This window comes from Mytilus californianus, unplaced genomic scaffold, assembly GCF_021869535.1.
Source record: "Mytilus californianus isolate M0D057914Y unplaced genomic scaffold, xbMytCali1.0.p SCAF_7, whole genome shotgun sequence".
Taxonomy (NCBI): Eukaryota; Metazoa; Mollusca; class Bivalvia; order Mytilida; family Mytilidae; genus Mytilus; species Mytilus californianus.
Window position 1 is genome coordinate 83,915,426 of NW_026262723.1, and position 72,089 is coordinate 83,987,514.

At 32.6% G+C, this 72,089-nt stretch overlaps 3 protein-coding genes across 5 annotated transcripts in view; all 3 read right to left on the bottom strand.

Moving 5' to 3' along the window:
• Positions 1–203: 203 nt before the first annotated feature.
• LOC127709543 (sperm receptor for egg jelly-like) lies at positions 204–2,861 on the bottom strand. Its single transcript, XM_052215148.1, has 2 exons — positions 1,883–2,861; positions 204–492 (listed from the first exon to the last, which is right to left on the bottom strand). Exons 1-2 carry the CDS (start codon positions 2,842–2,844, stop codon positions 204–206), a joined length of 1,251 nt encoding a protein of 416 aa, XP_052071108.1. The 5' UTR covers positions 2,845–2,861.
• Positions 2,862–17,426: 14,565 nt separating this feature from the next.
• Positions 17,427–47,826, bottom strand: LOC127707895 (uncharacterized). Of its 2 annotated transcripts, XM_052212653.1 has the most exons (12): positions 47,685–47,769; positions 45,431–45,504; positions 42,462–43,046; positions 30,725–30,796; positions 30,386–30,553; positions 28,804–28,885; positions 27,906–28,090; positions 26,049–26,216; positions 24,918–25,045; positions 21,714–21,891; positions 19,869–20,039; positions 17,427–19,187 (listed from the first exon to the last, which is right to left on the bottom strand). In XM_052212653.1, the coding sequence occupies exons 3-12, from the start codon at positions 43,033–43,035 to the stop codon at positions 19,090–19,092; spliced, it is 1,824 nt and encodes a 607-aa protein (XP_052068613.1). In that variant the 5' UTR covers positions 43,036–43,046; positions 45,431–45,504; positions 47,685–47,769; the 3' UTR covers positions 17,427–19,089. The 2 variants fall into 2 exon arrangements, with proteins under 2 accessions (XP_052068613.1, XP_052068612.1); XM_052212652.1 differs by lacking the exon at positions 45,431–45,504 and having other exon boundaries at positions 47,685–47,826.
• An 8,414-nt stretch (positions 47,827–56,240) lies between these two features.
• Positions 56,241–72,089, bottom strand: part of LOC127707695 (uncharacterized) — an 89,734-nt gene continuing 73,885 nt past the window's right edge. Inside the window, exons 20-27 of one of the 2 annotated variants that reach the window (XM_052212357.1) lie at positions 71,825–71,985; positions 70,667–71,348; positions 69,413–69,545; positions 68,468–68,715; positions 67,386–67,560; positions 65,760–66,968; positions 64,167–64,267; positions 56,241–61,196 (exon numbers count right to left, since the gene is read on the bottom strand). In XM_052212357.1, the coding sequence (XP_052068317.1) occupies positions 61,065–61,196; positions 64,167–64,267; positions 65,760–66,968; positions 67,386–67,560; positions 68,468–68,715; positions 69,413–69,545; positions 70,667–71,348; positions 71,825–71,985 (2,841 nt within the window). In that variant the 3' untranslated portion in view covers positions 56,241–61,064. The remainder of the gene's footprint in view (positions 61,197–64,166; positions 64,268–65,759; positions 66,969–67,385; positions 67,561–68,467; positions 68,716–69,412; positions 69,546–70,666; positions 71,349–71,824; positions 71,986–72,089) is intronic. The other variant, XM_052212358.1, reaches the window with a different exon arrangement.

The window sequence follows — 72,089 nt, forward strand, 5'->3', positions numbered from 1 at the left end:
TACTGTTTGCTTGGGATTTTCTCATCACTTTATCCCTTCTTTTTGTAGTGATAGTTAGATAATCACTTACCCTTCCTATTTGTTTTTGGAATCTTTTTGGCGGATACCGTGCTTTTCCTTTGATATAATGTTCTTAAAATTGTCGCATGAACAAAAACCTCATATTTCATATTTTAAGATTCATATTTTGTAAACATGTTTCCTTAATTTGAAAAATATCTTAGAATTTCTACCTTTTTTAATTTAATTACGTACTTAACATTCATTTCTGGTGGATCTCCAAAGACGCCATAGATTAATTGGGTGAATTCTGTATGCATATCCTCTAGAGTAACATTCACTTTTATAGCATATCCTTGGTTCATCTTGTCTGGTAATATTAGTACCGTTATACCACGAGATTTGACAGTAAGAAGTTCCGAACAGTCTTCAAATGACGACGGATTACTGGTATATTTGACATCAAGTGCATCTAACGATGTTACATTTGTCCTGAAATTATAGTTAAATTAAACTGTAATAAGAACGAACTAATGTCATACTTGGTAAAGTGTAAATGCGACTGTCATACAAGTGAGAGGTTTAGCTAGCTATACAACCAGGTTTAATTCACCATTTTGTACATTAGAAAATGCCTGTACCAAGTAAGGAATATGACGGTTGTTTTTCATTCGTTTGATGTGTTTGAGCTTGGGATTTTGCCATTTGATAAGGGTCTTTCCGCTTTGAATTTTCCTTTGAGTTCGGTATTTTTGCTATTTTACTTTTTGTATCGTAGTATTTTCATTAGATTTAATATATATTTAGTTGATCACAGCTTTTTTCAACAGACAATCGGCATTCCCATGGGAACCAACTGTGCCCCTCTTCTTGCCGACTTGTTCCTTTATTCTTATGAGGCTAACTTCATACAGGAACTTCTTAGGAAGAAGGAAAAGAAGTTGGCAGTATCCTTTAACATTACTTTCCGCTACATAGATGATGTTCTCTCACTAAATAATTCAAAATTTGGTGACTATGTTGAACGCATCTATCCAATCGAACTTGAGATAAAAGATACAACAGATTCAGTTAAGTCTGCCTCATATCTGGACTTACATCTAGAAATTGACAATGAGGGTCGGTTGAAAACAAAACTTTATGAAAAAAGAGATGATTTCAGCTTCCCAATTGTGAACTTTCCATTTTTATGTAGCAACATTCCAGCAGCGCCTGCATACGGAGTATATATCTCCCAGTTGATACGATAATCCAGGGCTTGTATTTCCTATCATGAGTTCCTTGATAGAGGGTTGCCTGCTCAGAAGGAAGCTATTAAACCAAGAGTTCCAAGTGGTGAAGTTGAAATCATCCCTTCGTAAATTTTACGGACGCCATCACGAGTTGGTTGACCATTACGGTATATCCGTTTCACAGATAATAGCGGATATCTTCCTAACGTCGTAACTACAATCTCGTCCCCTTTTCCCGAATGTAACCTACCGAATTAGACTTATTGCCGGGTTTGTACTAAAATGAGCAACACGACGGGTGCCACATGTGGAGCAGGATCTGCTTACCCTTCCGGAGCACCTAAGATCACCCCCAGTTTTTAGTGGGGTTCGTGTTGCTCAGTCTTTAGTTTTCTAAGTTGTGTTTTGTGTACTATAGTTTGTCTTTTTCTATTTTAGCCATGGCGTTGTCAGTTTATTTTCTGCCTATGAGTTAGAATGTCCCTTTGGTATCTTTCGCCCCTCTTTTTAATAATAATTTTTTTTTATAATCTTCTTTCGTATTCAACAAAATTATATAATCAAACATAACAGAGGAGATTACAGCAATTAAAAAAATAGGTAATATAAAAAAGTAACATTTAATTCAACGCCATATAACGACTTAGTACCTTTTACATGTCCAATCAAATTCCAATTCTTGATTTCCACCACTTCCCAGCTCAGGATCATACGAAACATTAAGAGCATTCAATGTAATATTCTTCAAAAGAACTTGGACATTTCTTTCAAATCCACCCTCTATATATGCAAAAGGAGGAGACTTAATAAACATTAAATATGTTGGTTCATAAACCCATGTGTTTTGCAAGGTCACGTTTAGTGTGACTCTATACAAGTTTGCAGGAACTGTACCTCTTGCAAAACGAATGCTCCCACGTGGATTGCCTACAGGTGTGTAGGGAAAATGCTCAAAAACAGGGACATCTTCCATTTCATTTACAACTGTAAATAATTTCCATTGGAATATTACACTTTGGTCAGAACAATACACAGCCATTCTACTAGCAAGATCAAAATCTGTTGACGTAAATACCCTCATAGGATTGGATGTATTTGAGTACTGGCGATCAAATATTCCATTCACTGTAAAACATTCATTCCAAACATTGATTATGTGTTTACGTATCTGGGTATCGTAGTTATTGTTACATTTTACTGTAACAGTATGATTACCAAGAGTAAGGTAAGTGAAATGTAATTGTAACGGTTCCTCTCTAGTTATATTGGCGGTCAGGTTATAAATTCTTCTATTTATCAAATCGCCCATGTCATATATACACGTCACCATTGGATAACTTGAGTCGCTTATGACATTAACTGTCATATTTCCTGGTGGAAGGTCTATTTTATCCGGAATAATAAAGCTAAGTCCAGTCATATTGTAATCTGCTACAATAACCTGTTGTAGATACATGATTTCTTTAAAGGTTTCGTTGTAAGATACCAACTCTGCTACGAAATAGCCACTTGAGGTGTATGTATGTTTTATTTGTCCCGGATCTTTATAGACATCGTATACCACTCCTGACCCAACGTCCAATCGGTAACTGCCATTTCCAATTCCGGACATATTAAAGATAAATTCAGTAGAATCAACAGATCCTAAGAAAGAACTAACTGAAAAATCTATTAATCCTATTTTTATTGGAAGTGTTTTTGTGATTAAATCAGTATTATTTTTTATTGTCACCGTAATATTATATTCACCTCTAATCGTGTAAGTGTGTTTAAACGTTATCAAGGTAGCAAAATCGGTCGGAGAACTTCCATCGCCGAAGTCATATTTTAAATATGTACTAAAAGGAAATCTTGAACAATTTAAGATAGACACACGAAATTCAACTGTTACTGGAACATCTTCTACAATAAGAGTTGTTTCGTCCAGCTCATTCGTACGACTTGTCATTGTTTTATTCATTCCTACCACTGTCTGGTAAGAAATGAGAAAATCAGACAGCTCTACTGCTTGCATATACACTTGCGTTTGTAAAGTGTAATTGCTGACATCGTTTTGGCAAAAAACGGTAGTATTCTTTAATCCATCAGTGTGAAAATTGTTCCATTTTTGTACAGGTTGGTCTTTAGTAATCATAACTGACATGTTTTTAAGAGGACGATCCGGTTCAAAACTATAGTAGCAGGTGACATTAGTTGGTGTTGGATCATTGTTGACCATATTAATGGTGTATAGACGCCATCCATCAGGTATTGGAAGAATCAACGGCGGATCACGAATTTTCGGAAGTAATTTTAAGTCTGGGATTGGAAACTGTATACGGACTTCATAATTTGTGAAACTGTTATAAAACGGATTCCATGTTCTCATTTCAACTATAAATACCCCATCTTGAGTATAACTGTATTCCCAAGGTGCAACGTTAAAGTCTGAATAAAATGCAGCTGGCGATCCTTCTTTTGTTACATTATCACCATATTTTATTTCATAATTAAAGCCTTTTTGTAGGATGTTATCGAACGAGAAAATAATATTTTCGTAAACTCTTGCTATGTTGACAGAAGACATTGATAAATTACTGATATCCTCCCAAACATGTACATCCAAAATCATAATTTTAGAGCTTATCTCTGAGTTTATGTTTACTGTTATGACAAAATCTCCCTGTTCCATATATGTATGAGTTAATCGGTATCCGTTTGTAAGGAACTCTGTCAAATTTTCTCCGATGTAAACAGATTCGTTCCAATCATCGTCATAATATATATCAAGAGTAAGATTTCCCATCGGAAGTCTAATTTCGGAATCTAAATACACATCAATTTGAATTTCATCCTCAGGTGATATGAGAATTTCAGTTTGCAATTCTTGAGATGTGTTTGTTTTATCGGGATTGATAAGGTCATCAGTCACATTTTCATTTACAGATTGTTCCCTGGTGATGTTGCTTATTTGACTGATATTATAAGTAGTAACATTGCCTACTTGGCTAGCTTTGGAAATATTTACAAAAAAACCTTCCACGGGACGAATTACCGTTATTTTTATATTTGTCAGGTACGTCTCGTCCAAAGAATTCCTTGCAACCACGGTAACATTATAATCATCTGGTACTTCATATGTATGGTATGATATCACTTCAATCGGATTCCCAGCAGTAATATCACGTTCAGAAATATTATCGCGTACAAACCATTCCACGTCAAGATTGCTCCCAGTCATTATGTTAGCTGGTAACACTTTTGCAGAATTGGTTAAAGCCAACATTGTATCAGGTACCTATGGACAAAAGTGAACAGTTTAAAAATACTTTAATGCAGAATACATACATCAATATATTATATGTCAGGGGTAAGAAAAATGATTCTGTCTTTAAAAAGTATAATAGTATATTTAAGTAAATAGTTAATAGATAGTTAAGTTCACAACACATAATACATTGATGTGTCAACAATGTTTAGATGAGTACTTTAAATTTCCAGCTGAACAACTTAACTCAAGATCGCAATAACATTTATTTTTTGTGTGTGTGCAAAATGTTAAACAATGGTCAAATAAAGTTTCAAATAATGTCATTAATTTAGAAAATCGAGATACATCGTCTATTTGTTTATCTAAATAATGAAATAATTTTCTCACCTGAAAACCAGTGATCCTTTCTTCATAGAATAAAACCAAATCTGTAACTTCTAAATCACCTTGTTCCGTTTCTACTCTAAGCATCAGGTGGTATGTACCAAACTCAAGTGAAGACAGATCTTGATATGTTACGTTCACACAACCAGTCTTCTTGGAAAGCTCAACGGTTCCGTTGATAAAAAGGTTTGTCGGCTGGTCAATAATTTCAGCAACAACCGTGAGATTTTCTCCTCTATCATAAAGGAAATTAAGTAGGGCAAACGAATTTGCATCGTTACTAATCTCAACAACAACACCCTCTGTGTACTCATAACCTGTTAATGAAATTAAACACAAATTACTTAGAAAAGAGAATCGAAAGCTACCAAAGGGACACTCAAACTTATAAGTTGAAAATAAACTGACAACGCCATGGCTAAAAGAGAAAAAGACCACAACAGACAAACAACAGTACACAAAACACAACATAGTACTCTAAAGTCTGAGCAACACGAACCCCATCAAAAACTGGGGGTGCTCTCATATGCTCTGGAATGATAGGCCGGATAGTAGTTACGACAATTGGAACATATCCGCTATCATCTGTGAAACGAGAATTCCATAACGGTCATCCAACTCGTAATGGCGTCCGTAAAATTTACGAAGAGATGATTTCCACTACACCACTTGGAACTCTTGGTTAAACAGCTTGCTTGTCAGCAGCAACCCATTATTAAGGAAATCATGATAGGAAATACAAGCCATGGACTATCATATTAACTGGCAGATATATACTCCGTATGCAGGCGCTGCTGGAATGTTGCTACATAGCTGTGATATAATCCTTTAAATATACAAAATACGCGGAGGCAAAATACGAAAGTCGACAAAAGGAACATGTAAAACTGTGAGCTACTGCTCACTGATGATACCCCCGCCGAAATATTTCGGTAAACAGAAAGTTGTTGAGTGATGAATCTGAAAACGCATCACAAGGTGTAACTTACTTATATAAACCCTGAAACCAAATTTCAGAAATCCTTGTCAAGTACTTCCTGAGAAAAATGCGACGAAAATATTCATGGGACTGACGGATGGACTGACGGAAGGAAAGACAGAGGTAAGACAGTATACCCCACTTTTTTAAAGCGGGGGTATAAAAACAAGATAACCAAAATACTACAAAGAAAGTTTTAAGATTGAGCAACACGAACCCAACAAAAAAGTTGGTTGATCCTAGGTACTCCGGCAAGGTACGCATATCCTGCTCCGTTGGTAATTAAAAAAATACTGAACTGAAGTCTTGATTTTTTCATTAACATAGAATGTAATTCAAATCATACGTATCAGTTTAAATTGACAGAAATATACCGCAAACCTTATGCAGTGTCAACGTTTCTAACAGGTAGAGTGGACAGTATTGTCATAAGATATTACCAAAGAGAAATCTAGAGCTTATTTTTGGAAGATCGTAAACAAGCCAAATTTCGTTCCTCTTTTACGTAAAGAGGTTTGGGTAAGTGGAGTATTCACATTTTAATTTTTTTTACCTATTAGCATGTTATATGTAACCTTGGATATAAATATCTTAGAAATGGTAAATAACCTATTTATATTCATTTATATTTTACAGCTGATACTACTTGTAGGAAAACGAGCAACATAAAAAGAGATATCAGCTACTGTTAGTGAACAATAACCTAAATTTGGTCACGTAACAGACCATGAATGAAGTGTCGTTTAGGAAGACAATTTGTCCAAGGAGAACACATAAAAGGTTAATAAGTTACATATCATGATATTTTTTAATGCAAAATGATGTCGAAAATCATTAAGGTAGCATTGAAAAGAATACTCGTAGTGTGACATTAGTTTACATAGGTATGTAAGAAAATAATTATATTAAAGAGATATTGTTTAAAACCTTAGGAACTATTCGACTGTATTTCAGTATATATATATATATTGATAAGTACGTCTAAACAAGAAAAGTAACACTAGGCCACCGAAAGCTGTGGTCTAGAGCGCTGGACACAGTGCAGGCGGTATTGTCTCGATATCCCAATAGAATGAGTTCGAATCCCGGCGAGGGAAGAACAAAAATTGCGAATTTAACATTGTTGTGCTGATATTTAGAGTAGTAACGTATATACATATTGATATACAGTCTAATAGTTCCTAAGGTTTTAAACAATATTTCTAAAATATAATATATATATATATACATAATTATTCAATAATATACGACTGAAAACACACCTTCACTGGTGATCCAATGGATGGATCTGTCGTAGAGTTGTCACTTGTTTAGACGTACTTATCAAATAATTATTTCCGTGACTGCATCTTACGATCCTTTACGATAGATAATTTAGCTAATCTGCAATCAATTCCATCTTCATGCCTAATATATCATGTACTGTGTTACAACTCTTGATTCTTCTGACGAGGAAAGGTAACACTAGGCCTGCGAATTTGCAGATTTAACATTGTTGTGCTGATATTTAGAGTAATTGCCTGGTATTTCTTCATCATAAGAAATCCGATGGATAAGGTATAATTTGCAGTTGTCACTATACATAGGCAGACATATACATATATTAATTTACAGTGATTGTATGCTTCTAAAAATAGATTAGCATCCTGTAATTATACTGAAGAGATAAATAGATGATAATTTCTGTACACTAAAGAATACTTCGTGTATTGCATCAGATGCCTTTGTTTAATTCCTACGAGAAGGTAACAACTCCCGAAACGAAAGCTGATTTTTATCAGCTATAGTTAGAGGAGGGGATAAGGCGTCTGCGCAATGCTATGCGGTGTTGTCGTAGGAGTTATAAATAAAAAGTACAGGTTCCAGCCTCGCTCGGGGAGGAAGTAAAGAATCAGATCTTCTCTAACATCGTTATGTTGATTTTCTAGGCACTTTATATATATATATTTATATATATATTTATAAGCAAATAATACAACTTTTGTCAGCATAAAAAAAAATATTTCCCTCTATGGCTATAGTTTGTTATGTATTTTAGCAATCTAAGTAGTCATCATTACATCTGAAGATAAACTGAACTGTTTTACAATATACAAAATATAAAAGTAATTAAAATATACCAAAACGTATTGTAAAATATCAGTTGTACCTCAACTGAGCGCAGAAGTTGATTAGACAACATGACAAATACCTTTAATCTTATTGTAATAATCTTCCATCAGAGAGGTACACGTTCTACATACTTGGCAATTTTAGGAGACTTGTCATATTCTTTTTACTATTTAAAGCGTTCGTGAATATGATAAAATATTGGGCTAACATTACTAAACCAGCGTTCTCCGGTCTAGCTACTTTGAATCGCCTCTCCCTTATCCAATATGTTAAGATGAGACCACTCCTCTTTCGGATAGACTCTTGAATTTTGAAGAGTCGAAATAGGATGAACGGATCATATCAAACCTCCAATATATTAAGATGAGACCACTCCAAGTCCAGGCAAGTTATCATTAGTTACTTATATTTACTCGCATTTTTCAATAAATGTATCGTATCGACCTTTACATGCACGAAATATTTGCTACTGGACGTTAAACAACCAACAATGAATCAATCAATAAATGTATGAAATATATTTAGTATATCCATATATCACCCTGGATGATTATAACAGTTCAATTACTGAGACTGACGTAAAATATCAATGATACCAGAATTCGTTTTTTGTTTTAGTATTTGAACAAGTATACAAGCAGATAATAACTCAGGCGTTAGTACTTAATGTTGCTTAAACAATAATCGATTCAGCCTTCATGTACATAGTCGGTGTCACATTGCTGTTCAATAACCTTTTTACCCCTTCAACAAATATTTATTCTTTAGACTATACATTTAATAAATGTTGTTTTTTTTACATTTCTTTGTTCTATTGATTAATTAATCAGTTAATTTATTTATCTAATAAGATATTGAAAAAAAAATTGTCATAATCTTATGACTTAGATATTAACATCCATCTTATATGTTTTCATCTTCGCATTAACTAGCTGTCCAGATGATTTTGAAATCAATTTGAATTTTTGAAGAGAACGTTTTGTTTTGTAAATTTCATATTTGAAATAATATTTTGTAGCTTTCCGATTGTCGTGATGTTTTCCTGGCAAGACTGGTACATCATAATATTCAAGGTTCATAAAAAAGGCCTTCTATAGAGTTCATTCAATAGTTTTTCTGTATAATTTTATATTTTGAGGGACCATGCATAAGTGACCCTTAGTGGTAGTATTGTTCATTAAAACACTTGTATAAAAAACTCACATAAGAAACCCAGCTTATAATTTGGTACGCCAGATGAACGTTTTTTCTATATATAAATACAGGCAACTGTAGTATACCGCTGTTCAATAGTCATCAATCGGTTAAGCGAAAACAAATCCGGGTCACAGACCAAAACCGAGGGAAACACATCATATAAAAGATGAAAAAAAAGGAACAACAGAAACACTGAACTGCTACAAAAACAAACACCAATATACATAGAAACGGACTATTTGATAACAACTGCCATATTCCTGACTCGGTACAGGACATTTTAAGAAACAAGAGGCTCTCAAGAGCCTGAATCGCTCACCTGTATTTCAGAGGAGAAGATTTTTAAATGTTAGCAAACTTGATGAACAAATTGTGTAAAATTGTCTTTAAAGGGCAATAACTTCTTAAGGGGTCAATTGACAATTTTGGTCAGTTAACTTTTTTGTAGATCTTACTTTGCTGAACATTATTGCAGCTTACAGTTTATATCTATCTATTAAAATATTCAAGATAATAACAAAAAACTGCAAAATTTTGTTAAAACTACCAATTTGGTGGCAGAAACCCAACAATGGGTTGTTCGATTCGTCTGATAATTTCAGGGCCGATAGATCTTGACCAATAGAACAATTTTACCACTTGTCAGATTTGCTCTAAAAGCTTTAGTTTTTGAGATATAAGCCAAAAACTGCATTTGACCTTATGTTCTATTTTTAGCCATGGCGGCCATGTTTGTCAATGGATCAAAACTTCGGATACATATTATAACTAGATACCCTAAGGAACATTTAGTTAAATTTTGAAGGTAATTGGCCCAGTAGTTTCAGAGAAGGTTTTTTAATGTTAGCAAACTTGATGAACAAATTGTGTAAAATTGTCTTTAAAGGGCAATAACTCCTTAAGGGGTCAATTGACAAGTATGGTCGTATTAACATTTTTTTGTAGATCTTACTTTGCTGAACATTATTGCTGTTTACAGTATATATCTATCTATAATAATATTCAAGATAACAAAAAACTGCAAAATTTCCTTAAAACTACCAATTTAGTGGCAGTAACCCAACAATGGGTCGTTCGATTCGTCTGAAAATTGCAGGGCTGATAGATCTTGACCAATTGAACAATTTTACCCCCCCGTCAGATTTGCTCTAAAAGCTTTAGTTTTAAAGATATAAGCCAAAAACTGCATTTGACCCCTATGTTCTATTTTTAGCCATGGTGGCCATGTTTGTCGATGGATCAAAACTTCGGATACAATTTATAAACTAGATACCCTAAGGAACATTAAGTTAAAGTTTGAAGGTATTTGGCCAAGTAGTTTCAGAGGAGAAGATTTTTGAAATAGTTTACGACGACAGACGACGACGACAGACGACGGACGATGACGGACGCCAAGTGATGGCATAAGCTCACATGAGGCCCTTCGGGCCCCGGTGAGCTAAAAACGATGGGTTGAACCTTGTTTTATGGCTAGCCAAACCTCCCGCTTATATGGCAATAAAAAATACCGTTAAAATGACAACATTACGTGACAGAAATACAGTACAAATAATCGAAAGAAACTCAGGACAGAGAACTACATAACTCATTAGTCACGCTCGAATCAAAGTGTTGGAAATCTAGTATTTGATACGAAGTTAAAGAGCATTAAAACCGAAAATTTCGAAAAATTGTGCCAAAAACATCTCCAGCAATCTATACATGAGGTTGGAATAGCATAAACTGAAATCAAAGCAGCGAGCAGATATGGCACCCGGATGCAGACTTCAGCTGGCCCTTATACATTAAGGTAAACTAGTTCAGCGAAATGTACACCAAACTGAACAAACCGAAAAAAAAAGACTAACAAAGGCAGCTAGAGGTTTCTGACTTGGGACAGGCGCAACATTTGGAGGGGTTAAACATGTTTTGTGAGATCTCAACCCTTCCCCTATACCTGAATACAATGTGGGATAAACAAGTACACTGGGACATCTCAAAGATTTTTACCTGCAGTTCCACTCATGTTGATCATTGAAGTAAACATTCGGTGAAAAGTCTCATGGGGCAATGTTACAATCGGGGAAAGGAGAACGGTATTGTGGTTACGACAAGTGATCATCTGCGACACAGTAAACTGTCAACCAAATCTTAATGGTTCCCGTTATACTAACGGGAGGAAGACAACTTTACCAGTTGGAACCACTGGTGCAAAAGCTTCCTTGTAAGCAGCAACACCATATCAAGGAAAGCATGATAGGAAGCTAGGTCCTGGAATATCGTATCTACTGGGAGATAAAAACTCCACATGCAGGTGCTGCTGTGAAGTTGCTACACAAAAATTGAACATTCACATTTGAAATCATCTCTTTTGTCGTAAAGCTTAGTTCTCAATCAACCTACATTATCAAGATATGAGGTATAATTAACGGTGTATGTAGTATTTTTTATTCTTAACTCATTTTGATAGATCTAGAAAATATAGTCACCAAACTTTTATAGTATCAATGAAATGACATCATCTATATTGCGGGAAGTTAAAGGAAATTCACCAGTAACTATTTTTTCTTTAGAAGCTTCTGTTTGCAGTCTGTCAACTAAGAATAAAGGAACATGTTAAAAGGCAGATGAGCACAATTGGTTCTTATATGAATGCCGATTGTCTGTTGGAATATACTAGTAGGTCCAAACGTATCAAATATGTCTTAAATAATGGTGTCAGATGCAATGAACGTTTTGTTCGAATCAAGAGTGAGTTTTTTATGATGTATGGATTGTACCTTCCTATTTTTTCTTTCAATCTGTCTAAGTTGAGAATAAGAAATACACGTAAAAAGTGTAAAGAAGTCAATCTTTTTTTATACTGTTGCATGAGGAGAGGGATAAAGATTGTATGTAATAGTTCTTTTTAATTCTTTAGTTTTCATATCTGATTCACAGCATTCTTAGAGTAGGTAGTTTCCCAATAACGCTGAAGTCCTGTTTTTATTGCTGATAAAATAGTTTAAAATTGTTTAGAAAGATGTTTTGTGGGGCCTAGCAGACAAAGCAAAACAACGTTGTGTGTAAGGACATTTGTGTTATTTGGGTATCCAGTAGAGTGAAGGAAGATCCAGCTCTTCTTCATTGGTTAGAATTCCAAAGGAAACTAAAACTGACTTATGAATGTTCAAGATTTCTCTGTATAATTTCATATTTTGAGGGACGATGCATAGGTGACCCTTAGTGGTAGTATTGTTCATTAAAACACTTGTATAAAAAACTCGCAAAAAAACCCGACTTATATTAAAATACATTTTGGTATTCAAATTTGATGGGTCGTAGGAGTATATGTCGGGTTTCTATTGCAAATTGTCAACACCTAATTCCTTTATCAAGCAGTTAATATAATAAAATCTACAAACAAAACTATATTGTTTGTGGTTTTGTCTGCAAGGAAACACCATATTTGTTATTGAGGTAGGACAAATGTTAAGCAACATTTGTGTCTTTGAAGATAGATGTGACACCAGTGTTCATAAACCCATTTTTTATGTATCGTGCTCAATAAAGTGCTGAATGAGAAATAAGTATTGTTTAATGATATGATTTAATAGCTTCAATTTCAATACATTGCAAGAATATATTGCTATTCCCAAGCTTAGATAAGCAGGACTGCTTACAATACACGTATGCTCATAAACCAGTCTGTACAAATGTCAAAGATACTTTTACATTTCGCACTCCTTAGGAAAGTGTTCATCATGTCTACATAGTTAATGTATGAGTTTCTGTTTATCAATATAGACTGGGAGGACAATTACAAAAATAAAAAAATAAATAATGATAACAAGTTTAGCTTCAAGTGACGAATGGAATACCTGTTATTTTTAGAATTTAAAATAGAGTTATAACTTTGACCAAATTGTTCAATGCCCTAATACTATTGGCAGAGGAATGCCCTTTTCAGTTTTACTTGCACTTGTTTCCTCAGATGAAAAAAAATGATGAAAACACTAATCAAATTAAGTAGCAAGAACCCACGATCAAACTGTGGATGTGCACATGGCAAGTGAACGTTTGGTTATAAATCGCACTTGATGAAGTCACAAACGAGGAAAAGAGAAAATACTGGATTGTGGCTACAAATAGTAAAACGCACTTCGGACGCATGAAATTATAAAGTGTTGTTTTCCTGAAATATCGTTTCAGCTTGGACATATATACCCCATATGCAAGAGCTGTCGGAATGTTGAAAAAGAGAAGTTCCAAATACATTCAACATTTCATTCTGAAATACTGACATAATGGCCTATTAAGTAAAGTTCGCCTTCAATATAAATTTATCATTGACACATGATCTAAGTAATAAAAGGAACTGAATTACAAGAGAACCTCGATTTTATTTGCAAAGCAAAAAGAAAAACAATTACAAAAATAAAAAAAAAATAACAATAATAAGTTTTATAGCTTCAAGTGACGAATGGAATACATGTTGTTTTTAGATTTTGAAATACATAGCAATTTTGAAAACTGGTCCAAGTTATTGAACGTCATTACAGCAGTTCTAATCAATTATTTTAATTTTAAAGTATTTTTTCATTAATAATATTCTGACAAAAAAAAGAATTTATAAATTATAAGTGCATTGAAATTAGGAAACTCCTACGGGATACGTTATCTAATTACTAACTATTGATTATGTAGTGTATAATCGTGAACAGTATATCAATATTATGAGAAATACAATCTTTAATTAATAATTTCCCTGGAGGATAAGTAAATGGCTTATTTAATGATAAAGACTACTAAAACTGGCTATGCTAGAACTCTTAATGACATACATCGTGTAAATGATCTATATCCTTTTTGAACATTTATAATTATCAGTTAGTTACCTAATAAATTATTTATTCACTATCTAAAAAGTAATGAAAACTCTTGTTTTATCATGAATATTTGAATATCGCATTAGGCCAAGGTAATATAGCATTGTACTTTCAACTTTTTTATATACGTTTGTAAAATTGAGTCAGATTAAACTTTACCTATTAGGTGAATCATTTAATTATGTTAGCCCATATAACAGAAAAGCGTCGACCGCACAATTTCAAATAAAACCTTAAATTTATATAGCCCTGGTAAGCAAAGCCTGAATATTCATTTTGACGTCAAATTCACATTGATTGAAATTATTTTTATATTCAGGGAGTTGTTTATGTTTAATGCGTATTACTCATATTTTTTTCACCATAATGCAAAGAACATGTTGAACTCATTTCATCTGGGGTCACGAATTTTTACATGTGTATTCTTCAGTTGTTTGAATTTCATACTGGTTAATACCCCAAAAACATAATGAAATACTAATCTCTTGGAAGAATTTACCCCATGCTCTTAAATCAAAGTCGGTTTTCTACACGAAAAGATATGTCTTCTCGGTTTCGATCTGTCCAAGTGACAAAGAACATCAGCTATGAAATAATTCGATCTTCACTTTAAATTTGATAAAATAAAACTCCCTCCTTTCTGGTCAATTCAAGTAAAACTGCAAGAGGAAATTCATCAAAAAAGGGAGAGAAATCTTGTCAACTAATACACTCAACAGTGTACTTTACGTATTTTTATTTGTAACTTTACATGTTTATTGAAGCTGTTTGAATAAATAACCTGATTTGATATATTCAGTCTTTAGTTTTCATTTTTTTTTTGTGTTCTGTTGTTTGTCTTTTGGTCTTTTTATCCTTTTGCCATGGCATTGTCAGTTTATTTTCGACTTATGAGTTTGGTGACTTTAAAACAACACGAGGAAACTGGAGATGAATGCAAATGCTTATATGAACTCTTAAATTGTTCATGAAGGAATGTTTTTCTAACATATTCATTCGGTAATGTACGTATACGTAAACTTCCTTCTTCCAAATGCCAATCAGTAAGAGACTAAACAGACATCATTTAATAACACACATATGAGTGTGTAGTTTTTATTATTTAGAGTTTTAATTTTACGACATATGGTCTAGAAAAGGTTTATACGAACGTAAAACTTGTTTAGTCCAAATACATGTTTGTGCCAGTACCAAGTCAGGCTATCTGACTAAATGTTCGTTGTTAAATAGACATAAGAAGATGTGGTATGAGTGCAATGAGACAACTTTCCATCCAAGCCAACATTTATAAAAGTAAACCATTATAGGTCAAAGTACGGTCTTCAACACGGAGCCTTTGCTCACACCGAACAGCAAGCCATAAAGGGCCCCAAAAATTACTCGTGTAAAACCATTCAAACGGGAAAACCAAATGTCTAATCTATATAAGAAACGAGAAACGAGAAACACTTATGAACCACATCAACAAACGACAACTACTGAACATCAGATTCCTGACTTAAATGCCTTTATTTACAAATCCGGTTTGTATTAAAGAGCATGGAATTAATTGGTTCTTGGTGTTATCTGATGAACTGTCCAATATGTTTTGTTAAACGTGATACCCTTTTATGTTTTATTGAGACTATTATGTTTTTTATATCAGCATTGATTTGCGTCTGTCAATGGATAAAAGGAGAAGGTGTGATAATGCCACTGTTGAACTTCCGACTCTTGAATATGTAAATCAACAAAGCATCATAAAATCTGAAATATAATACCATTCTTTCGGGCATCAGTATTCAAAAATTTGAAATTTTGTCTGACATATTGGCAACAGGGCTTCAAACGAAAAAGTCATTAGTGCAAAACATGAAAATAGCCTCGATTTGATATTATTCGGTACAACTTTTCGGGTAGCTTGGTTTTCAATGCTCTTCAACTTCGTATTTATTTTGCCTTTTAACAGTTTTGATTGGAGTGCCATTAATGTGTCTAATGTAGACAAAACGCGACCTGGTATACCAAATTAGAAGCCTGGTATCTTTGATGAGTTTTGCTACAAAATGTATTTCAAAATATCTGTTTGGGTAAAGCTCTTGCTCAAATATGCCAGAACGACTGAAATCGGCACTTCATAAATCACGAACTGGTCGAAGTTGTACGATGTGTCGGTGTCTCAACTCACAAGCAATATGTTTTTTCGAGGTCTTAGAAATTTATATACCAGTATAGTCGTCTGATCTGTAATTTTTACGAATGTGTCTTTTCCCGATTGTGAAATTTTTACTGATTATAAATTCGAATGGCGGGTGATGCATGCAGAGCAGGAGACGCTTACCCTTTCAACGCATCGGTTCACACTCCTTTTGGAGTTCATGTGATTCCCTCAGTTTCTGTTTGTTGCCTTGATTTGTCTATCCCTAGATAATTTAGGAGATTTGAACAACGCTAAACTTCTGTCGCCTTAATATTTGATATATATTTTGACCAATAACTATTCATGAAAATGCCATTTAAGGTCAAATACGTAAATATCGCCGTTTGTTACCTCAAAGTGACATCAAAGGTGATCTTTCGTCACTAACATTTCCATGTCATGTCATGTATCTATACAAATTAGCATATTTAAGAAAGGATTGAATAGGTTTACTATTTTTCAATTTCTGAGGCCAAAAATGGCTCTTATCATTCTTCCTCTTGTGTTGTAAACTTCTCAATTTATGAAATGTAGTGTATTTGTTGAGAACTTAGAAAAGTCATTCGTTAAGAATTTGATATGAAGATTTAGGATCAGCATCAAACAAAATAGTAATCCGACCGTATATACCGACATTATTTATGATAATACGATTTTCATTAAAAAAATTCTTCTCTTGAAAAGGATAAAGTGTATAACAATCAAAATCAACATGATATCCAATTTCAAAATCCACCAATGTTAAATTCATATGAAGAAATTCCGATTCTGTAAAAACAAATTCATTATATTTTTGAATTGATTTCTTAAATGCGTTTAAAAGAATGCTAATAAAAAATACTATAAAGAAACTTGAAATTTCCTTTGACGGATTTGATTCTTTTTAACAAGTCCCATAATACATGATCACAAATATTCGTTTATAACATATTTAAGAATTATTATAACGATTTCAAAAAAGTTTGTCTTTTTAACGTGTAATATAATGAATGAAACTCAAGCTGATTATATAAATACAAAAATTAAATGAAAACCCCTACCTGTTAATAAAGATCTACATGAATGACAAATGGTCAAAATGCAAATCAAATATACAAGAATGCCCATTGTCCGTTTAAGCTATAACTCCATGTGCGCTGGAATCGTTTTCTATATTCATTTAAATACGCTCTCTGATAATTGACTGAGAATATTGTATTGAACTTTAAACATTATAAGTATTGAAATGAAAAGAATATTTCCAGTATCGGATCTCAATTTTAATTAAAAACTAAGTTATAACGAAGTAAACAAATAGTTACTGGTTTACTATAGAAAAATACAGATCTATATGCTGTGTACAAATTGTAATGTTGTACTTATTAAAATTGTATAGAATTTTTGTACAAGTTATTGGTATTTTGCGAACATCTTTACATGAATGGTTAAAATAAGCAAAATGTTCTTTGATTTAGCATCTCACTGTCTTATTTGACTTCATGCTACAGCCATTTACATTACACCGTAATAAAGTGATTTTTAATGAAATTGTAAGATAATTTGGAATCTGGTGTCACTGAATAAATATAAACAGAATCTTACCCAATCTGGTATCCTCATTTGAAAGTTTATACCAAAGAGGACAATTCCTTATGTTATGATATTATATATAACATCAGTACGGTTAATTGTTGCAGATAACATATACACGTATCACTGATTGAAAGAAAAGATATTTCACAATACTGATAACTTGTACAAAAAGTCTGTACAAGTTATAATCATATAAGAGTGGCAAAAGATACCACAGGGACATTCAAACTCACAAGTCGAAAATACACTGATAACACCATGAAAAAAAGACAGACAAACATTACAACTTGCACACAACATATATATCGTCTGAATTTACTGAAATATACTCACAATATCAAGTTTTGGAATGATAAATTAATAGAATGCGTGAAAAGGTCGAAATCAATCTTGGATCAATATGACGAAAGAAAAAAAATTAATCAGTAATCAGTAGGTTTTCTTTCCTGATATATTGTCCAGTATACTTTTATTTTGTTTGTTCCGTTCAAAAGCTAGAAAAAAATTACTACATTCAGGCCGGTGAACAAAATTTTAAAAGCAACTATTTTATTAATGTTTATATGAATATGGTTGAAGTACAAAGTGTTCAAATTCATATAGTTGACCAAAAAGAGGAGGTCTAATAAAAGCAATTATTTGGCCCATGAAATTGCAAAATAGTATAATAATTCAAGACTAAACAGAATTATGTTAATTTTAATGATAAATGAACAGCTTGATATAATGGAACACTTTAGTGCATAAAGGTCACTTGTGATCTCACTCGTCATAAACATGTCACAATTGACATAATTGATATAATAAAGCCAATGAACGTATAGTTTTTGTTTAGAATAGATATGAAACAAAGTTACTTTTTGATTTTCAAATTCAAGGGGACAAAAAGTTACCTTGTCATACCTTCTCCTTTTGAAGCAGTAGTCTACGAATTTAATGAATGAGATGAATTCATGGTCGTGTTTTCAATCTGGGTATGAGCAATGCATTAATGATGAGTATTGAAGAGATCGCTTTACTAAAGACATAATACTGCGACAGTTCTCTTATGAATGTAAAATGTATAAAATGTTTGGAAGCATTATATCATAGTGTCTAGGATGTTTTCGTTTGGACGGTATTTACATTTTCTTATGTTATTTCTAATAATATTTAATAAAAATCTTTTAAGCAGCGCAGACGGCTATCAGTCTTTTTCGGATATAACAAAAGCAATCAGTGTACAAAAAAAATTTCATGTGCATGGTGTTCACTCTTCTTTCTGTTTGTATATAGTAAATAGTTTTAAAAGAACAAAGTTTATCTTTGAGAAAGACAGTAGTGTTTGTAGAATATTTTTATAACCAAAATACTGTAAAAAGTAACGTAAAGCAGGACACCGCTGTCATCAGACCTATTGGTGTCAAACTTAGAATCAGAGCTCGGAAAAACCAATCTGGAAAGATACAAACAACATATATCAGAGATTAAATCTGAACATTGTAACTAATAATAATTTTCGATTTTCAAATCATATTTCAATTTAAACGATTAAAAGGAGCCGTGGAATATATATGTAACCCAATGACAAAAAACACCGAATGACATCTATTATATGTCGACATACGTTCTTTAACAATTATAGGCACATGTCTATTCAATTTGTCAAGCTCTTAATCGTCCCGAGTCCTGTGAAAAATATTTCTATCAATTCTCAATCCGTAAGTGACAAAATAAATTATCTGACGAGGTTCCTGGCATCGGATGGGAATATGTTCAGTAAAAAGAAATGATTAATACTTTTGGAAAACATTGTTGCGACATAGTGACTATTGTGTTTTTAAATAAACATTTTCCATATAGAATTGTGGTATAGAAACGTGTCTGATATTAAAACCCGTGTGTTGACCTCAAAGTGCCGATTTTTTTAATTTATGATGGTTGTGTTAAACTAAAACCCACAACCCGCCACTTAGCTTCTTTGAAAATTTCGTTTAGTTATATGAAAATTATAATATTGATTTTCAAACTAGGTGAAAGTAGATAAACAATGCAATTTAAGCCATTAATTTGACTTAGACTTAAAACATACATATATACGAGATATGTTCTTTGTTATAAACATGACGATATTTACCTGGTGGAACATATGGCTCGATGATTTTCACTTCTGTCAATCTTAGAATTAAATAACTGTACGACGAACCATAGGGGTCTTGACAACACACAAACACACGATACGAATCGATGTCACTGTACTCAAATGCTGGCTCTGCTATGGTATATATCCAAAAGCCAGTAACATTTCCTATGATATTAAAAAAAAACCATCATATATATATAGACAACCACAACAATTGTAAGGTATATAGTAAGGTTCATTGTAACGTAAGGCCATCTTTGGTATACAAATCACTGTGATTGTTTTTAGGTTTATTTGCAAGGACACAAAATAGAAATCAATTCTAATGTATTTGGAAACTGGGCATATATGATGCATGATTTTTTATTATTAATTGTTTTGGCTTTTAATTAGCTGTCAGTAACTGCGAGTACTCTCAAATCGTACTTTCTTGTTTATTTGATCTGTTGATACTAATTGTAATGCTTTTTTGTTATTTAATGTTATTCAGTGTTATATCTGGTCTATATACCAGCTTTGATAAGTGTTTGGTACTACTATAAATTTTCACTTCGTACTATGAACATCAAAATTATTTATTTTGTAAAAATATTTCCTTTCTCTATTGGAACTGTACACGTATACCTAACAACAAAATTATTTTCATTTACCTGTGTTTAAAGTTATTGCAAATGGCTGATATTTTTGTTCGAGCATATTGTTTTTCTTAAATTGTTTAACATTTCATACCGATATAACATGTTACCTTTATTATTATTCCCTTAGTTTATTTATTTTGTATTTACATTGTATCATAGGTCAAAATTATTTGTTCAGTGTATGTTCACTGGTGTTATTATGTCCTTTGATTGAGTTAAGCTATTTCAGTTGATATTTTATAGTGTGTCTTTCTATGTTGTGATGTTACACTATTGTTTCAGAAAAAGGGTGAAGGTTTGGTACCATTAAAACGTTTAAACCCGCTGCATTTGTTTGCACCTGTCCTAAGTCAGGAATCTGATGTTCAGTAGTTGTCGTTTGTTGATGTTGTTCATAAGTGTTTCTCGTTTCTCGTTTTTTTTTTATAGATTAGACCGTTGGTTTTCCCGTTTAAATGGTTTTACACTAGTAATTTTGGGGCCCTTTATAGCTTCACTGTTCGGTGTGAGCCAAGGCTCCGTGTTGAAGACCGTACTTTGACCTATAATGGTTTACTTTTATAAATTTTGACTTGGATGGAGAGTTGTCTCATTGGCATTCATACCACATCTTCTTATATCTATATATGACAGCATATTGCATCACGTGTTTCTGAATGTAAATACAGAACAGTTGAACAACCGTCACAGTTTGGTCGTCTCAAAAAATAGGGGGGTGACTAATCATATTATCTTGTAGAATGTATAATATTACTTATTTTCGTGTAAATATTTGCTTATACAAGATTAAAAAACTTTGTCTTGGTTAAGTTGATTGATTAATCCTTACTCCGATCTCATCGGATTTGTTAAAGGCTTCAACAGATCAAACTATAACTCTAATAATTATTCAATCATTCTTTAAAGGTTCTTATGGTAATGAGTTTTATATCTTATTACATGTGCTGCTCCGTTACTAAAAAAGCATGCACACTTTTTTTTAGTTCGTATTGTCAAGATTATATTTGTTTCGAGACAGTTTCTTTATTTTCGAAATAAATCAAAAAAAAAATGTTTCATGAAAACTATCTCATAATAAGAATCAAACTTTAAACAGTAATAGTATTTTTAATGTTTCTAAACTTTACCATGTTTACAAGTCTAGTATTTTTCTAAATGATTATAAATCCTTTTTTTTTAATTATTTGTACACGGAGCATACCATATTCATCAGTTGTGTTCTTCAGCTCAAAGTTGAACGTATTAGGTAAAGTGAACGGCATGGTGCAGCATATTTCATCTTTGGTGGCATCTGTAACATTAATTTTGAACAGAGGAAGTGCCGTTTTGGTCGTCTCAACAATTTCAGTAATGAACGGAAGGTTGTTAATGATAGGTGGCTAAAAGAAATTAAAAGTTAATGAAAGGTGACTAAAAGAAATTAAAAACAGTCTCAACACCTTTACACCAAATCAATTGAAGATACATTAATGATAGTTTCATACAGTTATGGTATTTTTATTAGTTAAATTTGGCTTTGAACTTGCTTCAATAACTGTAAGTATCCTTGAATTAGTACTTTGTGGTTTTTCATATTTTGTTAGTTTTAGTGCTAAGTACCGATCTAACTAACTAACTAACTCACTAACTAACTATAAAACTTACAAAATAAAAAAAATCTTTTTCGAAAATTTTCATACAAAAAGTATTTTTTCTTACTGAAAGCTTTTTCTCTGATGCTGAAATAGTACATATTTCAACTGTTTATCTCTTGATAAAATATATAAATTGTCATTATTTTTAGAAATATTGAGCTCGCCAATTATTGTAGTAGTTACAATTTATGATGAAATGGAATTCTTTTTTTCTACACATTTTAAGATACAAGGGGGACATTCAAAATTAATAAATAAAAGACAAAACGACTTCGTCGTGGCATGACATGTACAGGACGGAATATTAGAAACATTTGATATTAGACATGTACTATGTCAAATTCAAATTTCTTCATTTGTGAATTTAAGATTGAAAAGCAAGTTGGAGCAGGACAAGAAGAAATTTCTGTTTCTATTTCTATCTATTTTTTATATTAAACGACTTAAGCTCTATGAATATATGAATGTGTTCACAGACAACAATTCAAATATTTTAACATATATTTTTGAAAACGATCAAACATTTATTAGTATAAATAATATTTCGTTTAAAAAAATTACAAACTTGTACAGAAATACAATGCAATTGCTTGGTGCCCTATTTTAACAAATTTGTGCCGTTAGGGATTTTGTAAAGTAGAACTGGCACAAACAAAATAAACTAACAAACGACAATGTTTTCAAATTTCAAATTGTTTCCTTTTTAGATTTTAGGGTCCTTCCTTAATACATGATTTTTATTTCGTCTATTGTAGAATAATTGTATGAAAATAGCAGAATTTTCAAAAGATCCATTGCATTTCTATTGTTACATGGGAAATCTAATTTAAAGCGTGAACGAAATTTTCAAAATTAAATAAATTGTTAAAAGATCTTACTCATAAAGACACGGAGATGAGTATAATTAAATGTTTTATTAACTTCGTTAACAGTATGAATAACAGTAGATGTATGTTGACATATATCAGTAATCACGCGTTACTTTGTTACACTGGGTCGATACCTCTGCTGGTGGACTATTAGTCCAGGAGGGTATTATCAGCTCAGCAGTCAGTGCTTCGGTACTGAAATGATTTATAACAAACCTTTCTAAAATTGTCCGTTAATAAATTTTGAATTTATAAGAAACTAAGGTTTCATCTCCCACATTCAAAGTTGACCTTAGATAAATTTGGCAATTTTTTAGGTCCTTTTGGGTCATATATCTCTTCAACTGTTTAGGTTATTATACATTCTTGGCTTTCAAGTATTCGACTTTGAGCGTTTCTGATAGAGTTAAATCCAGAAAAGCGTTTCGGAAGCATGAAATTTATAACGTGTTTTCATTTTTTACTAACATCATTTATAAGAGTTAACAGTAAGTGTAACAGTAGATGTATGCTAACATGTATAAGTGCTCGCGCGTAACTAAGTTTACTAATCTCGCTATAAGAGTTAATAGTAAAGCTAACACTAGATATATGTTAACGTGTAACAGTACCCAATCGTTAGTAATTTTACTAACCTCGTTATAAGAGTAAACAGTAAGAGTAGCAGTAGATGTATGCGGACATGTATCAATAGTATTAGTACACACTATTTACTAAGTTTCCTAACCTCGCTATAAGAGTTAATAGTAAGGTAACATTAGATGTATGTTTGGCATGTATCAGTATCCACGCGTTACTAAGTTTCCTAACCTCGCTATAAGAGTTAACAGTAAGGGTAACATTAGATGTATGCGGACATGTATCAATAGTATTAGTACACACTTTTTACTAAGTTTCCTAACCTCGCTATAAGAGTTAACAGTAAGGGTAACATTAGATGTATGTTTCACATGTATCAGTATCCACGCGTTGCTAAGTTTACTAACCTCGTTATAAGAGTTAACAGTAAGGGTAACATTAGATGTATGTTTGACATGTATCAGTATCCACGCGTTACTAAGTTTACTAACCTCGTTATAAGAGTTAACAGTAAGGGTAACAGTAGCTGTATGCTGACATGTATCAGTATCCACGCGTTACTAAGTTTACTAACCTCGTTATAAGAGTTAACAGTAAGGGTAACATTAGATGTCTGTTTGACATGTATCAGTATCCACGCGTTACTAAATTTACTAACCTCGTTATAAGAGTTAACAGTAAGGGTAACATTAGATGTCTGTTTGACATGCATCAGTACCCACGCGTTGCTAAGTTTACTAACCTCGTTATAAGAGTTAACAGTAAGGGTAACAGTAGCTGTATGCTGACATGTATCAGTATCCACGCGTTACTAAGTTTACTAACCTCGTTATAAGAGTTAACAGTAGAGTAACAGTAGCTGTATGCTGACATGTATCAGTATCCACGCGTTATTAAGTTTAATAACCTCGTTATAAGAGTTAACAGTAAGGGTAACAGTAGCTGTATGCTGACATGTATCAGTATCCACGCGTTACTAAGTTTACTAACCTCGTTATAAGAGTTAACAGTAAGGGTAACATTAGATGTCTGTTTGACATGCATCAGTACCCACGCGTTGCTAAGTTTACTAACCTCGTTATAAGAGTTAACAGTAAGGGTAACAGTAGCTGTATGCTGACATGTATCAGTATCCACGCGTTACTAAGTTTACTAACCTCGTTATAAGAGTTAACAGTAAGGGTAACAGTAGCTGTATGCTGACATGTATCAGTATCCACGCGTTATTAAGTTTAATAACCTCGTTATAAGAGTTAACAGTAAGGGTAACAGTAGCTGTATGCTGACATGTATCAGTATCCACGCGTTACTAAGTTTACTAACCTCGTTATAAGAGTTAACAGTAAGGGTAACAGTAGCTGTATGCTGACATGTATCAGTACCCACTATTGTCACAACTTGAGGTTTATCCACTCCACCTGGTGGCCACTTCACTTTTAAATCAAGGGTCACTGTTAACATAAAAGGCTGTTAAAATTTACCTAACTAACAATTCGTTGTTATGGTTCAGCAGACAATGATGATCAAATTATTATACAATCATTTGAAACAATGAAATAAGCTCGGAACATAGAAAAAAACCGTAAAATACTCATGTACGTGTAGCAAAACTTAATGAAAAGTACAAAAAAGAAAATTATATATATGTAAAGACTTTTGTTACATTACAAGGTTTTGAATGGAATGTAATTGTAATTGCGATTGTAATACAATGATATTGTTTTTCGATTTATGCGAAATACAGATTAAATTAATCAGTTCTACAAAATGATGCTTTTATATCTTAACACTCCACAAAATGTTTTTTAGAATAGCGTTCATATAACATTTTAATCTAAAATTTAGTCCAATCAAGTAATATGTGTAGTTGTAGAGTATAAGTTTGTGTAAAAATTTCCATGATGACCATTTAGGTTTCAACTTTGAAATTTAAATGAGAAATTTCCATGATGACCATTTAGGTTTCAACTTTGAAATTTAAATGAGAAATTTCCCAATAAAACAAAAAAAAAATCACATGTAAATAAAATTCGATAACAATGGATGTCAAGAAGTTAAGTTCCTTGCATATTTTACTTATTATTTTCCATTAAAAATTCCATGGTCAATTGAATCAAAAGTATCAAAAAAAAAAAATACCCCGATAGTGATAAATTGTAGGTAACTCGTGCGCTACAAATTCATGTTTTAATCAGTCGCTAGTTTTCTTTACCCGAATTCTTAGATTAATTAATCTATAAAAAATGAAAACAGCACGTTATAAATTTCATGCGTCCGAATTATAGAATTATAACACCTGACGATGGATAGTGATCTCTCTGTGTCTTATTGATATTTTAATCGAGACTTTCAAAGAAAATCGTCCTCCGATAACTTTGCCTGAGGTAGCTAAGGTTTTAGTGCCTGACAAACAGTATCTAATATATCGTCTAAAGGAATATTAAATAAGCTTACTCGTTTCAATGTTTAACTCCAAATGGGTAAGATCCCCTGTTACTGTAAATTCGTAGTCTTCGAAGGCATCAGGATCGTCAATTGTAAGAAAAATGGCTGCTTTACCAACTGCAGTGTTCTCTTCAAGTTCTGTTTCGTTTTCATTCGTCCTGATAATAATTTCAGTGTCTGCAATAAAAATTACCAGCTATTTGCAGATTAATACAACCGATGTTAAGGCCTGGTGACATCGCCACGATTAGAACGGGCACACTCTTTTTGCAGATCTTTGATAAAGAAAGATAAAGTTTGACTACTTTGGTCTAAAAATCATAAGAGGTTATAACTAGACTGACACGCGATACTGTACATTCTGAAATATGAATTAGACAAGAAAAATTGGGTACAGATGTCCAGCTTCATTCATGGGGTTTATTCGAAATCCCTACCCATCTATATGGGTATTTATATTCTATATATATTCTTTATATCTGGACACAGTGTAGGCGGTGTTGTCTCGATATCTCAATAGCATGAGTTCAAATCCCGGCGAGGGAAGAACAAAAATTTGCTTCCGCAAATTTGCAGATTTAAAATTGTTGTGCCAGATATTTAGAGTAATTATGAATATAATATGTGTTTTCAGCCGTGTATCACCTTCATTGGTGATCCAATGGATGGATCTGTCGTAGAGTTGTAACTTGTTTAGACGTACTTATCAAAATAATCATTTCTGTGACTGCATCATACGATCCTTTACGATAGATAATTTAGCTAATCTGCAATCAATACCATCTTCATGCCTAATATATAATGTATTGTGTTACAACTCTAGATTCCACTGACGAGGAAAGCTGAATTTTTAGTTTAGTCTTGTTGGCCGAGTGGTCTAGAGCGCTGGACACAGTGCAGGCGGTGTTGTCTCGATATCTTAATAGCATGAGTTCGAATCCCGACGAGGGAAGAAACAAAAATTTGCTTCCGCAAATTTGCAGATTTAGCATTGTTGTGCTGATATTTAGAGTAATCATTCTATATATCTATATATTCCATTGGAAAATCATAACCCATTTATATATTTCGAAGCTATCAGATAAACAATCTATACATCTTAATAAGATGTTAACGACATGCTATCTTTCTAGATAATAAGTTGAAAAGACCAGTATATAGTTTTTACAGATATCTTTAGGGAAGATGAATATGTATGACCCATTGACATTGACATATATATTTCTATCCATTTGTTATATTACCTCAGTAAAATTTTACCCCAATGATATATCTAACATTCTAAAAAAGTTCCCATACCAGCGGCATGCTTGTGTATATAACTTTATGAAAAAAGAGACCCCAATTGTGCGCTTATCCAACAATGTTTATCTGACGCTATCCTTTAGCTACATAATTCATCGATTGGGTCACGAATGCCCATAGTGTTAATTTATTCAAATCAGATTCTGATCTTCGCGTTCTTCCGTGCATATACATGTACCCCCCCCCCCCCCCCCCCCCATTTACGCCCCTCATCTTCCGTATACATTTTTCTTCTATCCGTGAGACATTTCTTAATCTATAACCCATCTAAGCAAATAGAATCTATATGATATATACCATGCTCCTTAGGAAACTCCTTAAACAACATCACCAGAAAACAATCAGAATTAACTTTTGTTACGTAATAATTTGAAGATGGCATGTTTATTTTATAAATATAACAGCTTTGTGTCGTGATGCGAAGCAATCATGAGACCCTCAACTGTTGTCACTCGTTGTTATGCTTGTAAATGAACGAATCAAGTAAACTAGCTTACTTCATGTTTTGCTTCATTTATGAATCTTCCTTGATTTAAAACACGCTTCTTAAAATATACTTGCTATTTTTCGTTGTAAATTTTAGAGCCCATGCTTTATCAGCGATAGTGGACACAGAAGAAATGTCGATCGTTTCACCAGCTTCCAATTCTCCCGAAGACGTAATTTGTATTGTTGACTGTGGACAGTCACTACGTGCACTGACTGTACATGTCTCATACGATATTATGTTGGCACCAGATGAATACCTATAGAGTAAAAAAATACATTTTTAAAAAGTGTACTACATCTGTTTAATTGTTCAATGCCGTGATATGAATTGTGCCACACTTTGTGTTGAATTTCATAAAATACTTTAACCTTTGTAAATATTTTAAGCTTATATATATGATAATTAAATACTTCTACTGAAGTAAATACCATTTTGATCTCATTTGGTCGGTCTTTTCAGTGTAAACGGTCAGTCTTTTTCAGTGTAAACTGTCGGTCTTTTCAGTGTAAACGGTCGGCCTTTTCAGTGTTTTTCAGTGTAAACGGGATATAATTCAAACGTGAGACATATAACATGTTCTGTCTTATAAGAAACGTTATATTTACGATACTCAAGTTTAGAGCAAGTTGTGTCGCCTTTTTTGGAGGCCTCTATCATGCGATTATTCTGTATCACCAATCATGAAATAATCTGCTCCTTAGGAAACTCCTTAAACGTTTTTAAAGAATATTTATTCATAACAGTACAGCCTGAACTGAGTTAACATACAACAGATATACAATTAACAGAAAATAGATAAACAATATATTCAATAGTCAGAGCAATGGGTTAATAATGAACTTTCACAATTATATCATCCTTAAAATGTGTGTGTATATAAGACATCCTCATTTAGAATATCGTCATGTACTATAACTATACTATGGAACTTTAGCTTCTTATCACCCCTCTTTTTCATAGGTTACATACCATGCAATTTTATCTCCCTCTTTGATTGCAATATTTTCGTCGGCAGCATTATCATAAGTAACCAAGGTATCTACGTAAGTGTCTACAAAATTAAATGACGCTTTTAAATCTGATGATTATGAAAAATGATCGAATCGGATAATGAAATAAAAAAAATCTAATGAAGGAAAAATGCAATTCATTTGTCAGACTTTTCATTCGACTAAAAAACTTTTTTTATTTTATCTTTAGATGACAACTGTTTTTACAAATATAGAAAATGTATTTTTAACTTGCTAAATACGCGGAGATAACTTATAAATGAATGCAGAGGATTTTTTCTATTTTGGTATATAGCAAGAAAAATACTAAAGGAATCAAAATTTTCTTTTTATTCTTTGAAGGCATTTTATATAAACGATAATCTCATTTTATCTATTTTCATATTTTGTCATTTTCATTTGACCACGAGGGAACGTAATGGAAAGGTATACTATCGCATAGCCTTTAAACTCGTTTTGAATGAGGTTCCAATACAAAATACCTTCACTGGAAATTTTATACCCTATAAAAAGAAAGAAATTATTAAATTTAAAATGAATATAGAGATATTTTAGTTTGTTATTTGAAAAATTCTGTCAAAGAAATTCATCTTCTTTAAAAAAAAAATCGATATAAATCTGTTTGCAGGATGAAGATTGTAGAACTAAACATTCCCCACAATAACAATTAAAACATTAAACAACAACATCAGCAATAACAATGATTGAAGTTTAAACGCAATTAAACAATTTCAGAATTTTCAACCTTCTCTTTCAAAATGATTTAAATCAAGTGCAAGCCAACTTAGATATGCTGAAAAATTACATTGATTAAAAAAAAACATGCTTTTTATATATCTAAAAAAATTATAGTCTATTTGATGACCTTAAAATAATTAAATTGACAAATTAGATTAAAAAGGTACATTAAATGTTCTTATACAACTTTTTTTTTCGATGTGAACAGTTACTTTGCATTTTCAATCATGCGTTTTAAAGGCTACATTTGTTAATTGAACTTTAATGTGAGTAAGTAACAACACTGATACTATAACACAATATGTAGTCTCGGAACAGAACAAACAGTGTGAAAACACTCGAATTAGAACTGAACAAACAGTGCAAAAACACCCGAATTTATACATTCCCCAACAAAAAAACTTATTACAGAGAACATAAGAACAATATACATATATGCAGTATATTTATGCATAAAGCATCCGATAAACACTGTAACGTCAAAGATGGATAAAAGACAGTTTAAGGTGTATTAGGATGACGAGTCTTAAGTTAATAGATTCGGCTCGAACCAGTGCTATTGCAGTCTGAGTTGTTCTAAATTATTGAAATAGAAGGACCTACATACTAACTACCCTTAAGACTTGCTTTGATTCCATCGAAGTCAACCCATAATTTCCCGTCTATACACTATCCATTTGATGACCCTAAGGTCACTTAGGACGAGCACGTTTAACAAATCATATAATCAACAATCTATATATTAGAAAGAAATTGGGTCATTTTTCCAAAAAATAAAAAAACCAACAAAAGCATTCATATACCTGGAATAATTATTGAAATGAACCCTATAACTCTGTAAGTATTGGTATCTGTAGGTCGTAATACTCCGATCTTTAGTGTTCCGCTGGCTTTGACATAAAAGATCCACGATGTAACCACTCCACAACATGTTATTTCCCAAGCCGAATCCATTAGTATGGTTATTTTACCTGAAATATGTATATTACTATATTGAAGTTCAAAATGTTAAATATATTATGACAACCAATTTCTCGAGAACTATTTCATTTAACTTTATCTCTTTTTTTTTAACAATTATTAGAATCATGAAATTTTGATACAAAAAAAAACTCAAAAATGAATAAAGATTTTTTTCTTACCTGATGTTGCTTTATCTGCATTAGTGTTCAACAATTCTGGTTCATCATAGGTAAAATAGTTCACATCACAAACTGCAAATGTAAAATATGACAAACATTCATTACATGATTCTATAGATATGTACAAAAAATAAAGCAACTTCAATTTCAGGAACATAATTTAAATTAATATCTGTTTGGCTATTTTCTGTTTGACAGCCCGCATTTACATATCTTACCGGCCATTTGTTCACTAATTATTTTATTGTTTACGAACACTTTTTTCAAACGATATTTTGTGTGTGCAATAGTATGGAAGAGCATCTTTTATGACCTAATGACACTTTTTCCTATTTATTTTCGATGGAGGCAATACTTTTGTCATTTTTCAGAAAGTTTACAACCTCTCGGTTTGAAAAGATTTTGAATTCCCTGTATTCAAAAAGCCGTAGGAATCATATATACACTTCAATGTTTCACAGTCTGATGTTGAAGTAGCATTATCTTCTATACTGACGTTTGATGTTGCTATAATAGTTTAACGTTGTTTAAACGTATAATAACATACATAGTTGATCATAGTTGTTTCTGTGTTATCAAAATTGGGAGGTATACTGTTTCAAACGGTAGTTTCAATAAAAATATTATATAGATTGATATAATCAATACCTCTGCTAATAACTCCTTCAGACAGAGTTGACCCTAGATAAAGTTGGCCCTTTCGATCATATAGCTCTCAACGCTTCTACGTTTTCATACATACATCCCTGGTTTTCTAATGTTTTGATTTGGATGTTCCTTGTGAAGGTAAATCCGAAAAGAGATTCGGACGCATTAAAATTATAAAAAGGTTAATTTCATTTAAATTTTAAAAAATGCCCTTTTTGGCCGGGTCATCAGTTTTGTCGACACAAAGAACCTATGGTGATAAAACGCTGTTGTGTACACTCAGTATTTGACCCCGTTTGCACGATAACTTTTTAATTCTACCATTGGTTTTAAATGTAGATCATCAAGTAATTTGTAGTTTAATAAATCTAATATTGTATTTGTGTTTTACCTAAATGCTGGTAAATCAAACATTTGAATTTCATAAATCCGCAAAAGCGGTTTAGATGTTTAGGTGTTCGTTTTAAAAAATCCACGTCCTGTTGTCCTAGAAATCGAATATACCATATTTTGGTTTAGTTTATGTTTAAAGCTCCGAGTTTTTCAAGTGATGTCGTTCTCTTGCATAATTGCTGTTCTGTGTGCCTATGTAATTTTTGTGACAACCATTACAGAAAATATTCATAGATTGGATTTCAGATGCACAAGTAAATCTACACATTTCGTTCCGTTTAAAGTTTGGGTTTTCTCCGTTTAATAACAGTATGACCTATAATATAATTTGTATATGACGTCCTTTTCACTAAACAGTGTTATAAGTCCAAAAACCTAATCAAACATGACTTTGTGATAAAAATACAATTCGCTTAACGGAATTGTAGATTCATAATATAAAGCCACACAGTCATATTAGATCTCTAGCAGCATACAGAAAATCGTGATACATATTTTTCCAGGTGTATACAGTTCATGTCAATATTTTACCCGTACTAAGCATGAAAAATATTCCATGAAGTGTCCATAAATAAAAACCTTTGAATTATCACTAATTGTTCATATCAATTTTTTTTATATAGAATACATTGCATCTATATATCCGAGGTCACGTCAGATATGAGATGCAATGTAATGTAGTCATTAAACATTGAACAAATGAATAATCATTGTATCTTTTCTCTGAATCACAAACTATTTCTAATTAAAAGATGTAAATTAAGCGTTAAAATTTTGAGTACGATACCTATAACAGCTGACAAATGTTTTAACCTTCGGAAAGGCATGTCACTGTTTCACTTACTTGAGTTTTTTTTTTAAGTCTCGCCACGATAAAGTGGCAGAGGCGAGACTTTGACTTGCTGTTGCGGACATCGTCGGTGGCGGCGCCAACAACTTGTTAAAGTTTAAGATATCGTCATTTAAAGGGGAACCGAATCGCTAGTCAATAATATGGATTTTTTTTTTGCCCCGCCCCCTCAGTCATTGTCGATTGACTTTGAAACTTTTGATTTGTTTAAAAGTTTCATGATTATGTCAGTTTAAGATGAACCACTAATCGTAAGTCAGTGATATTTGGTATGCAGTTGCATTAGCATTAGCACATTTCACTTCTATGGAGATTATATCCTGGACCTCACCCCCTCAGTCATGGACTATTGACTTTGGAACTTGTTAAAGTTTGTGATATGGTCAATTCAAGGGTAACTATTGCAAGCCGTTTTACTCTTAAGATAAGATATCTTATAAAAACTAGATTATATGAGATATCTTATATATTATATGAGATATCTTGAAGTTAGAATAAATAGTGAAACGGCTTGCCATAGGTCACCGCTTATTATGTATTTTTATGGTATGCAGTTGTATAAGCATTAGCACATCTAATTTCCATTGAGATACTGGGATGCTACTTTAATTTAGATCTCTGCCCTTGGAAACAGTTTTGTTAAAATATTGAAAAGGGTAAATTCTTATCGTGAAAGAGTAAATCGGGTACACCTTTCACATTTAGGCGTGTTTTGGTTTCTGCAGATTTGTCCTTATAACGTATGATAGCAAGGATGAATGATTTAACATCTCGCAAAACATTCGACCATTTTCATATATTTGAAGGCTAAATGTTGATTTGATATCACTATAAATTCACACTTCTAAAAAACAAAATAACCAGATGATGTTAAAACAAGTGCAAGTTTTACTTGTATAGAATTATTGACACAATATCATAGTAAAATTTATAAATATCAAACTTGTTATTCATGAAATTACTACAAAAAGCGAAGTCAGGCAACAACAGACTTGTAATTTATTTGTGGATCTTGGTAAAATGTATGCTACCTTTGACTATTTGTCCTCGATTACCAAACATTTATAGTTTGTTGTAGTGGTAGTAGCTTGGGTATTTAACGTCCTACACAATAATATAATCCTATAGGTCGACGTCCTTTCAGGAAATATTTTTTATAGAATTATTTTAGGCGCCGACCATTTATCTTTGAGGGGTCCTGGTTTTTCTCTCGGGACACTATTTTTTCCGACTTTTATAAAAAAAAAAAAAACCCAGCTTTTTCAATAACATACAGAAACAAGAAAATTAGGTTGAAACGCAATGTTGTAACTATTTCCCTCTTATTTTCAATGGAAACAACGATTTGTTTTATTCCCCTGTAAAACAAATAATACTTTCAAGAAATTTAGAAGTAGAATATCGCCTGTGATTGCAGATTACAGATAGGAGACCATATATTCTTTGATATTAGCTCTATAATGTATTTTGTATATTGGAAAGCTGCTAATGCATTGATATTTACAAGTTATTTCGCCCCTTGTCATTATTATTCACAATAGTGATTAATCTCATCTTTACATTGCTGTATACTGCAAGACGGCTTACAGACACAAGTTGTTATTCTGCAACTCGCCGTACAATAAACAAAAGATGTTTTGATCAATATTCTTTAGAAAACATCTTTTTGGTAGATAATGTAAGAAATATGAAGTCCCACTTTCCTAATCTTAACATTTGTCTGGAAAAAGATTGAAAAACAGTTGAATATCTGGCCAGAGGGGCGACATAGGACGATTGACCTGGAATTTTCAGGTACCAAGTGCACCATTTTAGAGTATAACACAAAATCTTTTCTTTGTTTGGTACTTGTTGGCATAAAAAATTAAAGCACTATATATAAGAAAATCATTTCATAAGCATTAACCTTATCAAATCGATAGAAATGATTTAAATAAAAGAAAATCTTAACTTGTTTATTTTTTTTATTTCTTTCTCTCCGCTTCGGTGGTACCCAATTTCCGGTGGCGATGATACACAGTGGACTTGTACATATTCATAAGTTGATAAATAACATTCATAAAAAAAATTCTTGTGACAATGTCCACACCAACTTCCGTTTTTTTAATATTCTTATTATGAAAGTCAATGGAAAACTAGGAACCGACATTTATCCTTAGTTAACGAACTCGAACAATAACATATAGCTGAGAGGGTGATGCAGTACATTGTTAACCATAACCCCGTCAGCAATGCGTTATTTAATTTAAGGAATGACTGTAATATTTTTCCTGTCTATGAAGAAATAACATCAAAAATGTGGTGCACACTGAATAACCAGCGTAGCGTGTTATTTTAAAGTGTGCACCACATTTTTTATGTTATTTCGAATAGACAGAAAAAATATTACAGTCATTTCTTATAATTTAATTCTAAATTCCATTTTAAACTGGAGTAAACCATGAAAAAACGTTGATGACGTCACGGTCACATGACAAAATTATGTCTATGAGCTGATAAACAAAACAACGTCAGCCAATCAGAAGACGTGTTACATCCAAAATTAAATTATTGTAATATACAGAATGTTCTGTTATAATTGTTTTTTAAATCTTAAATCGTTGTCTTTTAAATAATTGATTTTAATTCAAAATCTTTGTCTTTAAAATTATTGATTTAAAATTCAGTTATTGATATTTGATTGCTCTGGACGCAAGGATGACATATGTTATACGAATACTTATTTTTTACCTCGCAAAACTAATACGTATAATAGAATCGAATCCAGTGACACATTCCTTAAAGATTAAGATTTTAGGATTAAAAAAAGACTCTCTTTGCAAAAACAGACCCTCTGTAATTAGTTAAGAACGGAATAGAAATAACAAAAACAATATATTCAGGAAATGAGAAGAGCGAAAAATAAAACCTAAAAAAATATCCTACCACACGTTTTCACATATTATCCTAGAACTTACCTGCTTTAATCAAGATATTCGAAAGAAGATGTGCTAGGTAATGATACACTAATCAAAATAATGATAAAAAATACCGAAAGATTCGAAGAAGATATTTACCGTAACCAAAATTCTTCAACAAACTTTACTCAGATGGTTAAAAAAATTGGAGACCAAATTGCAGTGTCTATATATACAAAAAGGTGGACAATATTTTAAGATAAAAAAAAAGCTTTACTTGTGTTTCGTGAAGTCTGATTGATGTAATTTCCGCTAGTGGTTGTCACAAAAATTACATAGACAAACGGGACAACAATTACACAACACACAAGTTCCCAATGTTTTATGTTACTTCTGCGCTATTGTGTACCCTGTTTCTAGTGCTTTTGTTCTACTAAAATGTAACGTTAGCTAAAAAATCCAGGACTATCTCGTAAAAGTTAACCAATAATTATCTCGAAAGATGTTGAAAATAAAAAATGAATAAATGAGGTTACTCTCGTAAGAGTTGAAACAAGTTGTAGAAATAGTTTATTGATTAAATATATAAAGGAAATGCCTTTTTTGATGCATTTATTGGTATGAATAGAATTTCGGATCACATTCGTCTTACTGTTCTTATATCATATTGTGACCTCGATCTGTCGGATGAACATCCGAAGGATATTGTTCAATAGATGTATTACACTTTCTGATTTTTACCAATAGGGACAACTAAGAAGACTTAAATCAAGATGATACAAAATCAACAAAAATCAGTGAGGCTTTCGGGAAAGACATAAAGATCATACAAAGATAAGGCGACTCGTATACATACAATTGCTTTTGTTGTTCTTAGTTGTCACCTTTCATCCCAATGTGACCATTGTCCTCAAGCCCTTCCTTACAAGAGATTGTTTTTCACCATCGCCCGTTATGGCTTACCGCAGACCCAAACATCTCAAAGAAATACTAGTAAAGTGGAAAAAACAAAGAGATCTCGGAAATCGGGAATCACAAACCATGTGGAATTATTAATTGTTATTGTTATTAACCAGCCAACACATTAACTCACTTTCGTCAGCACAGAAAACAAGCAGCGATACAATATCACTGTAACACGGGATTATAGTATTTAATATGTTCTTACTTCTGGAACTTAAAACCTGCAATATGTTGATGAAACAGAAGCAAAATTAAACATCAGATTAAACTTGCACACTCATCGGTAATCTTATCACCCCCACACTTATTAATACCAAACAGAAAACAATAAACTTGCGGAAAAGATGGTATACCGCAAACAAAAGGTGCAAAAATTAGTACACCATATCCGGATTTCGACAATTAATGTCTCTTCAGTGATGTTAGGGATCGAAACGGTATAAGGAAGGCCATATAATTTACCTCAATTTAGGATAGACTCTTGAATTTTGAAGAGTCGAAATATTAGAAATAGGATGAACGGATCATATGAATAAAGGCAACAGTAGTATACCGCTGTTCGAAACTCATAAATCGATAGAGATAAAAACAAATCCGGGTTACAAACTAAAACTGAGGGAAACGCATCAAATATAAGAGGAGAACAACGACACAACAAAAACACAACATTAAAAATGTAACACATACAGAAACGAACTATAATATAACAATTGCCATTTTCCTGACTTGGTACAGGACATTTTAAGAAAAAAATGGTGGGTTGAACCTGGTTTTGTGGCATGCCAAACCTCCCGCTTTAATGGCAACGTCAAACACAACACCAAAACGACAACATCACATGACAGGACCACAATACAAATAAATGGGAGAACATTTATGACAAAGAAACACACGAATAATAGCTAACAAAAGGTACTAGGCTTAAAATTCAATACGCCAGACGTGCGTCTCGTCCACACAAGAACATCCAGTGACGCTCAGATGAAAAAAGCTTGAAAGCCAAAACAAATACAAAGACGAAGAGCACCGAGGACCAAAACTTCCAAAAAGTTGCGCCTAACACGGCCAGGGTTTTCTGCCTGGGACAAGAACATCCTTATTATTTAGAATAATTTATAATTTTGCAAACAGTAAATTTTATAAAATGACTATATAACAGATATACATGATAAAACCGAAGTGGGGACCAACTACAGAACAAAAACGGATACATTACATAAAACAACTCAATCCAACACATAAAAATACACAGCCGAGTCAGCAAAAGCATAAACGCACAAAGTGACGTCACATCTGACACTCCAAAAAAACACACAAAGTGACGTCACATCTAAATTTGCCAAAATATTTCCCAAAAATAAGATAGGATCAGGATTGACTCAAGATTAGATTTGCAACACTGACACTACATTTACCAACAACAATGAAAATTACAATACTTATTAATATCAAATTGTGGTAGTAATTAGATAATTAATTGTATTATCTAGCTATGTCGGTGTTTCTTCTGAATCAAACTGTAAACCAAATATATCGTATAAATTTCGTTGAACCAAACTAAAATTTAATAAATGAAGGGGGTGATTAATTATCTTTACCATAACACACGAATATAACAGAAAAAGACGTTAAGACATTTGACAAAATCCGACGAGAATAACAAATATAACATAAAAATTAAATACATGAATTTGGGATAGAAAGGTACCGTAACACGTCTTATAGCAATGCGGTTTCACACTCAGCAAAACAGTCACAATCGGGAATAAGTCACGTTCGGTAATTAAAAGATCAGACGACGTAATGACAAACCACAATCTAACACGTGGTAAAAATGTCCTTAGTTAGTTTGGACAAAGACACATCGTATGGACTAACCAATTCGTGATGGTGTCCGTAAAATTTACGGAGTGTCATTTTTAATCTGTCCTCCTCATAACTTTGTTGGAGCAGTTTCTGTGTAAGGAGCACACTCCTGTATATGAAGTCCGTATAGTGTGAACAAGCACGAGAATAACGTATCAATTGAGATATGTAAACAGCATACGAAGGGGCAGAGGGTATGTTACTGCTGAGAAATTGGAAATTGATAAATAGGAAGTTGAAATCGTCCGAAGGAAAATATAATACAAGCCCAAACGAAAAAATATAAACAAGTCTAAACTGAAAACAACATTCAAACCTATGATGGCGTTGGATAAAAACCGCAATTTTTATACGTGTGCATGCAAAACAGTATATATATATAAAGTGCATAGAAAATCAACCTAACGATGTAAGAGTAGATCTGATTCTTTACTTCCTCCCCCAGCGGGGCTGGAACCTGCACTTTTTAATTCTCACTTCTACGACAACACCGCCTAGCATTGCGCAGACGCCTTATCCCCTCCTCTAATATATGTAAGATCCTTTACAATAGATTATTCAGCTGATCATTAACAGTTTCATCTTCATGCCTAATATATCATGTACTGTGTTACGACGCTAGATAAAAACTGACGAGGAAAGGTAACACCCGGCCACCGAAAGCTTTATTATTATAGAGCCTAGGTGGTCGAGTGGTCTAGCGCGTCATGCATGGCACCCCAACAACGTTAACAGGTGAAATTCAATCAGCTGAGAATGTAAATATTGATTTGTGTGTATACAATACAGGTAAATCGTCTGACTTATCGGAATGTGTAAACAATAACAAAGATCTAAATAAAGCTAAAAACGCATGTTCAGTGGACAATATTGAAGAAATTAAAGTAGCCAAAGAATATTGGAAATTGGATGATGATTCTGATTTCTTTTCTACTTTTAAGTTCCGTAAAGCGAAAGATAGAACATGTGTCAAATCGCCGGCTACAAATATTTGTGTTAAAACGAAAGAAATTAACAATTCAAATAAAAGAACTGAAGAAAGTGAAACAGACGATTCTGATATAAAAATCGTACATGATGCAAGTGATGATGGAAAATGTGATTTGATTTCCAAATTTGTCCTGAAAAAAAGTAGGAATAGAATTGGTCAACTGATATGCAAAATTGAAAATACGGGTAGACTAATTATTTTTGATATGGACCAAAACACATACGAAGAACTAACTAGCAGTGACCGATATTACAAAAAGTTCAATACAGTATTGACACAAGACTTCAGTGATGTTCGTGAAACGCAGTATATGAATGCTGAAATTGAACAGGCAATACTTCAAATGATAGACTATGCTAAAAATAAAAAATTGTTGTAAATAATTTGTTGGTAAATATAATTTTTGTGAGCATGCGCGTATGTATTTGTAAGATTGAGTGTATGCTAGTTTTTTTTTTGCCTGCGGAATTTTTTATGACTGTTTTCTCATAAACATTGTTTTATATTGATGAATATCAACGTTTCTGATCGTGAATTCGCATGGTGGAATGGAATCCAGCCCCGTACGAACATTTGATTATTTCGTTTCGCTTTTCGTCACTTTATTTACTGAAAACAAAGACAATTATCAGTTGATTTTATGTTTCATTTTGTATTCTGCGTAGGTTTCTAATATAAATTGAATGATTGAGCTGCATGAAAGATTAGTGTGAGGTAGCATGATAGTATAGGGACTTGATGTTTTTCATAAATATGTTGTAAATTGATGTAGAAGATAATAATGATTTGTGCAATAAATTTTATCAAGATAAAAAAAAAAAGCGCGTCATGCATAGTGCAAGGCGATTTGATGCCACGATATCTCAGAAGCATGAGTTCGAATCCCGGCCAGGGAAGAACAAAAAATTTGCTTCCGCAAATTTACAGATCTAACATTGTTGGGCCGTTGTTTAGACGAATTATATATACAGAATGTATTTTCAGCCATGTATCACCATCACTGCTGGTGATCCGATGGATAAAATATGTTGTAGAGTCGTCACTGGTTCAGACGTACTTATAATATAATTATTTCTGTGACTGCATCTTACATTAATTTGTAAGATCCTTTACAATAGATTATTCAGCTGATCTGTAACAATTTCATCTTCATGCCTTATATATCATGAACTGTGTTACGACGCTAGATAAAAACTGACGAGGAAAGGTAACACCCGACCACCGAAAGCTTTATTATTATAGAGCCTAGGTGGTCGAGTGGTATAGCGCGTCGGGCATAGTGCAAGGCGATTTGGTGCCACGATATCTCAGTAGCATGAGTTCGAATCCCGGCCAGGGAAGAACAAAATATTTGCTTCCGCAAATTTACAGATCTAACACTGTTGGGCTGTTGTTTAGACGAATTATATATATATATATATATATATATATATAAACTACTTAAAAAAGGTTGAGCAACACAACTTCTGACTGAAAATACAGTTAAACCAAATCTGCATTTATCTTTAAAGTTTGTGGTTTCTTAATACTCAATCATTTGTGTATTCTAAAGTCTTACAGTTATGCTTGTCCAATTTCAGACATCCACACTTTTCCCAAACGTGTAACAATTTGGTGCACATTATTCAATTCATATAGCATAAAATGCACAAAATTGACAAAGGGTGAATCTGATGGCATACTTGATTACATATGAGCAGAAACTAACATTTCTCTTGCAAAAAAAAAAATTGGGAGTGGCATTTTTGTTTAACCCCCCCAATTTGTTACGACGCTAGATAAAAACTGACGAGGAAAGGTAACACCCGGCCACCGAAAGCTTTATTATTATAGAGCCTAGGTGATCAAGTGGTCCAGCGCGTCGGGCATATTGCAAGGCCATTTGGTGCCACGATATCTCAGTAGCATGAGTTCGAATCCCGGCCAGGGAAGAACAAAATATTTGCTTCCTCAAATTTACAGATCTAACACTGTTGGGCTGTTGTTTAGACGAATTATATATATATATATATATATAAACTACTTAAAAAAGGTTGAGCAACACAACTTCTGACTGAAAATAAAGTTAAACCAAATCTGCATTTATCTTTAAAGTTTGTGGTTTCTTAATATTCAATCATTTGTGTATTCTAAAGTATTACAGTTATGTTTCTCCAATTTCAGACATCCACACTATTCCCAAACGAGTAATAATTTGGTGCACATTATCTAATTCATATAGCATATAATGCACAAAATTGACAAAGGGTGAATCTGATGGCATACTTGATTACATATGAACAGAAACAAACATTTCCCTTGCAAAAAAAAAATAAAAAAATTGGGAGGGGAATTTTTGTTAACCCCCCCCCCCCCCCCCCCCCCCCCCCCCATTTGTTTTTTCACAACTGTTTTCTTCTTTAATCAGTTCAACATCCTTGCGGCTAATTTCTGATCATTTTGAGTATTTTCTACATAGATAATTGCCTTTAAAGTTTGACCCCCGTTTATCTCAATGGAAATGTTGCAAAACATTCTTGGAGTAATTAAATATATATATACTTTTTGCATACCTTCAGATGGATGAAAACACTAGACATTTTAATATCGACTTGCATGAATAAATAATTTATGTGCACATGAACTAACTTTTGTGCCTAAACAAATATTATGAGTTTTGTGTAAAGTCGGCCGCCTCTGTTTCTTTATAGAAAATTGAGTATTATAAAAGAAAAGTTAAAAATCTTTTTACTTATTCTGTAGTAGGTAATAAATGGTGATCAACTTCTACACCATGAAGGCTAAAATGTCGAAAATCCTATTCAATTAAATTATTGACGAAACGAACAGAAACGACTTAAATTATCTGTTTGATACTTTTGATAGAAGTCAATCTGTTTAAAATAAATATCCCGTGTTCAATCTTTGCTTACAAGGAACTGACAGTTTTACTTTCTGTTTTGGTAATTATTATACCAGCCAATGAAATTTCAGCCTTCAAATTTTTGAGGTGTGTATTAATCCGACGAAACCAGAGAATCCCGAATGATCTTTTAAATAGAAAGTAACATGGAGCGTTTTCGGATCCTTGTAATCAAAGCTTGGACACATGATATGTATCTTAATCAGATTGGATATAAGTATGCTTACAATAATCGCATGTGAAGGTATCTGTAAAAGCTGTTGCTTCTGATAACAAATCGTCCAAAGAACCTATTTTTGTGTATTTAGTTGCATCGACGACTGTCTGTTTAAGTTGGTTATCAGAGTAGTACCTGCTGTATTCAGGGTAAGCATCTTGGGCATCATATATCCTAAGATCAATAGTATCCGGTTTTTCATTTCCTGCTAAGGTGAATGTATCATTATTTTCACCTATTGCTATCATAAGACAGTAATTTGGTATTTCTGCTCTATCACCATTTGCTTCTGTAAATATGGTTGTCCATATATATTTCAAGTTCTTTATTGTTTCTACACTACCGGAACTTGTTTCATCAGGAAACGTGTTCAGAGCAGTATCTATACCTTCAACAGTAGTTTTAGAAATAAAATTAAAAAGTTCATTCGCCTCACTCCCATACACATGACAAGAAAAACGAGTTTGCATGTACCCAACACTAAATGATGCGACAACTGTCTTCGCAAATTCCATCTGCTTTATCCTTTGTTCTTTTGAAATTTCTATTGGATTAACGAAATAAAATGCAATGTCATATCTCATCGGAGCACATCCTGAAACAAAATGATTGAATCAAAAGCATTGTCATAATTTATTTGTTCATTTCGATTTTCTTTTAAATTTAGTATAAATACGTTTTATATGATAGAACTATATTATCTTTAATTTTGAAATAAATTTGATGATTGCAGGAAAGTATCAGACCAATTCAAATTTGTTATAAGACAGAAAATATCATTTATCATAATTGAAATCCTGTTTTATAGTTTTTTTCTCGTATGTAGTGCTCATTCAGTAAACGCGCATTAGATGTATGTTCCTAATTATTGTTTTAAGTTATGGGACATGTGCTCGTTAGCTAATTCCCACGATTATATCACTCCACCCATACTTTATTTCACGCGTAGTTATCTCGTTGTGTCAAAGTCCATTCTGTAGTATATATTTGATTTCAATGCCCATATCAACCCCATACCTTGGTGGTACCCAAAGATTGTCTATGCTATAAAGCACGCTATTTACAAATTAACGTATTTAATGAACGACAAGTACAGCTTTATATATGATTGTAATATTAACGGCGATGACACTTGTTCAAGGTTAAACACTGTCCAATGAAAAACAACTGCACTTTCATGATTTAGATATGTCAGTTTAATACTAGTGAGCTTATATACTGTACAAAACGTTTTTTATGTTTAGATAATGCGTACAGTGCAACAGTTGTTTTCAGTAGAGATTTGTATTTCAGATGCATGCAAATAAACTTGTTGAGAGATTTTTTTCAATGAAGTTCTGACCCGAGAGCATATTTTGTGCTATTGAATAGTGTTCCATACCCGAATGTATTTGAGAGGTAGATACACGATCTGTTCTATGTACATGTAAACTATCCATGTTGCCTTCTTTCAAAGCCAATAGGACGTATACTGTCAGTGGAGTTGTTAAAAAAGGAAATATTTAAAAAAAATTGTGTAGGCATACATTCCCTCCTTTCCAAACAATAGGAGAAACATCGACAAATTTATTAATTTTGTAAAAAATGTTTACTTCCGTACTCCTAACAACAAAATTATCATATTTAAATTTACCTGTGTACGTTGTTTTATTTGCCGTCATTTTGTCCCAGGTAAGAGTTGTCTTATTGACACTCTTCCTACATCTTATTTATTACTACCTGTAACGTCTATGTTATATAGGCACCTACATTTTAATATTGTATTTTTATTGTGTCATAGATCAAACTTATTCGTTCAGTGCATGTTTACTTGTTTGTGTTTAAATGTCTTTTTGGTTGAGTTAAGCCATTTCAATTGATATTTTATAGTGTGTATTTTTATGTTGTAATGTTACACTATTGTCTCAGGTTAGGGTGAAGGTTTGCGCCTGTTAAAACGTTTAAACCCGCTGCATTTTTAAGCACCTGTCCTAAGTCAGGAGCCTGTTGTTCAATGGTTGTCGTTTGTTGGTGTGGTTCATAGGTGTTTCTCGTTTCTCGTTTTTTATCTAGATTAAACCGTTGGTTTTCCTGTTTGAATTGTTTTACACTAGTCATTTTGGGGCCCTTTATAGCTTGTTGTTCGGTATGAGCCAAGGCTTCGTGTTGAAGGCCGTACTGTGACCTATAATTGTTAACTTTTTTTATACATTGTGACTTGGATTGAGAGTTGCCTCATTGGCACTCATACCACATCTTGTTCTTATTTATATTGTTTGTTGTTATGTCCAGTGACAAAATTTGTCAGCATTATTAGTTAACGGAGAAAGCCCTAGTGTAAAGTGAATAGAAAAATATTGAATACCTAGTAGCATATATTTCTGGAATGTTTGATTTGGACACGATGAACAAAAAAACAGGTACCATGATTAACAAAACGTAAGGGGGTAACATTTTCTGCATTAAATTCACTGGACGGAGACGCTAAGAATAGGAGAAAAAAAGGTGAAAGGATAAACGAAGACCTTTTAGAAATAAATAAAAGGATTGATAATACGCCCATCTCAGAATAAGGAACACACTTTATGTACTGTGAAAGCGTTTTGTGTTCTACCCGACGGACATAGACGCCGACAATGTGGTTATGGGTATGACGTAAATACAATCACAGAAGATCTTAAGAATGATATTATAAATTCTTCTAAATTCAAGAGAGTCAAACAGTCAACAATCATACCATCACCACATCTCAGCATAATACCCTATCTGAACATTTGAAGGTCCCTACTATGTAATGGGACGACCATATGATATTCGTGGTGTTGCCATGCATGTTCATTTTTTGTTTGTCAAATATCGTTTCATCTCGGCTAATATTTCTGTCCCTTTACGACTTTCTCTTACTACAACAAAAAAAAACTTTTAATTAACTTTTGTAATAAAACATAAGCACATAATGAGGAGTGTAAAAAAACTGTTTGGATGTTTTAGATACATTACGTGATTTTGATGGACCTTTCAATTCGGTTGACAGTTATGAATGTTCGACTCTCTACACTTCACTTCCATACAATCTTGTTAAAAAAAAAAAATATCTTATTTAATTAAATGGTCTTTTGATAAATTATTTGTAGGTTGTAGGTATTCCTATGGGTATTGATCACACTCCTCCAATAGCAGACTTGTTCCTGTATTGCTCTGAATACAGTTCATGGCCACACTTAGTAAAGATCCATCTAAATAAGTTTTCTATGTTGTGTTTTGTGTACTATTGGTCTTTTTCTTTTTTTAGCCATGGCGTTGTCTGTTTATTTTCGACATATGAGTTTGAATGTCCCTCTGGTATCTTTCGCCCCTCTTCTTCTTCCATTTGATTAAAATTTTTAATAACACTAACCGTTACCTTGATGATATTTTTTTTTTTATATAATCAACAATTCTCCAATTCTACTGCAAAAATATCACTAAAGGAACTGACTTTAAATAAATCTAGTAAAATAGAAATAATGGTCCTATTATATATTTTGATATATCAGTTTCACACGGGAAACTCTATACAGAAATTCACGACAAAAGATACTATTAGGACTAGAACATTTAAGTTTTGACCGAATTCTTCAATTAGCTTTATAATTAGTGGATTCAAAATTGGAAACTATATTCCTCGTGTGTCCATTCTGTTGCATGAATAGTCAGAGGAACTGTACCATCATAGTTTATCTAACTTTGTTTCAATTTGTGAAGACCGAAATGTTTTATTTCTAAACCACGCAAACGTCCCGCGCCGGACCAGACTTAAGAACAGAAAACAATTTGTTTTTACCAATTGATATACTTGCAACTACATGTAGTTGAATCGTGTAATTATTTTAATAAGAACGAACATTACTGCTTTCATTTGTTTCACTTTTTTTTTATTTCAACACTCTTTCTTAAAAGTTATTAAAATAACTAAAAACGTATTTAGATAAGAAGATTTACACGATAAAAGGATCTTCAGGAGCGTAAATTGTCGTAAAGTAAAATTATATATGTATCTATAATGCTTAATGCATCCGCTCTGGAAATATAGGCATATGTTCGCCTTTTTTTGTAAGGGTTGTTACTTTCAGTTATATGGAGTGTCGTTCGTGCGTACATAGTATGGCAATATTTGCTTATTTATTGTTTATTTCGTGGCTGCGCTAACATAACTAAAAAGGTACCAAGATAACGTTTTACTTGATTGTTTGATCAGTCTGTTCACAATAGCTATACGTCATTGTAGACAACTTAGTTTGGAAATTACCAATCAACATACCTCGATTGTGCATGATGCCCAGCTTAAACTGTAATTTAGCCGATTAAGTTCTATTCTCAATCTTAAATTTGTATAAGAAATCAAAACTTATGAAGAACGGACAAATAGAGTGTTATTGCTATAAGGTACCTAGTCGTTGGGGTATTATACATAGTAAGATAATAAGATCCAATGGCATTGAACGATTAAAGGCCTATTCACCGGGATGAGTCATGCAAATCCAGTTTTTGTTAAACGAATTAAAAATATAAATTATCCTATAATTGAATAATGATTTGAACGTTTTCGTAGCTTCAGATCTTTCACGATCCTTTTCACGATCCGAAAAATCAATTTTTTGTAAATATTTCATTTTTTTGCAAAATTTCTGATTAAGCTAACACAAATTAACGTTATGAACCATTTGAATCATTAAAATGAATGAAATTTTACACAGAAAAGTTGTTTAGTTATTCGAATTATCATAAAAGTCTTCTTTGTTTACATATTTAATGTCATTGAAATGTTGAAGAGCAATCTGCCTTTTGTAGTTTTGTAAAAATGATGTACTTTTAAACCTTGATTTTTCTCAGATACTGATCATAATGTTGAACCATTTTGACAGACAGTTTTATTTATAAGTAAATTTTCCGTATAATTCATTAAATCAGATTAGCAATTGACCTTGCAAATGTCTTCTCGATAAAATTTCATTCACAACCCTATACCAGAGCTTTCACGATCCAATCGCAATACTTGACCACCGTTAGGTATTCTTTCACAATCATTTTTCTCGATATACCGAATCACACCCGTGATAAATGTCCTTGCATAATGAAACGCCGAATAATGCTGTTATTATTTTTATTTCAAATAAATATTTAATACTCGCTGAAAAATTCCGGATCTGTTCAAAGTAAGATGAACAAACCATTAAACATTAGATCTGACATTTAAAAGAGGTACGCTACTAACCTGCCTCGGATATATCAATATTTATGACCAGAAGTATCCCGAAGATGAAGAAAGTTACCATTTTTCTAGTATCCATTTCCATGTCTTAATTATGATTAGTTGTTACTTAATAAAGTCAGACTTCTTTTATCTTTAAAAAATCTTTCTGCTGCTTAATCTTTTACAAATTAAATGAATAATTACAATACATAATGACACTGTATTAATGATTCGTCACTATCTCAATACATATTAACAAATTTGAACTTCAATGAATTAGTTCGTGTTATTTAAATCGCTATCACTATCTTTAATCTGTAAAGTATATATACTAATGATAATTTTAATTGTTGTTTTCTTGTTGCCGTTTTGTAATACATGTTTTGAACGGTGAAGCAATGTCAGGATGTCGGTAAATGTGACATGTATTTGTACGAATACCTATTGGTATTGCCTTCACCATTGTTTTTCATGCCCGTTCATTGCGTACAAGATCTTTAGAAGTTTTCTTTATAAAGATCATATTACCACATACACTGGACAGAAAAAAATATTTATGAATTGATCAAAATTAATAATTAAAACCAGGAAATATAAAGTTCGAAAAATATCTTGGAATGTTCCCCTTTTTTTGGTGGGACTGAGTGACAGATGTTCTATAAAAGGACAACTCTCAACATACTTGTTATACAATTTGATAGTGGTTATGAACCGCCCTTTATATATGACTACACGCTTCTGGAAAATGCCACTAATATGACTCACACGCTTCTAGGAAATGCCAATGATAAATGACCCTACGATTCTTCTCAGTCATCTTAGAAAGGAACTGGTATATCAACTGACGCTTTTGAGAATCTAACTGATATATGACAAAGCGTTTCTGATTAAATGAGGTTTAATACACCATTTGCTACATAAGGAAATGTATGTACCAAGTCAGGAATATGACAGTTGATTTTTATTTGTTTGATGTGTTTGAGCTTTTGATATTTCCATTTTATAAAGGACTTTCCGTTTTGAATTTCCCTTGGAGTTCGGTATTTTTGTTATTTTACATTTTTCTGATAAATTCAATATGATATAAGGCAAAATAATACGTGTCTGGGAAATATGACTGATATATCCCATACCCAAGCGATTGGTTTCAAATATGTTTTATAGTAGTAACAGATAGTTCAGTTAAACATTATTTCAAGAAAACAGATTCATTTTGGAAAACATTTACAATAATTTTATATCCTCAAATATTAAAACTGTATTTTTGGGGGTATATTATGGAATTGAGAAACATTAGGAATTTTTACTAGCCATTGATTTTGTTTTCTTTGCTCTAAGACGATCGGGTTTGGAGTAATCAAGTAGTATCATAACTATGGAAGAGTCTTCATTACAATGATGATACTACACAATTTTCATGTGCTTAATACCTTATTTTGAATAGTTTTATTGCTGGAATGAGTACTTTAAAGTGCAAAGTAAAAACCTGACCATACTAACATTATAAAACAGAGAAAGATGTCCAATGGTAGCTTTGTAACTAATGTTTAAAGAATAAATCTGAAATAAATTAAGTTCAAACCATCTGTAACACTTTCTTCTAGATCTTCCAATGTGAAACCTGACAAAAGTAGCTTTGGTGTTGTAATTTTTTTTCTAATGCGGAAATATGATCATAAACATTTGGAGACATCCAAGTAAAAAATTGCTGTTTACATACACTATAAGCATTTCCACTTAATCGTCAATCGGTATTATTTGATAAATTTTGGGGACTTTTTTTAGAAACCTTTTAAAGATTCCCATGAATATAAAATTAACAAACTAACAACGAAACGTTGCCATGTTCCAAATAATGAATTAGGTTATATGTTTTTGTAGACACTCACAATTTCATGTTTGTGTACATGCCTGGTGATCTGTTTCTCTTATATTTCCCTTTGGTGTACATACTTGATTTACTTGATTGTGACACCATAACTTATGTTTCGCCTTGTCAAGTATGTATTGGGAATTCATTTTACTCCTCATTTCGCAGCTGTAACGCTGGTATGAACGTAATTAAAATTTTTCAAACATAAGCTTTGGTTTTAACGTAGCCAAAATCCTCCATTTATAGCCTTGACATTAACCTGCTCAAATCCTAAATAATATCATATGTATTAACGCTATCAAAATCATGAAATGATAGCCCTTGTATAAACGTAGTCAGTATCCTTAACTAATAGTATTAGCATTAATACATATCCTTATGTATGGAGTCAAATCGCAACTTCAAAGGTAGTACTACGTTTACTCGATACAATTTCGCTGTCTGATTTTCCATCCGATTCGACGAGATCTCTAGGTAAATCGAAAGGCGTTTAAAAGAAAGCTGTAAAGATTGTAATATATGTAATACATTTTTTTAATAGAATGATTTATTTGTACGAATGATTAGATTTGGTGATAAATTAGGTTAATGGTGATAATATACGTCATCACGCAGGGTGTCAGCGATCAAAATCGGACCACCATCTTGTCACTTGATGGTAAGATGTTTTCTTATGTCTGTTATACGAGGGCTATGGTTATACAGTCCATTTAAGACCTTATAAACTAGGCTACAAATGGTCCATCACAATGACGGATATTTGTGAGTTACAAGTATTTTCTCGAGTTCAAAAATAAATTGAGACTTGTTAATTTGTTGATAAAGTAGACTGTTTCTGTTGTTCGAGATTTTGTTATGAAAACAGTTGCCGATATCCTGCAAGTTTGCCGAATTCCTAGAACGAGTATCGAAGTGGTTGCAAAAATGACAGAACAATGAGTGATGGACTATTTGTAGCCTAGTTTATAAGGTCTTTGATGGACTGTTCTGTATGACCCTAGCCCTCATATAACTGACATACTAACATCTTACCTTCAGTCGACAAAATTTTGAAGCTGACACCCTGCGTGATGACGTAGACCCCCCCTTTTTGAGTTGTATTTTCGATAGGGTTTAAAAACCAATATATTTCTGTTGTTTTGCTGGCCCATTTACTTTAATCCATCATTTCAAATCAATATAAATCAAAGTAAATTATGTTACACACGCTAGACTAAGAATAGAGAATTACAAGTGAACCAAACTCTAAAGTATATAAAAAATCACTCAATTTTTTACTTGCAACTTTTAATTGAAAAGTTATCATATCAGTGTTAACATCTGATTTTTGTCGAGCCTGTGACTTTTGTCGCAGAAAGCTCGACATAGGGATAGTGATCCGGGGGCGGCGGCGTTAATTTACTTCTTAAAAGCTTTATATTTTAAAAGATGGAAGACCTGGATGCTTCATACTTTGCATATAGATGCCTTATGTTACGAAGTTTCCATCTGTCACATGTCCATTGTCCTTGACCTCATTTTCATGGTTCAGTGACTACTTGAAAAAAGTGAAGATTTTTTGTAATGTTAATTTATCTCTTATTATGAGTAATAGGATAACTATATTTGGTATGTGCGTACCTTGCAAGGTCCTCATGCCCATCAGATAGTTTTCACTTGACCTCGACCTCATTTCATGGATCAGTGAACAAGGTTATGTTTTCGTGGTCAAGTCCATATCTCAGATACTATAAGCATTAGGTCTAGTATATTTGGTGTATGGAAGGATTGTAAGGTGTACATGTCCAACTAGCAGGTGTGATTTGACCTTGACCTCATTTTCATGGTTCAGTGGTTATAATTAAGTTTTTGTGTTTTGGTCTGTTTTTCTTATACTGTATGCAATAGGTCTACTATATTTGGTGTATGGAATGATTGTAAGGTGTACATGTCCAACTGGCAGGTGTCATCTGACCTTGACCTCATTTTCATGGTTCAGTGGTCAAAGTTAAGTTTTTGAGTTTTGGTCTTTTTTTCTAATACTATATGCAATAGGTCAACTATATTTGGTGTATGGAAATATTTTACGATGCACATGTCAGTCTCGCAGGCTTTATGTGACCTTGACTTCATTTTCACGGTTCATTGCTCTGTGTTAAGTTATTTTGTTTTGATCTGTTTTTCTTAAACTATAAGCAATAGGTCAACTATATTTTTTGTATAGAAGGATTGTAAGCTGTATATGTCTGTCTGGCAGGTATCATCTGACCTTGACCTCATTTTGTTGGTTCATTTGTCAATGTTAAGTTTTCATGGTTAAGTTTGTTTCTTAGATACTATAAGCAATAGGTCAACTATATTTAATGCATAGGTTGATTGAAAGGTGTACATGTCTGCCTGGCATAGTTCATCTGACCTTGACCTCATTTTCATGGTTCATTGGTCAATGTTTAGTTTTCTTGGTTAAGTCTGTTTCTTAGAAACTTTAAGCAATAGGTCAACTATATTTAGTGTATTGAATGATTGTAAGGTTGATAGTTGTAGTGAAGCTTTATATTTAGGACTATCAACATAATATCAATGGTTAGTAAAGAAGGCGAGACATTTCAGCGTGTGCACTCTTGTTTCCTGATTAGGAGAGTAAATGTCCAGGATGAGGTACTATCTTCTCTCCAGATTGTGTATAATAAAATCAGCAAATAAACGGTTTGATATCCCCCTTTTTAACGAGGGGCGGATCCAGGATTTCAGGTTAGGGGGTTGGGGGCGCAAACTTAAATTTTTTTGAGGTAAAATTATCGAAATATTCTTTATTAAGCTGAGGACAACCCATGCTTTGCAAATTTTAGGGGGGGGCACGCCCGCCATGCCCCCCGCCTGAATCCGCCCCTGTAAATCATATTTCACCACCCTTTTCCTATTCAATAGTTTCTGGAACCTCCACTGTTTAATATGAAAATAAGAAGATGAAGTATGATTGCCAGTGCGGTGAATATACAGTAAACGAGGATGTAAACATGTATAAGGCACTGTACGGTTTAGTGACTACTGTGAGTAACCTCTTCCTTCAGACCAAAAGAACAATTTGTATTATAATCATCGTATAAACTGAATGAATTAGCCATTTTTTTATGAGGAATGGTGCGATTAAGAAAAGAAAACAATCTCTTACATTGAGATGATGGACCGATGCGACGTGTCTGTTTCTCAACTCATTAGCGACATGTTTTTGCGGTCTTAGATCTTAAAATAACAGAATAGTCGTCTCATATGTAAATACCAGAATAGTCGTCTCATATGTAAATACCAGAATAGTCGTCTCATATGTAAATACCAGAATAGTCGTCTCATATGTAAATACCAGAATAGTCGTCTCATATGTAAATTTACCGATTGTGTCCTACTCCAGATTGTAAAATAGTGATTGAGTGAGGATTCTCAAGGCGGGAATGCATATTAACTTTTTACACATTGTAACTTGGATGGAGATTGGCACTCATACCATATCTTCTTATTTCTATAAGCAGGAGATGCTTATCCTGTCGACGCACCCATTTTCGCTCCTTTTAGAGATCATGCGATTCCCTCAACTTTTCTTTGCTACTTTTCTTTGTATCTTCTTAGTGGATTTAGGAGATGTGAACATCGGAAAACTGCTAACGCATCAAATGTAAGATGAGAAATATATAGAAATTAGAAAATAACTTTCCTAGATGAGATAGACTATCACTATTGATTTTTCAAGCAAAAGAAAATTATATAGTAAAAGCAACGGTATGCTAGGAAAACAACGCAAATTTCAGCCACTATCAATGGTGATTTGAGTATATAAAAAAGACAACCCGAACTTCTCAATCCAGAATCCAAAAACCAGTCCTACAAAAATACATCTTTTTAGGTTTGTAATTTGCTTGCCGCTTTTAAACTGTACTGCCACTTCTAATCATTTTCTAAGTAAAACTCCACGAGGTTTAAAGTGTCTTTTGCAAGAAAAAAGTATAACATTAGAGAGAGCAAGTATAGCTACAAACCTATGGTTATTAAGCATTGACGGTTTTGATTCTGAAGGGACTATATTTAAAGTTTCCCATGCATGTGTATGAATTGCAGGTGCGTAAATGGAATACTGTTTGTTCCATAAGTCGGATTTGGCTTTTCTTTGATTTGTTTGGTTTTATCAGCTCTTCAATGATTGTATTCGGTTTTTGGTTTCAAATATATTGTCCTCGAGCATCACTGGAGAGATATTAGTTGTCGGAATGTGCATCTGGTGCAGTCAGATTGGTACAGTTAATGGTGTTACGAAGGATGAAACCCTCTAATTACTAAATACTTATTATTATAGTTAAGGTATAATGTAAGATTACAAAAATAATCCAAATTTGTACAACATATCGATTACAAACTCTGCATTTCCTCCTATTTTGACTCCTACAAATTTGATCAATAATAAAGAATTAAAAATGCATTTTTATAAGCAGATGAGTTTTTTTCAAAGTTTCAATAAGAAAAAAGTAAAATCACAAAAATACTGAACTCCGAGGAAAATTCAAAAAGGAAAGTCCCCAATCAAATGGCAAAATCAAAAAAACAAACACATCAAACGAATGGATAACAACTGTCATATTCCTGACTTGGTACAGGCATTTTCTTATGTAGAAAATGGTGGATTGAACCTGGTTTTAAAGCTAGCTAAACCTCTCACTTGTACGACAGTCGCAATCAAATTCCATTATATTGACAACGATGTGTGAACAAAACAAACAAAAACAATAGGTAAAAATGTCACTTCGTAAAGTAAACTTGGGAAAAAGAAGATAAAAAGAGATGGCAGATACCAAAGAAAGGATAAAAAAAATGTCGAAGATAAGACACAAAATCATTACATAAAAACGATGTAAGCAGCTATATGTCACCATTCGGCCTTCGAAATCATATACCGTATAGTCAGTAATAAAAGACAACGATATGACACAATGTCAAATGATTTAAAGGAGAAAATAAACGGCCTGATTTATGACAAAATACTAATCGAAACACACGTAGTCGTGCTAGTCGTGCTAAGCATATCCTAGATCGTGACCCAAAGTATCGGAAACAGGAGGTAGTCTTCTGACCGATTCAATGAGAGCACATGCGTCACAACTCATTATTGTTGGGATACTTAAATATTAAGTCATTATGTTCTGTAGTATTGCAGAATTGTGATATGAAAAATTTCATTCAGAATATTGAGAGATGTAAAGTATGTATTTGACAGATAAGAAAAGTGCGCATATGTTACAACCTATCCCTGGCAAGCTTCTTATGAAGTTATTGTGTTATAATAAGTGGTTTATGAGAAAAGTGGGACACAACTATTTGTTGGACGAACGGACAGACAAAACAAAGGGATTCCAATATAGTTCTACTCCTGGAATAGGGTATAATATGACAGACAACAACTACCGACAACCTCAACACATTAAACAGAAAACAAAATTAAGTTTAGCACGAACCCAAGCCAGATAGCCAACATGAATTCAGGTGCAGTTCCGACTTAATTTTTAAAATTTTGTATAGTTCTCATGACATGTAACACTCACCAAAGATATCAGGCTTATTATTTAGTGCACCAGACGCTTTTGTCTACAAAAATAAACAATCCGTGGTGTTCGAACCAAAAATAGTTTGAGCCAGATTGACAACGAATTAAATGAACAATGAATATCAAAAGTTCCAACAAATACCATTTCATGTATGGTGAGGTCATCTTTGCCTCGGAGCAAAAAACCTGTTGTTCAAATTATTCATTTTATGAATAGTACAATCGGAAGTTGTTAAAAATCATAAAAAATCCAGTGTTATAAGTTAGTACAATTGGAAAATCAAAGCAATAACAATGTTGGAAGAGCATTTTCCCAAAAAATATTTAAAATCTGGTTATGACCATCTATGCCAGATGGTAGAACTTTTTGTACTAAAATGACTGTATCATTGATTTTTCTTTGGAGAGCCGACTACTAGACTGGTGGTACATTCGGGGGCAAAACGTTCACCAGCAGTGATAAAACTGTAACGATAGTGATTATGCCCGTCGAGTTTTTTTAATAGCCTTTATTTGAATTATGTTGCTTATTTTGAATGTTTACTGACGAAAATATGATAAATAGTCGACAAATCACTACACAGAAACAAGATTAACCAAAACGAGCCCCACCGGAACCGACTCAGGAAATGCCAATGTTTACTATCTAACTCCAATATATCACCAAATTCAGAAAGACTCATATTTTGTAAGTTTTGAGCTGATTTGAAATTCGTCGTGCAAGATTCAAGGATAAAGTGAAGAGAAGGAAGAAGATTGAATACTTGATAATTAAATATAAAAATTTCATTAAAACTTTTAATTTTTTTTTATTTTGTTTTTACTAAAACAGATCAGTTCAGTTTATTAATACACTATCAAAGGTTTTAAGCTCTTTTAATTCAGTTGCCAATAGTGCAAGGTGTACTGTATCTACTATATAATTGATTTTAAAATTTCTTACTCACTAATAAATATGTTTTGTTTCGGCACTATTGTTTCCAGCATCAGTCTTATGATCAATTTCGATAAAATTAATAACTTAATAGTCAACAATTGATAGAATTTAAATTTTGCCATCTGTTTTTTTTTTAATATAAACACATTTCGTTTACACATATGAGTAAACTTAACACAATAAATAACAAGTCTAACAAAATTCAACGTTTACAGTATGCTTTGTTTAATAAAATAAGCTTATGCTAAACAAGCAATCGTCATATAAACCAAAAGGAGAAAAAATACAAATAGAGCTTTAATATCTCACTTACCAGTTGTCATTGGATATTACTAATGGCATACTGGTATTACTAATTGTAATTCTTTTTGTTGACCATTTCGTCTTGTAATTTAAGAGAAGCTTGAGTTTGAGAATTAAACAATTTGAAATTAAATTAAAAAAAATGCTGCAGCTTATCTCATGTATATTATCCATTCAAACGAGACAATAACTCATATTAATGTTAATATCATTTGATAGCTTTGGGAGTTTCAGTTGAACAACGAATACGATATTTCCCTTTAGCTACCACATAAACCCTTGTGAGTAATACATTGCTTTCATCATGTTCATACAATTATATACATGGGCTTAGCAGACAGTCGTAATCATAATTGGTCTCGAGTTTAAAAGATGATAAAGGGAGGATAACTCGAAGTTGAAAAATACAGAATTAATTGTTTTGTTTAGACATGTGTTTATTCTGAATCGCAATCCCATGTAGATAACTAGATATAAAGAGTATTCTTGACTTATTGCTTCCGTCAATATATGCAAACTGGTATTGAAGCGAAAATAAAGTACCTTTTTGCAATGAACCAACAGATTCCGTAAATGGACGAAATGCCTATATTTGCTAACATCCACTTCATTTGAACTTGGGTGGATAGTTGTCTCATTGACTATCATACTACATCCCCTTATTTTTATAAGGGTAAGGTGTTACGGAAATAGATTTAGGATACCAAATAGATGATAAACTATTATGTTATCTGCCAGTCGATATCACTTTGTTTTTCTGTCTCATTGGTCAAGTTGCTAGGAGGACATACGGGTGGAATGTTAAAGGGAAATATTCTCGAGTAAAAGAAAACCATTGCGAGAGAAGAACTTTTTGTCAATTCCAAAAGATTTTGACAAACCAAAACATTTATTCCCGTACATCATCTTCAGATTGAATATAGAGGACCAAATATCTGACTTTTTCAACTTCAGCAAAAGCACTAAAGATTTTGTCCTATTTTATAACGATTCATTTACAAGGACATTCTTGATTCGAATTTGCAAATGAACTAAATCTTGAGTAGGATGATTGAAGAGGTTCATAATTTCTAAAATCTTCAACACTTTTAACAAAATAAAATGAGTTTCAAACATTATCAAAAGATTACATATTTTATCATAAACTTACATATACAATAGTGCAAAATCATTTGGAAAATTACATGAACTTGGCGTTTTACGAAACTTCACACCATGACCTGTGTTTTTGTACACTTTTACGAAACTTCACACCATGACCTGTGTTTTTGTACACAACAGAAAGTGTTAAATTGCTTTAAATATTTATTAATGAAAATATAATAAAATATAATATCTAGGAATGTTTAATCAATAAGTATAACATATGTTAAACTCTGGGGATGCTATTTTTTTTCACAGTGTATGAACATATTTAAAGCTGCATTCCACTCTTTATAATATAATTTATCGTTTATTTTTTGCATCAGTACCATATTATTCTTTCTTTAACCTTGTATGTTAACACATACATTCCGCCGTAAGTAAAGCACCACCCAATTTAATTTCGATGTATTTTTTTTTTTTTTATTTTTTTTTATAAAAGAAATACGTTATATTAAAGGGGCATTAGCTGTCAAATTCATGTTCACCGATTTAACTCATACTCTCATACTTGATTTATACCATACTAAAACATATATCCAAATTACAAAAAGTTTAAAATAAACAATTAACAGTGCATGGATTCGATAATAAGTATCAACATTTCGTGTGTATTTCTATCTAAACGTCATCTAATTAACCATCGAGATGAGCTCCGAAGACTGTCAACGGTCATATAACCCGATATAAACATAAATATAAATATAAATAGATAGCGACCACGTGCAATTGGATTTTTCTAGGTCTGTTTGGTTTCATATTGTAGGCTAAAAAGTATTTTTATCATCGTTTTTACCTGTATAAGAATGATTTTATGTGGATCGAAACAGTCAACCAAATGGTTTATCCTTGTTTAACTTTCAATGTTGACATTCCTTTCCTTTCAATAGCTGAATACATGCGTAACCAATCTCAAGCTAAGGGGTTAAATTGAAGGTCACATGAATATGGATTCAATGAGGTCGAATTATTCACTTTCAAGTGAATAATTCATTGGCGATGTTTCTTTGCTTATTTTGACAAAATTGAACCAAATTGGCTGCTAAAAATGAACAATTATTTTACTATTTCACTTTCATTAATCATTGAACAATAAAAAAAATTCATAACTTTATATTTTTTTTATATCTCGTAGCTAATGCCCTTTAAAACTGTTAACAATATGTAACTTTTGGATACAGGTAAAATGTCAATCGATTACATTTTAATTTTTAAAAATCAGTTTTTTAAAACGTGTCTTGTGTGTTTTTTTGCGTTACTGTTTTTTAAATTAACACAAAATTTTAGCACGTGGACGTCTACAGGCCCATAGACTAATAAAGAGCACATAATTAACTCTAAGACACCACAGTGCAAGATAACAGTGGGCTAGGAACTACAGCAGACGGACTTTGCGTAACTGGAGAAGAATTCACTGGTCCAATAAAAGTAGTTTCTTGCTGAAGCCCGTCGACTGTAGAACACGTCTTTGGAGGGAAAGAAACACATTTTATCGGGACAATAACATTCTTGTTACAACAGCTTTCTCTGGCGGCAACGTAACAGAATGTAGATGTATTTCCCATGAATGTAAGCTTGATATATATGTTATTGACAGTACCCTGAATAGACAAAGATACCGGGATTACGTACTGAACACCATAGTATCGCTTCATTTTGATAATTACGCGTTAGCTGATAGACCAGTCTTTCAAAATGACAACGCAAGACCTCATCGAAATGAACTGTCAACGCACACCTGACGTCGAAATCAATAGACACTTTCCCTGGGCCGGTCGTTGCACCCCATTGAACATGTATGGGACTTTATCGGATGTAAACTTAATCAGAGTCAACCAAAATGTGCAACAATACCAGAATTGATGGTCGCTTTGGTATGTGATGGTGGAGATTTCCACAGTATAAGCTATGACGACTGGTGTTACAAATGAGGAGACGTGCATTGAATCTGTACGGAAGGGCAGAAGCTAAACACGATATTGACATTATTAACCTTAATTAACAGTAAATGTATAACTAGTTGTTTTTAACGTAAAGTTGAAAGTTCCTTTTACAAAGCAGAAAGCATAAAAACCATATATTGCACAAGAATTACATTTTATTCAACCTATGTCACGCGATTGGCTCTTATTCAAAAATCATTAATTTTTTGGATTTGGTTTCCTATTATTAAAAATATGGTTGGTGCTTAACTAATGGCGGAATGTATATTTAAACTCCATACACATGATAAACATGAAGCTTCATTTCCCTATTTGATATCAGATTACCTATTACTTTATCGTTTTAATATTAATTTTACTTATGTAGTATTTGAAATCGTTCTTTTCCTGTACTGACTAAATGCTTGTTAATTAGATCATTATCTATTTATTTATACAGTATTAATTTCATTTGTATAAACCAGAAATCAATATGATACGTTCAGAATTTGATTTTACAGATGAAATAAAATGCTCCACTGGGCGCATGTCGAACCCTGGAGAGTTGGGGCAAGTATGGACACTACATTCAAGCTTGATACAGCTCTGAATTTTGATTGTGATTAAATATTTGACACAGCATAGGTTTCTGACAAAGAATGAATGTGGTCAAAGAGCCGAAAATTTTGAAATTGAACTTTTACCTATTATGGTCTAATATCCAAAATATAAATACACGCTTACACCCAGCATATAAAAGAACCCCACATATTCAATTTTTGCTGAAATCAAACAAAGTTTAATTTTGGACCCCGATTTCGACCAATTTGAAAACTTGGACTAAAATCAAAAATCTAATTACATGTTTAGATTCAGTATATCAAAGAACCCTCTTGAATTAATTTTTTGAAAAAAATCAAAATAAGTTTAATTTTGTACCATGTGGACCAATTTGAAATGAAAAATCTAAATACACGGTTAGATTCAGCATATAAAAAAACCCCAAGAATTCTTTTTTTTTAAAATTAAACAAAGTTTGATTTTTGACCTTAATGTGGACCAATTTGAAAGAGGGCCCCAAATTTTAAAATCTAAATACATGGTTAGATTCGGCATACCAAAGAACACCAATAGTTCAATATTGATGAAATCAAACAAAGCTTAATTTTGAACCCTTGAACCAATTCAAATACGGGGCCCAAAATGGAACCTTGTGCTAAACTTCATTCAGATCCATACACTTATATCCAAGTTATTATCTGCGAACCAATTTATTGTCTATGAATCAGTAAAAAAGCTTGTTTATCGACCCTTTTTGGCCCCTTATTACAAAACGGCTATGACAATACACCCCCCTCCAAATCAATCCCAACCTTCATATTGTGGTATGGAACCTTGTGCTAAATTTTCATAAAGATCCATACACTTATACTGAAGTTATTGTCTGGGAACCAAAATGTTTTCGGACGCCGACGCAGAGATCGCCATAACATAATACGAACGCAAAATATTTTGCGGTCGTATAAAACAATGATACATCTACCAATACAAAGAAATGAAAAACGAAAAGGCTCTACAACATTATAAACTGTGGATTTAAAGTATACAAGTAATAAAACTAAAAAATTAATCTCCAGTTTGTTTAGTTTCGTATATACTATCTGTAAAAATCCATTCGTACTTGTCTGGGTGTGCAGGTGTTACTACGGTCATACTCATTCACGGCCGACTTTTGTATTATCAAGTCGTTTAGATGTTTTAACTTGCCTTTTTCTTTTTTTTGATTTACCTGAAATTTAAAATAAACGAAATAAGTATGAAGACACATAAAAAATTAACTCCAGCGATTCAGCTTTTCAATTTAGTAAAAAAAAAAAATATTTTGCCTTATATACTCTTTTCATTTCTGTAATTGTAACCCATTATAAGTTAAAAATAACCATAATATGCAGTAAAGGAATCTTATATACAACAGCATGACAAAATGACAACGGATCCATTTTTTTTTATGTCTATGATACTCCGAGGTATATGTGTGCTATTCTGATGTTTTTCATAGAAATTCGTCGCATCAAAGCGTCGTTGAAGAGGTCCTTTTCCTGAAAATTCGATAAATTCTTCTATTCCTACTCAGTAACAGAAAAAAATGACCATAATCTAAAAATTAACAATTTATTTTAATGCCTCCGCCTACGATAGTAGAGGGGCATTATGTTTTATGCCATATATGTCCGTCTGTCTGTCAGTTGTCTAGTTTGTTTGTCCGTTAGTTCGTCCCTAATCGAGTTAAAGTATTTGGTTCAGGTATTAGTAGTTGATCATGAAGTTGTGATCACATCAACTTGAAACCTAGCACACATGAGGTAAAACTTTACACTTATATGCAAAATTACGGTTTTGACACCAATTACACGATTCACTGAACAAAGAAATGTGATATTTGGAATGTAGTACATCTTCAGGTTAAAGTTTCTGCTTAAGGTAGTTTACCATGACGATTTGGTCACATTAACTTGAAACTTAGAACATATGTCCATTTTGAAATTCTAAGATTATTTGACAAATTTGACAATTACGATTTAACCCCAATTTCATGGTTCATTAATCATGAACATAGAATAACAGTCCATAAAATACTGTACAGGAAACTTACTATTGAGCGACGTCACGACAAACCAAAAATCACGGAATGAGTTAAGCAAATGCAGCTGCAAATGGTAAACAGGTTCTACTCCACTATAGTGTAACCCCCAATAATGATTATGGCATGAAAAACAGTTGACAAGTTGCATTCAATGATGTCGCAAACAGTTTTGAAATGATTTACAGTTTTCTCATTACAAAGTGTTCAAGCTTGTCTGCCTGCTAGAAATGCGGGTTAACGCTAATTTGTTATACTTTCTTTTTGGTTATAGCCATCTTACGTTTATAATGATGCCTAAGGGATTGAACACTGAAATCAAACTCGCCCTATTGTTTTCACTTCTGTAATTCTACTTTTATCTTACAGCGACTTTTTTGGCAATTGACAGTAGAATGTCACCATTATGGCTTTATATTTGAAGAGAAAATAGGGTTGTTACCCTCTTGTATTTATTCCCGAGAAAACATAAAAATTGCTTATAACTGACTATTTTTAATCAAAATATGTTGCAACATCAAGAATACAAATTTTACTGCAGCAGATATGCATTTCGACCATATTTGTTTAATCAGTGGTAGTAGATGTCAAAATATATGAAAATCCAAAACCTAATGATTAAAATTATAGATAAAGAAAAATATAATGGTATGCCCATATGACTTAGGGGATAGAAGGTTTGATATCTGATAGATTTTCTGATATTTTCGTAAGTATGAGAGCCAGATAAAAATATTCTATTTTGTTTTAAGGAATATTTTCAAGAACATAAAAAGGTATCATAAAGATGTATAGGTACAGACGTAAAACAAAAACCAAAAGTTGGAATAAAAACAATGGGAATTGAAAACTGCAGATGGAATGAGATTGAATTAAGTCATTACCGTTAAAATAGGACAAGAGGTTTCTTGCCAAAAAAATGGGTCGGATAGGTTATGCTCAGACATCGATTCTGATTAGAATAGTTTGATTAATATATTAAATCATATGACTGAATGTGATAAAAAAAATAATTCCTCAAGTAGGTGGAAGTTACTTTAGTACATTATTGTTAAGATAAGAACAAAGTCAAAGTAAATGCGTCTGGTTTTAATAATTCTGGCAGTGAGATTAAAAATTGTCTTGAACTAAATGATACAAATGAAATAATATCTGTGGATTTGAATTTTTTCAATTCATGATGTTTTAGGAGAATCAAATCAGAAAATTTTGGATTCATAAAGAAGATAATTATGTCAATATATCTTTTAAGATGAAAGTTATCTGTTGATTTTCTGAAAAACCATCATGACAGGGAAAAATGTTTTTGCATTCAAAATCAATAAATATTATCTAAGCATATATTTTGCCTATCTATAAAGAAAACATCCAGGAACTGCTGCACTGTGTCAGAACTGCTCTTGAATAATACTATTCATAAGATATAATTTAAATTATTTTTCCAGTAAGTATAGACCTTTTGAGAACGATTACAAGTATTTTAATCTTTTCAAAACAAACAGGTTTAACCTTTTTTTCATCTTTTTTTTTTTTATCAATTCTGAAACAGCAAACACTAGCATTTGCATTTTATTAATCATAATCTACGTGTACTTGTTACTACATTCGTGAGTGTAATTCGTATATATTTAAAACATTATATGTGCAAGTATATGAACGTGTTTGTTATCTACTACTAGGAAGAGGAACGTACATACATTATACTGTACCTTAATATATGTATAGTTCATTTTACTCGGCAAGGGAATATATGTTGAATTTGACTTGGTTTACATTTGTGAGTTGTCTGGTCAAACGGGAGATAATTCCATTTAAAACGTTTTCCCTTGCCATTCCTTACACATTTTAAGTCAGATGCCTACGTTAAGGATGCTATTTGTTTCAATTATGTTGTTCCTGACCTTTCTAAAGTGAACACTTTACTATGCGTCACAAAACGACATACGGTAAATATCCATAATATAATGTTTTATTAAGCCGAATTTAACGTTTCATTAACCTTTGAACAATATTGACTGATAGTAAGTAATGTATTAAAGTATAAAACTGAAAATTTTGACAATGTTCAAAATAGTACAGTCTACTTATGTAACCTTAATAACTTAAAATTTAACATACCAAAGTATCTTCGTCAAACGCATCGGCAAATGTTTCTCTGACAAAGTTAACAACTTTTGCTGAACTAACTGGGCCATGGCTGTCCCCTTTATAGTTGTACCCTAATGAAGCCAAAGATTATGGTTACTTTACATCAATAACAGTCGAATGTAATTCATCTAATATTCATTTGAAAACTTTGTATCTCCAAATGCGTCTTTTCCGTTGCATAACACATTGTAAAATGAAGCATGCCTAGAAATTCTACTCAGAACAATAGACATGAGAAGAAATCTTTTCATTAAGACTAGAAAAATAATGTACGATAGCAGAAAACGTTGTTTCTGTGTAAAAATGATTCTAGAATTCGAACTAAACTAACACGACTATACACATTATCAACGATAATGTCATGTGCAAATTGTACAGACTATCAATCCACCAATTCCAATGTAACCTATCACTGTTGGTAAGTCCTTTAAAAAAAAACTGTGTAACCAAAACATCTTATTTCTACCTTAAGGGAAATCCGGGACTCAGATGTCTTTACAGCAGACTTTTTAAAGAAAAAAAAGAGTTTCAATGTGGGATTTTAGGTGTTAATGTCGCTGTTTGGTCATTGCGTTTGGTAACTGTTAATCATAAGTCAGGTTTTCTTAAAGTTTTATCAATTGAATTTTAATAATATTTCGAATCAAACAGAAATTTGTAGTATATGTAGTTTTTAATCAAAATGCGTCCTCATGTTCTTCCCATTCTTTTGTGGAGTTTTGTTGTAGATCAGACTATTGTTTTTACTATATACAATAAGAAGATGTGGTATGTTTGCGAATGAAACAACTCTACACCAGAGACCAAATGACGTAGATATTAAGTACGTGTATGTCACCGTAGACCTTCAACAATGAGCAAAAACCATACTGAATAGTAAGCTATAAAAGGCCTCGAAATGAAAAATGTAAAACAATTGAAACTGAATAAACAACTGGCCTGATTTATGTAAACATAATAATAATAATAATATCTAATAAACAGTAACAAACGACAACAACTGAATTACAATCTTCTGACATGTGGCTGGGTTAAACATGTTTTCTTGCACAAACCCTCCCCTAACCTGGGACAGTGGTATAAAAGTACACATAAGAACAAACTATAAAAATCAGTTGAAAAGGGCTTAACTCATCAGATCGATACAAATATAAAAATAAGAAGATGTGGCATGATTGCCAAAGAGACAACTCTCCATTAGAGACAAGTGATGTACAAGTTAATTACTATAGGACACCACACACACCTCACAAAAAATTAACAAAACACAGATCTGAGAGTACTCGCAGTACCTGAAAGCTAGTTCAAAGTAAATAGCAACTAATAATAAAAATGTATCTAAGACTAAAATATCAATCAGTGCACATCCAATAGATTTAGTATAAAGACGTCATTAATAGTCAGAGAAAAACATTGTCTCTACCGGTTCTTCAGACTCGTGATTTATAGTACTAAACATAAGATGTTAAATTAGCATAAATTTAGAAATGAATAAGCCATTATACGGTGCAAATCTACTTTAAATTAAAACAAATAGCTAACATAATAAACAAAGTAACATACCGGATTTATTTTTTCCTTTTCTCTTTATATGAATTCCAACTAAACCAACCATATCTGTGAATGTGCTTTTTAGAATATCTGTGATTCCAACTTCTCCTTGTGCATTCTTGTTGCTACTTCTTACATGTATTATTGAGTTATTAAGAATGGCGGCAAACATCGTCAGCAAAGTAAATACCACAAAAAAGACATACACAAAGAAGTACACCTCTGCAAAAATTGGAACAGCCTGCTGCATTTTCCCTAGTGTATTTCGTCCAATTATTGTATTAAGAAGGCTTCCAAAACTTACAAATAGATTTCGAAATTCATGGAGAGCAATGCCAAAGATCAAGTAACCAAATATAACAAAGGCAGAAAATATAATGAAAAATTGCAGGCCAAAACCAGATATTTCTGATGCGCCATGCTTCAGTACATACGCAATCTCAGTTATCCTTTTATTATATCCCAAAGCACTTGAAACACGTATGGTTGAACAAAAAACCAGGAATCCCAAAAGAACGTTGAATGCATATTCCCACACAACTATGTGTTGGAAATTGATAAAAACATCCTTATTTTCAGCATACAAACCCAATGCTTTCTTTGTAAATATAAATTTTGTCACCCAGAGACCTACTCCGATCATACTTAAAAGCACAATTAAAATATCTAAGATATTCCAAAAATTCATGAGATATTTCATTTTTTCTCTTTTCAGGCCTTTTATCATTGTGACCATCCTACCAATTACCATGATGAGGAAGAAAATACTAAGTAATAGATTAAATGCACCTGTAGCACTTGTGATTAATGTTGGCCTAAAACACTGTGTATCAACCCAATTAAAGGCACCTCCTGTTTCAGGAAATTCTGCCAAAAATATCGAATAGCATATATTGTTAATGTTTGCATTATACAGTGCAAACTCAACAAAGACTGCCCTTGTCAAACGATCAATCCACTGCTTATTATAGAGTTCGTCAAGTATGTTTTCAGTATTTGCCTTAATGTTGCTAAAACTTTGGATATATCCGCCACCGCCATATGTATTATAAATGCCTATTATTGGTATTCCCCATATTTTCTCTGATGATACATATTTCCATGCATCTGTTGTTAGAGGAGTTTGACATCCGTTGCACAAATCACCAGTCTCCTCTCTTTCGTCATTATAATTTTTTGCACAGAAATGTCCCGCAACCAGTTTCCTTGTGTAACATTGTGCTGAAATATAATTCAGAATGTTTTAAAGTATTTTTTTTCTATTAAAAAAGTTCATTTGATCCCCATTTATGTTACTGTGCCTTTCAGTAGGTATAAAATCATGATTTTTTGGTTTAGTAATTAATCTTACATATTAATACGAATACGTGAAAACTTTTAATTTGTATTATTTCCCTTTTTTAACTAATTTCTGTCAGATTTTATACGAAATCCTCAAAAAAGTTCAATAAATCCATACACATTAATAGTTCATCCTGAGTCATAAGAAAAGCATAAATAAAGAATTGACAGCTATCATTTAACACAGAGAATTAGAAATTCTATAATTTGAATAATAGCAGACCATATAAAATCGTTTAAAATCTAAGTTCAATATACACATAATGCAAATAATTTTTTTAAATTACTGCGAAGTACCTTTCTTTACTTTAACCTGTCTGAGTCTGACAAGACCAAGTCTGAGATTAGCCATATCGCCTACAAAGAACTTATCCACAACACTGATACCATCACCATTATACTCTGATGTTGGATAATACAAGGGAATTAAAGTGTCCTTTGTCCAGTTAAAGAACGCCTCACTTGATGAAACCTAAAATGAAATAATAAATGGTACTCCTATATTTTTTCATAACAAATGGATGCCAATGTTTATAGAAACGTTTCTTTTCCACTGCAATAAATACTGTACAACAATTTTAGTGTTCTTTGCAGGTAGACAATTGGAGACTAACGCGATGATTCAATTTGTTCAGTAGTTATTCCTTTGGTACTGGCATGGTGTAAAGGAATACTTGTCTTTACGTCAAGTGCAAACAGTATCAATAGAAACAGGATAACAGTATCAATGGTGCATACTACAAATCACATCTATCGAATTCTTTATTTTCCAGTTATCCTATTATTTAAACAGGGATTTATCTTGAGTTATAAAAGTAGTGTAAAAGAGACCTGAAGAATCCAGAAGCAACTACAATAAATACACATATCTAAACACCAATGAAAAATGCACAACCGATATTTACAAAACGGATAAGGAATAGCACAATACATTTGCATATATAAACAGCAAGCAACACTTACACCAGTCGGTACTACCACTGGGTCGATGCCTCTGCTGGTGCACTATTAGCCCTCAAGGAAATCACCAGCCCAGTTGCTTATACTTCGTTAATAGCGTGAAAATACGGATATTGTTTTAGAAATCATTTTGAATCTACCTCATGTAAAACTCTGATTCCTTGTCGGGTTTTTGTGTTACTTTTAGGTCTTTTGTTTTTGTTTTAACAGCCTGCAACAATGAGCAAAACACTAACCGTATTGTCAGCTATTAAAGGATCCGACATGACAAAATGTGGAATTGTTCAAACGAGAAAACCATCGGACTGAATTGTGACAAAATTACAAGACTATTTTTGACTTTAAATTATTGAGTAAACAATGTTATATGAAAGAAATTAAGTTTCCATATCTGTATATCTATACCTATATATATTTACCTTTGAGAATCCATATTGATATTTACTAGACTCGAACAACTGACTGTCAATATGAGCTTTATACAAATATCCTCTCTGGTCTCTATTTATGTAGCTCATACAGAACAATACAGTGGCGAAAAATATATGTAGGACTAAAGTCATAAAGGCTCGCTTTGCCTCTTTTTGTTTCATCATTAATTTTCTTTCTTTTTCCATTACGGCTGCAGGAGGTGGTCCCCCTCTTGCCAATACCTCTAGCCTAAATGCTAAAAAGAGTAAGAGTTGTTAAAATGTGTATGGCCATGTCACCCGGACATTTATCCGTGTTGTAAAGCAAAAGACAATAATTTACCAATTCCGTAATCCATTTTGTAGAACCAGTCTAAAATTGGCAGTTGAAAGTGCATAATAACAGAATAAAATCGGTTATTGGCAAATAGATTATTGATCATAGTTTTATAAGCAAAGGTATTCAGATTGATATCTTGCTGTTGTTTGTTATTTGTTGGTTTTTAAAAATGTCATTGATATTTTATTTTGCACAACTGGTATTCTGATTGTTTCTGAGACACTTCCGAAATATTGTCTTCGAAGCATTGTTTCATTGTTGAATTTTATTGAAAAAGGGATTTACTTGGTATTTTTAACTGAATTTATTTTGGAAACTTTATTTATGCTTTAATGGTATTATTTGGTGTGACATTGATAAATTTTCATGATACTGAATGTAAAAAATACTATCACGCATTTAAGCGACTAAATAGGATGTAGCCACCACCAAAATCAAAGTTTAAATTTGTAGAATGAAATGAATACAAAGAAATTAGGTAATTGTAATAACCATAACATATAGAAAGCGTTTGTCAGAGCATTTATAATATGGCCGACTATTAGTACTAAGGCCTCGATTTTCAGTTCAATACTGCACAATGTTAATATAATTTTATGATTAAATGTATTTACCTATAAATTGCTTGTTTTTTGACGGTTGGTAGTTTTTGGCCCGTCTTTTCACAGATTCCAGATTAACTGTTAGTTTTTCATCTTCTACTGGTTTTTTCATGATAAACGCAATCAGTATAGCAACAATGATAACCTAAGATATAAATCAAATGTAACTGGTGAATATAAAGGAAAGATAAAACTATATATATATAAGTCAATAAACGGCGAAAATGACTCTCTTCTAAATAATCGTACAATTAATTCAGTGCATATCATTGTTAAAAACCACCATCTCTAAGGCTTTTGTCCTTTGATCGTATGACCCATTATATGATTCCCTCCGATTTAATAAGGCTATGTACATAGCCTGCACGTTTTCGGGCATTTATACATCATTCGGTTTCAAATTCTTGAATTTGAGAGTTCCTAATAAAGATTAGGCCAGAAAGGCGCTTTGGGTGCACCTCAATTAAGAGCTATTTTCAATCAATATTAACAAAGAAGTTCATAGTAACGACATTAATCATTTACATTTAAAAAAGCATTTCCACTGCTTTTAAACTACATTCGTTATATGCACCAATAGAAATTTTTCACAAATGAGTTATAAATACATAAAAAAATCATAGAAATCTTAAATACCCGGAAATACGTTTACTCCAAACAAGAAAAGAAAATCCAGAACAAGAATGAAAATAAAATCAATTTTAAAACGAAGTTTATTTGATAGAAGTCCCAATTTGAAATCTGAAATCTATCTGTTAATTTTTCAAAATACTTGGCAAATGTTTTGAACTTCATTTTTGAAACCGTTACAATGTCAACATCTGATAGCCTTGACAGCGACCTATGGAAGCCAAAATTTATACTCCTGAAGTTTCACTCATACCTAATTCCTTTGTACAACTGTAACTAAGAAGGGTTTTTTTTTAGTAAGAAGTAAAGAACAAATCGTTCCTGAAACTTCAAATGCAAACATACTTGTGTTGTTTTGTCTTATACCTCAGTGTTAAGCGCTTTGTTTCTGTAGCAATTCAAATTGTAAGTTTTTCTAAATGATTTTCGTTTCTGTAATGATTTAGATAATAAAAATAATTAACAAACGGGAGTGTTTGAAAGTCTCTTTAAGATAGTTTCTTAATAAGAGAGTCTATTGGTAACGACTCATGTTAAACCCTAGTTGTATATCGTGTAGTTGGGTTGCTGTCTCATTGGTGTCTATTCCATTTCTCTTTGGATACCGTTTTGGAGTTTCTGCATCATTTTTATTACCTTAAATGGATCAACCAGTAAAATAGATTCTATAAATGACAAAATGAATGTAGTCAGCCATTCTTCTGCTTTGGCCTTTCCCCACTGCATGCTGTATAATAATAGAAAGAACGCTGACGCTATAACAGCAAGAGCTACAACAAACCATGCGATATATACAACCCAATGAGGAAACTTCTTTTTAGTAGTCAAGGTCATAATAGCATCATCATTATCGTCATCTTCCGTGGAATCAGTATTCTTTTGTTTTTGCTTCTTCTGTACTACCTTAGCGCTGGTATTGCGGAACAAATAAGTCACCAAGACAATTGGCGGTACTGTGATCACGCATCCAATGAACGACACATATACAATTTTCAAAGACAATCTCATGCTACCAATCTGAACAGTATCCGGGGTGACTGTATCGTCATCGCTGGACTTGAAAAACATTGCATTTGTTATCATCGTAAGAAACAGGAGCATCAGTATTACAGATAACCTCTGCACACGAGTAAACGAGTTTTTCTGTGGTCGTATTGCTAACGATAACCATAGATGATTTTCTGTTACATTTGCACGTGACTGTTGAGAAAAGGCGGTTTCAAAACCACATTCTTTGTTGTTTATGACTGGAATTATTCTATCGATTAAGCCATCATCCATGTCCATTGCCAGCCATTTGTCACAGTGAAAAACATATCTGCAAATGTATATTATATTACAGTTTTTCAAAATTATTTGCATCCCAAAAGATATGAAAATCATAAAACCCGTGCAAAATTAATCATAACGAATAATCTATGATCGACTTAGAATACCACCAAAGCCATCATCTCTTTGATTATTATGACAATATTTATAGACTCTTTCAAGACTTTCTAGAGTATAGTTTTACTGATCTTGGATTTAATTTGTCCTGCTCTCAAAGATAATGTTTGATATTAATAACAGGAGATATGGAGGTTGAGAAAGTCACATATTACGGAATAGTTTCAGATTGTCAAGTTAGGTCTGAATGTGGATTAAGATAATCATTTGAAGTGATACATATAACTCCTAAAGAATTTGCTGTATTTATCAAAACTGATTTTTCTACATACCTTAAAATTGAGTTTACTTATTATTTGCTTTTGTTATCAACCACAAGCATTATTGTGAAGAATAGATGTTGCTTACCTTTCATCGGTCTGAATATCTGTAACGACTATTTTATGAAGGTACCATGAATTAGTATTGCCATCACCACTGTTGTCATGCCATACTCTAAAATAGGACAAATCACCAAACCTTGCATGTGTTGACATCATAAAGAAAGCTACACTGTTGGTTTCAAAACCCTGAAATATTCAGTGAATCTTTACGGCTTGATTTGATAACGAGGTTATCATGACATCTGAATTCAGTGCTTCAAACATCACATTTTATACTTTTGGCTCTTAAT

Coding starts and splice junctions, on each gene's coding strand:
- LOC127707895 (XM_052212652.1), bottom strand. CDS start 47,766: ATGGAAATGGATACTAGAAAAATGGTAACTTTCTTCATCTTCGGGATA. Junction 25,046..26,048: donor GGAGTTAAACATTGAAACGA/GTAAGCTTATTT, acceptor TTATGTTAACAG/TGACCCTTGATTTAAAAGTG. Junction 20,040..21,713: donor GAACACAACTGATGAATATG/GTATGCTCCGTG, acceptor TTAATATCATAG/GAAATGTTACTGGCTTTTGG.
- LOC127709543 (XM_052215148.1), bottom strand. CDS start 2,844: ATGTCCGGAATTGGAAATGGCAGTTACCGATTGGACGTTGGGTCAGGA. Junction 493..1,882: donor TTTGATTGGACATGTAAAAG/GTACTAAGTCGT, acceptor CTATAATTTCAG/GACAAATGTAACATCGTTAG.